We start from the raw sequence: 72,089 nt of genomic DNA on the forward strand, positions 1-72,089 counted from the left end.
GAGTTGCAGTCACAGCACCTGGCCCGTTACTCTGTGTATCTACAACCTTCCTCCTTGGTTGTGCATGAAGCGGAAGTTCATTATGATGCCAGTGCTTATCCAAGGTCCAAAGCAACCCGGCAACGATATTGATGTGTACCTGAGGCCATTAGTTGGTGAACTTTTACAGCTGTGGGCCGAACCAGGTGTACGTGTGTGGGACGAGCACAAACAAGAGGAATTTGACCTTCGAGCGTTGCTTTTCGTAAACATCAATGATTGGCCTACTCTTAGTAACATTTCAGGACAGTCAAACAAGGGATACAATGCATGCACGCACTGTTTGGATCAGACAGAAAGTATATATCTGGACAAATGTAGGAAGAATGTGTACCCGTACAATCGTCGTTTTCTTCCGCCCAAGCATCCCTTAAAGAAAAAAGGCAAGCATTTCAATGGCAAGGCAGAACCCCGGGGGAAGCCTGTCATCCGTACTGGTGCTGAGTTATTTGATATGGTCAAAGATTTAAAAGTAATCTTTGGAAAGGGTCCTGGCAGCCAACCTGTTCCTAACGGCCCTGATAAGCGCGTACCCATGTGGAAGAAGAAATCTATATTTTGGGAGCTACCCTACTGGGAAGTCCATGAGGTCCGCTCGGCAATCAACGTGATGCACCTGACGAAGAATCTTTGCATGAATATTCTAGGCTTCTTGGGCTTGTATGGGAAGTCAAAAGATACACTGGAAGCATGGGAGGACCAGGAACGTCATAAAGGAAGAGATGGCATGCATCCAGGGCAGTTTCAAGGGCGTGCCACCTACGCTCTTACCAAGGAAGAGAAGGAAATCTTCTTTGAAGTCCTTTTCAGTATCAAGGTCCCGACTGGCTTCTCGTCGAATATAAAGGGAATCGTAAATATGAAAGACCAAAAATTCCAAAACCTAAAGTCTCATGACTGCCACGTGCTTATGACGCAATTGCTTCCGGTTGCATTGAGGGGAATTCTACCGGAAAATGTTCGCCTGGCAATTGTGAAGGTATGTGCATTCCTCAATGCAATTTCTCAGAAGGTAATCGATCGAGAAAGTCTATCAGGGTTACATATTGATGTGGTCCAATGTCTGGTCAGCTTTGAGTTGTTGTTCCCGCCATCCTTCTTCAATATAATGACACACCTCCTAGTTCACCTAGTCGAACAGATTAGAATTCTCGGTCCTGTGTTTCTACACAATATGTTCCCCTTCGAGAGGTTCATGGGAGTCTTAAAGAAATATGTTCGTAACCGTGCTAGGCCAGAAGGAAGCATCTCCAAGGGCTATGGAACAGAGGAGGTCATTGAGTTTTGTGTGAACTTTCTTCCTGACCTTAAGCCGATTGGTGTTCCTGAATCTCGGTATGAGGATAGGCTGACAGGAAAAGGCACACTAGGATGGAAAGCAAAAGTATGTATGGAGAGGCATTCTTTCTCTCAAGCACACTACACAGTTCTACACAATTCCACCATGGTGGCTCCGTATATCGTGAGAGACAAGAATATTCTACGCTCCGAAAACCCGGGGAAGGCTGACTCTTGGATTAAAGGGGAACACGAGAAGACTTTCGGTAGTTGGTTGCAGACACATCTCATGAATGACGACACCGTTGGAGATCAGCTGTACTGTTTGGCCAGGCCATCATCTTCGACTATATGTAGTTTCCAAGGGTATGAGATAAATGGGAATACATTTTACACGGTTGCCCAAGATAAAAAGAGCAGCAACCAAAATAGTGGTGTCCGCTTTGACGCAACAGACGAGAATGGGCACTGTTTGGAAACATATTACGGGTACATAGAGGAGATATGGGAACTTGACTATGGACCTACTTTTAAGATCCCTTTGTTTCGGTGCAAATAGGTGAAGCTGACAGGAGGCGGAGTAGTTGTAGACCAAAAGTACGGCATGACAACAGTGGATCTCAACAATCTTGCGTACATGGACGAACCATTTGTCCTAGCCAATGATGTCGCTCAGGTTTTCTATGTGAAGGACATGTCTACAAAAATGAGAAAAAGAAATCAACAAAAGAAGATATTGTCCGATGAACCAAAATGCCACATAGTTCTTTCAGGGAAAAGAAACATCGTGGGAGTAGATGACAAGACATACATGTCAGTAGATTATAATAAGTTTCATGAAATTCCGCCCTTCAAAGTGAAAACGGATCCAAGCATCCTACTGAATGATGAACATTCTCCATGGCTACGACCCAGAAGAAAACAGAAATAATAGATAGGAATATTGGTGCAATAATGTAATAATGTATTAAACCTTTTATGTAATGCATGTATGGAATGTACTAAACCTTTTAATTTTGAATTATTTATTCAATTTCAAACACGAAGTGCATCCAGTTTTTGTCGTAGCCCTCTCAACTTTTTAACACATGCTATGTGGGTGAAATGATGATAGCATGCCAACTTTCAACATTTTCAGAGTTCATTTGTAGTGCTTTTCAATTTCAGGGTCAACTAGTTCAAAAAAATAAGTAAATACACGAAGAATACCAAATGAAGTCAGAAATTGTTGAAATTTTGTGATGTGCCTTTGAATGGTGCATTTTGAACACACAAAAAGTATGGAGTTCAAATAAGTTCACAAAAATGAAATCCCTTTGTAAGAGATGAGTTCTCGTTCGAAACCCTCATACTTCGAGAGAGATTGTCCGTTTTTACACGAAGTGCATCCAGTTTTTGTCGTAGCCCTCGAAACTTTTTAACACATGCTATGTGGGTGAAATGATGATAGCATGCCAACTTTCAACATTTTCAGAGTTCATTTGTAGTGCTTTTCAATTTCAGGGTCAACTAACTAAAAAAAAAAGTAAATGCACGAAGAATACCAAATGAAGTCAGAAATTGTTGAAATTTTGTGATGTGCCTTTGAATGGTTCATTTTGAACACACAAAAAGTATGGAGTTCAAATAAGTTCAAAAAAATGAAATCCCTTTGTAAGAGATGAGTTCTCGTTCGAAACCCTGATACTTTGAGAGAGATTGTCCGTTTTGTACACGAAGTGCATCCAGTTTTTGTTGTAGCCCTCTCAACTTTTTAACACATGCTATGTGGATGAAATGATGATAGCATGCTAACTATCAAACACTTTTCATTATCATAGTTTTGTCAAATTCTCAAATATGCAAAAAGAATATTAATAAACATAGTTTTTAATTGAAAATAACAAAATAGTTAATAGTTTGGATAGTCAAAATAATTAATTTTGAAAATATAAAATAGTTTTGAATTATTTATTCAATTTCAAACAGTTTTCATTTTCATAGTTTTGTCAAATTCTCAAATATGCAAAAAGAATTTTAATAAACATAGTTTCTAATTGAAAATAACAAAATAGTTAATAGTTTGGATAGTCAAAATAATTAATTTTGAAAATAGAAAATAGTTTTGAATTATTTATTCAATTCCAAACACTTTTCATTTTCATAGTTTTGTCAAATTCTCAAATATTCAAAAAGAATTTTTAATAAACATACTTTTTATTGAAAATAACTAAATAGTTAATAGTTTGGATAGTCAAAATAATTAATTTTTAAAATAGAAAATAGTTTTGAATTATTTATTCAATTTCAAACACTTTTCATTTTCATAGTTTTGTCAAATTCTCAAATATGCAAAAAGAATTTTTAATAAACATACTTTTTAATTGAAAAAAACTAAATAGTTAATAGTTTGGATAGTCAAAATAATTAATTTTGAAAATAGAAAAAAATTGAAACTATATGAGAATTTATAGAGAAAATTCAATCGAAATTCAAAGTGACCTCACTTTGAATTCAGGTTGAATTTTCTCCATAATTTCGAATATAGTTTCAATTTTCAAATTTAGAGTGTGTTTAGGCCCGTAAGCCTGCTTTAGAGAGGAGCTCGATGGAGATGCTGAGACGGGGCTTATAAACTAGTGTTAGTCCCCCTCGCTGGGCGAGGTGGGACTAAACTAATCGTGCAGCCAGCGGAGGGGCTTTAGTCCCGGGTGGAGCCAAGACCCGGGACTAAAGCCCCTCACCTGCCGCGTGCCGAGCACGGGCCTTTAGTCTCGGTTCGTGGCTCCACCCGGGACTAAAGGGTGTCTTTGGTCCCGGCTCGAGCCCCGACCCGGGACTCGAGTCCTCTTGTCATATTCTCAAATATGCATAAAGAATTTTAATAAACATAGTTTTTAATTGAAAATAACAAAATAGTAAATAGTTTGGATAGTCAAAATAATTAATTTTTAAAATAGAAAATAGTTTTGAATTATTTATTCAATTTCAAACACTTTTCATTATCATAGTTTTGTCAAATTCTCAAATACGCAAAAAGAATTTTAATAAACATAGTTTTTAATTGAAAATAACAAAATAGTTAATAGTTTGGATAGTCAAAATAATTAATTTTGAAAATAGAAAATACTTTTGAATTATTTATTCAATTTCAAACACTTTTCATTATTATAGTTTTGTCAAATTCTCAAATATGGAAAAAGAATTTTAATAAACATAGTTTTTAATTGAAAATAACAAAATAGTTAATTTTGAAAATAGAAAAAAATTGAAACTATATGAGAATTTATAAAGAAAATTAAACTTAAATTCAAAGTGACCTCACTTTGAATTCAGGTTTAATTTTCTCCATAATTTCAAATATAGTTTCAATTTTGAAATTTACAGTCAGTTTAGGCCCGTAAGCTTGCTTTAGAGAGGAGCTCGATGGAGATGCTGTGACGGGGCTTATAAAGTAGTGTTAGTCCACCTCGCTGGGCGAGGTGGGACTAAACTTATAGTGCAGCCAACAGAGGGGCTTTAGTCTCGGGTGGAGCCACGACCCGGGACTAAAGCCCCTCGCCTGCCGCCTGCCGAGCACGGGCCTTTAGCCCCGGGTCGTGGCTCCACCCGGGACTAAAGGGTGTCTTTAGTCCCGGCTCGAGCCCCGACCCGGGACTAAAGGCCCCTGCTTCCCGCCTTTTGGTGTGCCGAAAAGGGCCTTTAGTACCGGGTCGTGGCTCCACCCGGGACTAAAGGGTGTCTTTAGTCCCGGTTCGAGCCCCGAACCGGGACTAACGGTCCACCTATATAAGCTGGAGTTAGAAAATTTCCAACCCAAATCGCATTTCGTTCTCTCTTCTTCCTCGTTCTCCTGCCCGGCGCGGCACCGCGACGAACTCGACGACGCCGTCAGGCTGCCCGCCGTCATTCTCGCCGCCGCCTGCCGTCCTCCTCGCTGTCGCCGTCGTCCTCCTCGCCGCCGCCATCCTCCTCGTCGTCGTCGACGCCTCCGGCCGGTAAGCCCCCCGCCCCCTCCTCCCCAACACTCCGGCCGGTAGAAGAAAAGAAGAAAAAGGAGAAGAAAAGAAGAAAAAGGAGAAGAAAAGAAGAAAAAGGAGAAGAAAAGAAGAAATAGGAGAAGAAAAGAAGAAAAAGGGAAGAAAAAAAGAAAAGGGAGAAGAAAAGAAGAAAAAGGAGAAGAAAAGAAGAAAAAGGGAAGAAAAGAAGAAAAAGGAGAAGAAAAGAAGAAAAAGGAGAAGAAGAGAAGAAAAAGGGAAGAAGAGAAGAAAAAGGGAAGAAAAGAAGAAAAAGGAGAAGAAAAGAAGAAAAAGGAGAAGAAAAGATTTTTTTGTCATTTAATTCCTATTGTTATTAGGTTTGTGCTAGATTATTAGGGTTAGTAATATTTAGAATTAGGTTAGGGTTACAAGAAGAAGAAAGATGAACAAAAATAAGAAAATAAGATTAGGAAAAAGGAAAATAAGAAGAGGAGGAGAAGAAAAGAAGAAAAAGGAGAATAAGAAGAGGAGGGGAGGAGAAGAAGAGGAAAAATAGAAGAAGAGGAGAACTAGAAGAAGAGAAGTAGAAGAAGAGAAGTTGAAGAAGAAGGGGAGAAGAAAATAAGAAAGAAGAAGAAGAAGAAGAAGAAGACAATTCTACGTATATAGATGCTTAATTAGTGTTTCTTAGATTATTGCTTAATTTTGCTATTGTATATGCTTAAGTGTTAATTGGTTATTTTACTATATATACAATCAGTTTATTTTTAGCAAGAAAATTAATAGAACTAGTTTATTTTTTTAGTTCATTTTACGATGCCTATCCCACATCCTCGTCGTCGACTCGGCGGAGGACACCTGCTTGATCAGAGGGGCCATGTCCGGGACTGGGCTCCGCCCGGCTGGTATTGGGAGGTGCTACCTTCCGGGGGCGTAGGTTGGTGAGGAGCCAGCCCGTTGTTGACCCGATCCTTGTTTGGTGGCGATTGCTTGGGCCAGTGACGGTGCCGAGGCTTCCAGACACCGCGGAGGTGGTACGTCACCGTGTTAGCGAGGAGGATGAGCACGTCCGTCGCTACATGGTTGCGTTGGAGGGCAGGTTCGAGCATACCTGGCAGGTTCTTCAGGGATCTCACTGGAGCTATGATCCTGTGATGGTTCTTCTCTTTGGGTGTCCACCGCCCGCGACGATACCCGTCGGGCGCTACGCTTCTAGTTGTATCAGTGATGCTATATGTATGATAGTATTCGAGGAGTATTAGTGATAATATTCGAGGATGTACGGACAAAAGAGATGATGTAGTTTTTCTTATAATTGAATGCATGCTAATTTGAATACTACTTTATTTTACGATTTGGTTTTGCTTATTGAATGCTCAAATTGGAAAAGTACTCCTACTTTGAATACTATACAGAAATCTAGGAGTCCCGGGTGGAGCCACGACCCGGGACTAAAGTTGTTTTGGAACGGAGTTCCTCATAGAATAATTCTTTTTTGGTACAAAGTTCAACAAAGTCCTTTGACACTAGACAATGTGACATATAGAAGGGTAGATGAGATTAGGAAAAATAGGATCATTTTCTACACATCTAGAATGTCGCCATTTTGTTAAATCCTTAAAGGTTAAGAGAATCCGTTAGACATATTTTAGATTTTAGGTTCTAGCCAAGACCCGGGACTAAAGGTCCTCCTATATAAAACGACACTTCGAAGTTTTCAACCCCTCTTATATAGTTTGTTAGTTTATTAGTTAATCAAATGTCCGTTTTTTGCAGAACTATGGATCCACATATCAGGAACCTCGAAGAGGAAGAACTTCTCGAAGATATAATCAAAGACGACCCCGACGTTGAACCAGCTGAATCTCCGTCGTCATATCTAAACCCCTCCGGATATGGAATGGAGGTCGACCGACACGAAGATGAAGCCGATGGGGCAGGAGATAGGTCCAATGACGGAGAAGGTGAGGGTCTTTATTCTGTTGTGTCCATTCACTTATAAGTGTAATTGATAAGTTACTGACACACACACACACACACACACACACACACACACACACACACACATATATATATATATATATATACATGTGCAGCTTCCATTGGATTCTGTTGGACATTTAAATTGATAAGGGAAGAGTTGATGCCTTCGACCCATTATGGAGACCCTTGGAACAGTTCCAAAGCCCGCAGGACATGCTCCAAGGGTAATTTCAATCATTCTTGCGCTCTATCGGTCTCTTTCGATGATTTTCTGATATATCAATTAATGAAAAAGTTAGCAAATCATTTTCCTTGTCGGGAAGGGTTTGGAAGCGGTTCAAGTGCGTGACTCCCGGTATCGAGCCTGAGAAGCTGACCTTTAGAGCGGCTCAGGTAAGTAGTAGTATGATATACTTCTATTTTCAATACATTTATGATGCTAGATTATTATTTTGATTATATATATTCTATTCTCGTAAAGTGCGACCAGCAGCCACGGGGGACGCATCTATGCGGATACTATGTTTGCGAGACCATTCGCACGTTTACCTCTGAGCACAAGGATCACACATACGACGTAAGCAATGAACATTCACACCTCTATTTTTACCTGTCATTCTTTGTTATCATGATTGATATTCATATTCATCTCCTCTTCTTATATAGTACACGGCCATGAGGGAGAAGTCCCTACCAGAGCAACGTGCGATTGCTGTTGCAGAGGAGCTTGCGACCTTTCTGAGGACGGAAGCTATAGATGACAAAGGACGATTTAGTGTAGCTAGGGGCCATTACTGATGTTGGTCCATGTAATCAAATAGACGGGCTCTAGTCCCGATAATTCAGATCTCCATATAATTGTATATATATGCTCGCTTGTAAGATAAGTTAATCTTATATATATATATGCATAATTATTTCTATTTAGAATTATATCAAAACTAATTCCCAAACACCAAACGAGGCATCACGTTAATCTCCCGAACACCTAAACCCTAAAACCCTAAAACCCAAAAATAAACAAAATCTGAAACTCTTTAGTCCGGGTTCGTGTTAAGACCCGGGACTAAAGGGCCTGCCCCTGAGGGCACTCCGAGGCACCCACGTGGAGCACCTTTGGTCCCGGCTTGGAATAGGGCCGGGACTAAAGGTTAGGCCTTTAGTCCCGCCCCTTTAGTCCCGGTTGGTGAACCGGGACTAAAGCCCCTTACGGGCCGGGGCTATAGGCCCTGTCCTTGGGCTTTGGCCCGCGTAGCAATTTAATTTTGGACCAAAAATTCTAGGCCAGAGACGCGAGACGCTAACGCTAAGGCCCAATTTCTGCGCTAAATGAACTCTAGCGCGCTATTAGCACGCTAACCCGTCGTAGCTAAAATCAAGCTTTGTGTAGCGCAACGTGCTCCTGGATGCGTATAGCGACGCTATAGCGCTATTTAAAAGTTTGGTGGCAACACATTTTTTATGAAGCTAATCGGCAGCACCGCGACAGACCTGTTTGGGACTGCTTCAATTCACCAAAATAAGTTTCACTTCATCAAATTCATTTTGGAGCAGTTTCATACAGAAGCTATACACTATCAAGAGAATGTTTGGCTTCAATCTAGCTCCAGCTTCAAGAATAAAAAAATTGGTGAAAAAAATCTATTTGATTGGTTGAGGGGAAAGAAAATGAAGGGGTATCGACTTACTAGTGGCGGTGGTGGGTAATTTCCATCCAACTCCAGCTTCTAGAGTTTTTTGGCGTATCCTCTCAGGAGCTTCATTAAAACTTTGAAGTTGTATCCCAGATTCTAGTTTTTTTACGGAGCATCATATCGTGGAGCTATCCTGTTTGGTTTGTTTTTTCTGAAGCAGATCTGAATTTTAACGCGCAGAGTAGTCCTAAACAGGCTTAAATCAGAGGATATTTATGAAGTTGGTGGGATTGAAGGGGAGTGATGGGGTTATAGTCCTAGGGTAGGGTCATAGACCTGCCCTATAGGTCCTACCCAAGGACTACCCTTCATAAGGGATAAGGCCCTTAGTCAGTTCCGACTGAATTAAGGACTTCCCATCATCCAGTCGGCGACAATTCCTCCATCATCCAGTCGGAGATGAGCATTCGGAGCGTATCAAACTTACCGACTGGATTCCACTTTGTACATCGTAACCCCCCGTGGAGGACAACGGTCATACGTTTCCATGTACCTTTATTAGCATTTAAGACATACGTTACCTGTAACGTAGGCATTTATTCGCCACTAATCCACCCCTGTGCACCGAACCGTTGTGAAGGGCAGCGCACTCTATATAAGCCGTCCTTCCCCACTGGTGCATGGGTTAGCAATTCACTGTAATCCATATTCCACTTGACAACAAGCTCCCAAGAGCACTGAGACGTAGGGATTTTACCTCCACAGTAGAGGGGCCTGAACTCATACAACCTCGCCGTAGCTAAGGCTCTGCCCATCCTTTCGTACCCTACACATCTACTGTCAGACTTATACCCACGACAGTTGGCGCCCACCATGGGGCAGGCGTCTAAGCGACTTTCGGCGAGTTTGCGACTACATCTTTTCATCATGTCGTCCAGTGGAGATTTGTGCATGGGTCATGAGATCCTCTTCGGCGCTCTCTCCTTCATCGTCGACGATTCAGCATGGCTTCGGGATGCTCCTCTCGACGTCGAGGCGCTCCCTAGTCGCGGGGCTACGCACTTCCGTGCCGGCGCCAGCGTCATCCTTCTTGTCCGGCAGTCGGCCCCGGTGTCGACCTACGCCCCTGTCACGCGCCGCAACAAGTGATCTCGCCATACGCGACTCCAGCGTTGGGTGCAACACGCCCAGCCTCGCCAGAGCGCGTCTTCACAAGTGGCGGTCCTCGAGTCGGTTGTAGTTGCGCCGCTGTCCCAGTGCTCGGACTCAATTCCAACTGAGTTTCCTTCCGAGTACGTGGGTCGCGGGCCTGCAGCCGAAGTGCACATGGCCAACTCCCATGAAAGCCCCACCAAACCGGTCGGAACGAGCACGAGGTCGGCGAAACATCTGGCGCTCGCCGTCAGCCCCGCCGTTCTGCCAGTCGGCGCACTCATCAGAGCAACGTGGAGGTGTTCCGCACACCCATCCCCAACCTGGCTGCGGCCGCCAAGTTAGCCGATTCCCTCCAGCCGACCGATTTAGAGGCTGGCAGAGGAATCGAGCAGATCCGTGCCCTGCTGCACACGGCGCAACAGCAAAATTCGGCGGTCTCCCAGTCGCACAACAGGATCCACAATAGTTCTGTTCGCGCAAACACGCATCGTTCAGTTCACAGCCCCGGTTCTCATCAGCGACACAGGGGAGGCAGCCGTTCCATGAACCCCGAAGATCGTCGCCGCTCACGCACCCCTCCGCGGGGTGGGCCCTACGGGCCCCGACATCATGATGATCGGTGTTCAGTCGGTGACACTTATGATCCAAGGCCCGACGCGAGAGGGCATATCGCCCAGAGGAGGGTCGACAGGGGCCGAGCCCACCGCGATGGTCATGATATGGACCGTCCGAGTGGACGCAGGACCATCGTCTCTGGTCCCGAGTGTTTCAGTCGAGCCATCCGTTCGGCTGACATCCCTCCCAACTTCCGATTGGCGACGGGGATCAGCAAGTTTACAGGAGAATCCAAGCCAGAAACGTGGTTGGACGACTACCGAGTGGCAGTCCAGATCGGAGGAGGGGACGACCACGTCGCCATGAAACACCTCCCTCTGATGCTCGACGGCTTGACACGACGTGGCTGAACCAGTTGGCTCCCTCTATCATCTACAGCTGGGCAGATCTGGCCCGAGTCTTCATCAGGACCTTCGATGGGACGTGCAAACGCCCTGCTGGCCTCGTGGAGCTCCAGCACTGCGTCCATAAGCAGAATGAGCCCCTGCGTGATTTCATTCAGTGTTGGACGACCCTCTACCACACGGTGGAGAACGTCACAGAGCACCAAGCAGTCTGCGCCTTCAAGGCAGGCGTGCGGTACAGGGATCTGTACCTGAAGTTCGGTCGAACAGGTGACATCTCCATGAGTAAGATGATGGAGATAGTGGCACGCTATGCAAATGGCGAAGAAGAGGACCGCATTTGTAGTGGCAAGCACAAAGCAGTCGCCGATGGAGATGGGAACAACACTCGGAAGCAGAAGCAGAAAGCTCCGTCCACTCCACAGGCAGAGGCCGCAGCCGTTACCAATGCCAAGTTCAAGGGCAAGGGGAAGGCTCAGTTCACCCCCAATAAGAAGCAGTTCGGAAACCCCATCCTGGACCAGCCATGTCCAATTCACACGAAGATGGATCAAGAGGGCAACGCCATATATCCGAAGCATACCACTCGACAATGTCGCCTCCTGATCCAGGGGTTCGACGAAGGACAACTGAGTGAAAAGGACAATGAACAGGCTGAGGAGGACAAGAAGGATCCGTTCCCCCAAGTCCATGCAACACTAATGATTTTTGCTGACGTTGAGAGCAACAGTCGACTAAAGCTGGTGAACAGGGAGGTGAACATGGCCACGCCGACCAACCCTACGTTCCTCAAATGGTCTCAGACTGCGATCACCTTTGACCAGTCGGATCATCTGGCGCACGTACCCAGCCCAGGGAGGCAGGCTCTGGTACTCGACCCGGTGGTGGAAGGAGTCCGATTGCGCAAAGTCCTCATGGACGGCGGTAGTGGCTTGAACATCATGTACGCTGACACTCTCAAGGGGATGGGCATTCCGATGTCCAAACTTAGCGAGAGCAGCATGCAGTTCCATGGAGTCGTCCCTGGACGAAAGGCCAAGTCACTCGGCCAGATCGCATTGGATGTCGTCTTCGGCTCCGACAAGAATTTCCGCAAGGAAAAGCTGATGTTCAGGGTGGTGGACTTCTAGAGTGCGTGCCACGCAATTCTGGGCCGCCCGGCGTATGCGCCTTTCATGGCCCGTCCATGTTACGTGTACCTGAAACTGAAGATGCCAGGCCCAAAAGGTGTGATCACTATCACAGGCAATCGGTAGCGGTCCGAGGAGTGTCTGCAGCAGGGATCGAGGATCGCCGATCAACAGATGGCTGTCCTCGAGACGAGTACAAGAAGACAGTCGACCCCGCTGACTTGGTGCGTTCGAAGAAGCCAGCTTTGGAGTCCGCATTCCAGTCGGCAGGAGAGACGAAGAAGGTCAGCATCCACCCTACGGACGACACTGCTGCTCCGACAAACATCTACACCACCCTCGATCCTAAATAGGAAGTCGAGCTCATCCAATTCCTCCGTGAGAACTGGGACATCTTCGCATGGAAGCCCGCTGACATGCCAGGTGTACCCAGGGAGTTGGCTGAGCACCGACTGCATGTGGATCCCGCCGTTCGGCCTGTCCGAGAACGCCTGCGTCGGTTTGCAGCGCACAAGAGGAAGGCAATCGGAGAAGAGGTGGCTAAGCTTTTGGTAGCCAACTTCATTCGCGAGGTACACCACTCCGAGTGGCTCGCCAATGTTGTCATGGTGCCCAAGAAGGACAAGTCGCTCCGAATGTGCATCGACTTCAGGCTCTCAATAAGGTCTGCCCGAAAGACCATTTCCCGCTCCCCGCATCGATCAAATTGTCGATTCAACTGCGGGCTGCGAGCGTTTGTCATTCCTTGATGCCTACTCGGGCTATCATCAGATCCGTCTGTACGGCCCCGATGGATTAAAAACAGCCTTCATCACCCCATTCGGGTGCTTCTGCTACATCACTATGCCATTTGGTTTGAAGAATGCAGGAGCAACCTTTATGCGCATGATCCAAAAATGCCTCCTTGACCAGATCGGTAGAAATGTGGCGACGTATATGGATGATATCGTAGTCAAGTCACGGAAATGTTCCGACCTGCTGACTGACTTGGCAGAAACATTCGCCAACCTTCGTAGGTACGATATCAAGCTCAACCCAGCCAAGTGTTCATTCGGTGTTCCCAGCGGAAAGTTACTCGGTTTCTTCGTTTCCGAACGAGGGATCGACGTTACCCCCGAAAAGATCGGGACCATCGTCCGAATGGAGCGGACGGTCAGAATACACGATGTTCAAAGGCTCACAGGTTGCCTAGCGGCTTTGAGCAGGTTTATCAGTCGACTCGGCGAGAAGGCACTTCCTCTGTACCGACTCATGAAGAAATCAGATACTTTCGAGTGGATAGATGAAGCCCAAATCGCATTCGATGACCTCAAAGTCCTACTTTCCACCCAGCCGGTTCTTACTGCTCCGCTTAGTAAAGAAACCCTTCTTCTATACATCGCGGCTACAAATCAAGTCGTCAGCACTGTTCTCACAGTCGAACGAGAAGAAGAAGGCAAAGCATACAAGGTTCAGCGGCCAGTGTATTATGTCTCTGAAGTCCTGACTCCTTCCTAGCAGAGGTATCCCCACTATCAAAAACTTATCTACGGGATTTACATGACTGCAAAGAAGGTGGCTCATTATTTCCAAGACCACTCGGTGTCTGTCATTTCTGATTCTCCGTTGTCAGAAATCCTACACAATCGGGACGCATCGGGCCGAGTGGCGAAGTGGGTAATGGAGATGTTATACCGTGACATCAAGTTCGAGGCCAAGAAAGCTATAAAGTCGCAAGCTCTGGCTGACTTCATAGCAGAATGGGTAGAACAACAACAACCGACCCACATCTACTCGGCTCATTGGACAATGTTCTTCGATGGGTCCAAGATGTTGAATGGCTCCGGCGCTGGCGTTGTGATCATATCGCCAAAGGGTGACAAACTCAAGTATGTGTTGCAGATACACTTTGATTCCTCCAACAACGAGGCAGAGTATGAAGCTCTCCTTTATGGACTGCGCATGGCCATCGCACTCGGCGTCCGTCGCCTGATGGTCTATGGCGATTCAGATTTGGTGGTTAATCAAGTGATGAAGGAGTGGGACGTCAGGAACCCCACCATTACCACATATTGCAATGCAGTGAGGAAGCTCGAGAAAAAGTTTGAAGGTGTGGAGCTCCACCATGTTCCACGACTGAAAAACCAAGCAGCTGATGAGTTGGCAAAACTCGGATCCACTCGGAGACCAGTCCCGAGTGACGTCTGCCTCGAGCACCTCCACCTTCCCTCAGTTAAAGAAGATCCTTTCATAGAGGAACCAGTACAACCAAAGAGCTCGACAGATCCGACTGAAGTCGAAGTCCCTGCTGTGGTTGATTTGATCATGGAGATTCTTGCTATCATCCCCGATTGGACTGTGTCGTTTATTGCATACATCCTGAGGCAAGAATTACCAGAAGACGAAGTCCAAGCGAGACAGATCGTCCACAGGTCAAAGTCGTTCACTCTCATTGATGGCCAGTTGTACAAAGAAAGCGTTCTAGGCGTCCTTCAACGATGCATCTCCCCTGAGGAGGGACAGTTAATCCTGGAAGTAATTCACTCGGGACCCTCCGGTCATCACGCCTCCTCAAGGGCAATCGTCGCCAAAGCATTCAGAGCTGGATTCTTCTGGCTGCAGGCGAATGAAATGGCGAAGGATATGGTCGACCGATGCGAAGGCTGTCAGTTCTACTCTAACAAGTCCCACAAGCCAACATCTGCGTTGAAGACAATCCCTCTTGTTTGGCCGTTTGCAGTATGGGGATTAGATACAGTCGGTCCATTTAGTACAGGCCAAGGGGGATTCACACATCTGTTGGTGGCAGTCGACAAGTTCACAAAGTGGATTGAAGCCAAGCCCATCAAGAAGCTCGACGCCCTCACGGCCATCAAGTTTGTTAGATACATCATCACCAGATTCGGGGTACCTCACAGCATAATCACTGACAATGGAACAAACTTTGACTCGGACAGATTCAAAAGTTTCTGTACAGGCCAAGGTATCCGAGTGGATTTTGCTTCTGTGGCGCATCCCCAAACAAACGGGCAAGCAGAGCGGGCGAATGGACTTATTCAGCAAGGTTTGAAGCCTCGACTCCTGCGAGAAGTGGTACATGCCGCTGGCGCATGGGTCACTGAGATGCCTTCGGTGCTTTGGGGTCTCCGCACAACCCCAAATAGATCTACAGGGCGATCCCCGTTCTATTTCGTCTATGGAGCAGAGGCAGTCCTTCCGAGTGACTTGCTTCACAACGCTCCACGAGTTGAACTCTTCTCCGAAGCTAAAGCGGAGCAAGCAAGGCAAGACGGAGTGGATCTTCTAGAGGAGGAGCGCGAGATGGCACTGACTCGCTCAACCATTTATCAACAAGACCTGCGGCGCTTTCACGCGCAACACGTCAGGAGTCGTACATTCCAAGAAGGCGACCTGGTGCTCCGAGTGGATCAGCAGAGACCTCACAAGTTGGCTCCCGCCTCGGAAGGACCCTTCATCATCTCCAAGGTGCTGAACAACGGAGCATATCGACTCTACAACCTCGACAGGGAAACGGACGAGCCGCGAGCATGGAACGGAGATCTCCTGAAGTGCTTCTACACGTGACCGTCGACTGAAGCAATGTAAAGAACAAGTATCGTTGAAGTAATACAAAGCGGATTGAGTTTTTGCAGATTGAAAATTCTTTCGCGTTCGCAGACTCCGGTCTTAAAAAAATACTTAGCTGCGAACCAGAATCGCCTAAGTACAAACTTTCTCCGAGTGTGCACTAAACGTCGCACTCGGGGACTTAGCTGCGATCCAGAATCGCCTAAGTACAAACTTTCTCCGAGTGTGCACTAAACGTCGCACTCGGGGACTTAGCTGCGATCCAGAATCGCCTAAGTAATAACTTTCTCCGAGTGTGCACTAAACGCCGCACTCGGGGACTTAGCTGCGATCCAAAATCGCCTAAGTAATAACTTTCTCCGAGTGTGCACTAAACGTCGCACTCGGGGACTTAGCTACGATCCAGAATCACCTAAGTAATAACTTTCTCCGAGTGTGCACTAAACGTCGCACTCGGGGACTTAGCTGCGACCCAGAATCGCCTAAGTAATAACTTTCTCCGAGTGTGCACTAAACGTCGCACTCGGGGACTTAGCTGCGATCCAGAATCGCCTAAGTAATAAGTTTCTCCGAGTGAGCACTAAACGTCGCACTCGGGGACTTAGCTGCGATCCAGAATCGCCTAAGTAATAACTTTCTCCGAGTGTGCACTAAACGTCGCACTCGGGGACTTAGCTGCGATCCACAACCGCCTAAGTAATAACTTTCACCGAGTGTGCACTAAACGTCGCACTCAGAGACTTAGCTGCGATCAAGAATCGCCTAAGTACAAACTTTCTCCGAGTGTGCGCTAAACGTCGCACTCCGGGACTTAGCTGCGATCAAGAATCGCCTAAGTACAAAATTTCTCCGAGTGTGCACTAAACGTCGCACTCGGGGACTTAGCTGCGATCAAGAATCGCCTAAGTACAAACTTTCTCCGAGTTTGCACTAAACATTGCACTCGGGGACTTAGACGCGATCCAGAATCGCCTAAGTACTAACTTTCTCCGAATATGCACTAAACGTCGCACTCGGGGACTTGTCTGTGATCAAGAATCGCCTAAATAGAAAGCTTCCTTCGAGTGTATCTTACAGATCCACTCGGAGGCTTAGCAGACCCTCATGGAGGCTCTTGTAGATGTCAAGACAACTGACAATTACATGAGTAGCAGAACCTCATTGAGGCTCATGTAGATGTCAAGACAACTGACAATCACATGAGTAACAACTCGCTCCGAGTACGACCTTACAGTCGCACTCGAAGACTTAGCCGCGATCACGAATCGCCTAAGTACACAATTGCCTTCGAGTGTATCCTACAGATCCACTCGGAGACTCAGCAGACCCTTAGTGAGGCTCATGCAGATGTCAAGATAACTGACAGTTACATGAGTAACAACTCGCTCCGAGTACGACCTTACAGTCGCACTCGAAGACTTAGCCGCGATCACGAATCGCCTAAGTACACAATTGCCCTCGAGTGTATCCTACATATCCACTCGGAGACTCAGCAGACCCTCAGTGAGGCTCATGCAGATGTCAAGACAACTAACAATTACATGCTCCACATGTTTGCCATTGGCTTCACCAAGAAACGCCAAACAAAAACCACGAGCCAAAATCGTGTCAACAACTCTTTGGCAAAGGAAGAGCAAAAGATTCGATTCAAATTCAAAGTTCGTCTAAAGATAGTTGGTTCGGTGTAGATCAAGCTTATCCACACCGAACCACGAATGTGACGGCCAACATCAGTGGCCAAAGTTTCATACAACCAACAGTCGGCATACCGAGGTAAAAGTTTTCTCAAGCGTCGTCAGGACTGGCACTGGGACTGGCAGGCTCCACGAAAGTGTCGAGGTCGATCCCGTCTGCGATGCGAGTGGCGCTCTCAAGGAAGGTCTCCATGAAATCTTCGAATCGAAGCTTCTTGGTGTTCGCGACCCGCAGCGCCTTCAGCTTCTCTTCGCGAGCCTCCTTGCAGTGCACTCGGACCAGCGACAGCGCCACGTCCGCACCACAGCGAGCAGCAGACTTCTTCCACGCCTGCACTCGGTTCGGGACGTCCTCCAGCCGAGTCATCAACACTTCCATCTCTTGCCGGGACTCGTCTTCGGGCCACAGCTCCTTGTCGATTCGGCCGACGACCTCTCTCAGTTGACCGATGAAAGGTCCCACTTTACCCAGGCGAATGTGCGCTCGGAGCATGTCTCGATTGGCATCGTCGCCGAGTGGAACGTTCGGAATAACCGACCGCTCAACGTCAGCTGCTTCAGCCTCAGCGTCCATACAAAAATCTGCAAAGACAAGATGAGCAGCAAGTAAGCACAGAATGAATTACATAGTCAACAAGCACTCGGAAAAACAGAACTTACCACTGAGAAGCGCAATCATCTGCCTTGCCCAGTCGCTGAAGTACTTCTCCTATGATATGCACCGCCTGTTCATCACCTTCATCTGCCCCATCAGCTCGGTTCTTTGTTTCCCCATTTTCTCCACTTCGGCCACCAATGCCTTGTTTGCCTCACGGGACTCCTCCAAGGACTTCTCTCGTTTATCCAGAACACCCTTCATACCAGCCAAGGCAAGCATTGCTGCATCCAGTTCCGCAGCAAACTGAACCTTTTCAGCCTTTAGAGTGTCGTACGCTGACCCCATCTCGCAAGTCTTCTGCAAGTCAGCGCAAAGAGACGATCAGACAAATTCAACAAGGACAACAATAAAAACTCGAAGTTCTTCAGACCCCTGCCGACGCAAGCAGTCGACAGCGGTCTCGGGGACTACACACAGTGGGTTCACTAAGAGTGACCCCACTGGCATGAAGCTCAAACAGGTCCGCCCTATTGAGATACATAACAAAACAAGCCTATGAGGCTACTACTACCCGACCTGAGTAAAATTACTCTCGGGGACTAATCCAGTAGGCGTACTCGGAGTGCCCCCACCGGTAACATTCGAACAGATTAGTTTTGATCTGATCAAGTTAAAGAAAATTTATATAAAGACAACTGCCGGTGCAAGCACTCGACAGAAGTCTCGGGGACTACACCCACTGGGTTCACTAAGAGTGAACCCACTGCAAACTAATCATTCTGTATCCGAGTATCTTGCTTAAACACCCAATGGGTTACAAGGGGAAAGCAAATACTTACTAGCCCACTTACTCGAATATCGTCCCGGAGTTCCAAGCTTCGCTTGTACACAGACGCGATGGAGTCGTACGCTCTCTTGGCATCACCCGCCATCAACTCCGCCTGCACCATGGCCCCCTTGGAAGCTCCCACCTGATCTTCCGGGAGGCGCTGGGCGTCATACTGGACAGTCGACGGACCTGGCACCACAAGAGACTCCTTGGACATCCCAAGTCCTGCTCCAGTCGGTTCAGCAACGATAAGCGCCGTTTCAGTCGACGGCATCGTCTCGGTTGGCGGCGCGTCCATGGCGGGGGTAGTAACAGACGGAACAGCCTCAAGGACAGGCGCCGCAGCTTGCTCGGACCTCTTCTGGTCATTATCCTCCACATGAATCACCTCTGAAAGAATCCCGACCGAACGACGTGAGACCACAGAAAAAAGGGCAAGTCCAAAGACAGAATTCGTGAAACAATAATGTAAGCTCTCGGAGTCGCCACGACGTACCTTGCTGGGACGTGGCAACGTTGTCCGTATCCATGGGATCGTCTTCCTGGCGTGGCACAGAAGTGGCGGAGGTGGCAACTCTGTCGAGTAAAATTCACTCGACCAATAAGCATGAGTTCAATCAAATACTGGAAGAAGATAGAAGAAAAATACACTTATGCTGAGGCGACGGGAACGGCGATCCTCATCCGCGACAAAGCCTTCCGAGGCTTGGATCCACTCGGTTTGGCCACCTTCGAGGGCTGGCCTGCAGGCTCAGCAGCAGAGTCCCTGGTCCTCTTTGCGCTCCGAGCACTCGGAAACACAGGAGAAGCTGGCAAGGCACTCGGAACCACAGGAGGAGCTGGCGGGGCACTCGAGGCCGCTGGAGGAGCCGACGGAGCCACGGGTTCGTGGCGGCGTTTAGTTCGAGGCTCTGGCGGTGGGGGTGGCGAGTTCTGTTCCTCATCTTCCCCCTCTTCCTCTTCAGACTCTTCCTCCGTCTCCCCACTGTCGGAGACGTACTCGACGCTCTCCACGCTACCCCCTGGCTGCCTTCCTCTTCCTCAGCCGGATTCCCGTTCGAGACGGGAGAAAACCAGTTGGTCCACGCCTGCACGAGATACAGTCGACAACATCAGACGTCAGACAGTGATACAAGAAAAAGTGATAAATCTAAGACAATTGTGTGCACTAGACAAGTTATACTCACCTCATTCGGAGGAGGGTTGTCCGCGCGGAAGGGCTTCACTCGTCGTGCTCCTCTCGGGTTATCGCAGGCGCCTGTGATGTTGAGGACCCACGACGTCACCAACTCCCTGGTCACGCACTCGGGGTTAGTCCGAGTGGAGTCCTCAGGCCCCGTGTAGTGCCACATGGCGTGGTGTCGAGCTTGCAAAGGCTGGATACGCCGACCTAGAAAAATCTCCAACAAATCTATGCCAGTGACTCCCTTTCGGACGACCTCTACAAGCGCATCGACCAGAGGCTGGATCTGGATCTTCTCCATCTTCGTGAGTGTAAGCTGCCTAGGCGGAGCCGGTCGGTCTAGGCTAAAAGGTGGTAGTCCAGTGGCGGCATCCGGGCAAGCAACGTCCTGGCAGTAGAACCAAGTCGACTGCCAGTTCCTAACGGATTCAGACAACTGAAGAGCCGGATAGCTACTTTTACTTTTCTTTTGGAAGCCTAAGCCTCCGCAGAGCTGGAGGAGGTGAGTTTTGTCATCCCACTGGCTAAGCCTTTTGGTGGTTTGAGATCTAGCAGAGAATATGTGCTTAAAGAGCCCCCAATGGGGAGGACAGCCGATAAAACACTCGCACAACACGACGAAGGCAGAGAGATGAGCTATTGCGTTGGGAGGAAAATGGTGGAGCTGCGCTCCGAAGTGGTTCATTATAAATCTGAAGAAGGGATGAGGAGGCAGAGAGAAGCCTCGGTGCACGCGACCGAGCAGCAAGACGCGCTCCCCCTCCTGGGGCGCCGGCTCCGTCTCGCCCTCCGTCGGCAACCTCCACGTCTTGTGCTCGATCATGCCATGCTCCACCAGCTCCATCATGTCCTCCTCCGTCACCGTGGAGGGGACGAAATCCCCCTGGATCCAACCCGCCGGCAGTGCTCGCTGCCGCTGCTGAGCAGGACCGCCGCCTTCTTCTTCTTCTTCTGCGCCTCGAGCTTGCTCGTCTGCCCCTTCGTCATGGCGGAGGCTGCAGATCCGCGGAGGAGGAAGGGAAGGAAGGAGCTCGGGATGTGCAGGAGGTCACGAGAGAAGCGGGGCAAGTGCGAGATGTCAGGCGAGTGCAACGAAAAACCCTCGCTATAGATATTTAAATAAAGTTCCGACTCGGTCACTAGCAGGTGGCCCCGAAATCTTATCCCCCGACCGGTCGCTGCGATATTAGTGGAGAAGATGAAGGCGCAGAAATCGAGGCGGCAGATACTACTCGATTACGATGTCGTCATCCCCGCCGAGCGCGCGACAACCGAAATTTAAGGATCCCAGAAAATCCGCCGCTGTCAGTTGACTGGTCACGTCAAAAGATTCCACGGAAGCACTCGGTACCTAACGGTTCGTTTCACAGATACATCCACTCGGATCACTGGTCAAGAGGATAAAATGGATCGAGGCAAACAACGCCAAAGTCATACCCATACCAGTCGGATCCGTACTCCAAGCATCGCTTTGTCGTTCCAACCCCAATCCATTCGGGGACTAATGATGGGGCTATAGTCCTAGGGTAGGGTCATAGACCTGCCCTATAGGTCCTACCCAAGGACTACCCTTCATAAGGGATAAGGCCCTTAGTCAGTTCCGACTGAATTAAGGACTTCCCATCATCCAGTCGGCGACAATTCCTCCATCATCTAGTCGGAGATGAGCATTCGGAGCGTATCAAACTTACCGACTGGATTCCACTCTGTACATCGTAACCCCCCCTGGAGGGAAACGGTCATACGTTTCCATGTACCTTTATTAGCATTTAAGACATACATTACCTGTAACGTAGGCATTTATTCGCCACTAATCCACCCCTGTGCACCGAATCGTTGTGAAGGGCAGCGCACTCTATATAAGCCGTCCTTCCCCACTGGTGCAGGGGTTAGCAATTCACTGTAATCCATATTCCACTCGACAACAAGCTCCCAAGAGCACTGAGACGTACGGCTTTTACCTCCACCGTAGAGGGACCTGAACTCATACAACCTCGCCGTAGCTAAGGCTCTGCCCATCCTTTCGTACCCTACACATCTATTGTTAGACTTATACCCACGACAGGGAGCAATTGAGCTCTGTGAGAACACACGCCCATATGTCGCTCTGAACTGGGTACGAGAATTGTCGTGGGTATAAGTCTGACAGTAGATGTATAGGGTACGAAAGGATGGGCAGAGCCTTAGCTACGGCGAGGTTGTATGAGTTCAGGCCCCTCTGCGGTGGAGGTAAAAGCCCTACGTCTCAGTGCTCTTGGGAGCTTAGTGTCGAGTGGAATATAGGATTACAGTAAAAGCCAACCTCATATAGGGTGCGCTACCCTTCACAACGGTCCGGTGGACAGGGGTGGAGTAGTGGCGAATAAATGCCTACCTTACAGGTAACGTATGTCTTAAATGCTAATAATGGTGTATGAAAATGTATGACCGTTGCCCTCCTGGGAAGTTACGATGTACAGAGTGGAATTCAGTCGGTACGATAAATACGCTCCGAATGCTCGTCACCGACTGGATGATGGGGGGTCCTTAGTTCAGTCAGAACTGTCTAAGGGCCTTGCCCTCTGTGAAGGGTAGTCCTTGGGTAGGACTTATAGGGTAGGCCTATGACCCTACCCTGGGACTATAACCCCATCATTAGTCCCCGAATGGATCGAGGTTGGAACGACGAAGTGGTACCTGGAGTACGGATCCGACTGGTATGGATGTGACTTTGGCGTTGTTAGCCCCGGTCCATTTTATCCTTTCGACCAGTGATCCGAGTGAATATACCAGTGAAACAAACCGTCAGGGACCGAGTGCTTCCGTGGAATCTTTCGATGTGACCGGTCAAACTGACAGCGTCGGATTTTCTGGGATCTTCAAATTTCGGTTTCCGCGCGCTCAGCGGGCATGTCGACATCGTCATCGAGTAGTTTCTGCCGCCTCGATTACCACGCCTTTATCTTCTCCACTAATATCGCAGCAGCCGGTCGGGGGATAAGATTTCGGGGCCACCTGTTAGTGACCCAGTCGGAACCTTATTTAAGCCTCACCGGCGGAGGTTTCTTGTTGCGCTGCCCTTGTTGCTCGCACTCGCCCCGCTTCTCCCGTAGCTCACTACGCGTTCCAAGCCTCCTCCTTCCTCTCCTCCTCTGTGGATCTGCTGCCTCCACCATGACGAAGGGGTAGACGAGCAAGCTCGAGTCGCAGAAGAAGAAGAAGAAGGCGGCGGCTCCTGTTCAGCGGCGACAGCGAGCACTACCAGCGGGTTGGATCCACGGGGATTTCCTCCCCTCCTCGGTGACGACGAACGACCTGCTGGAGCTGGTGGAACAAGGCATGATTGCCAACAAGTCGTGGAGGTTGCCGGCCGAGGGCGAGACGGAGCCGGCGCCGCAGGAGGGAGAGCGTGTCTTGCTGCTCAGCCACGTGTACAGGGGCTTCTCCTTGCCTCCCCACCCCTTCTTTAGAGGTATTATGAATCACTTCGGGGTGCAGCTCCATCATTTTCCTCCCAACGCGATAGCTCATCTCGCCGCATTCGTCACTCTGTGCGAGTGCGTTATTGGATGTCCCCCCATTGGGGGCTCTTTAAGTATATCTTCTCCGCTAGGTCTCAGACTGTCAAAAATCTTAGCCAGTCGGACGACAAAACCCATCTCCTCCAGCTCTGCGGGGCCTTAGGCTTCCAAGAGAAAACGAAGAGTAGCTACCCCCCTCTCCAGTTGTCCGAGTCAGTTAGGAACTGGCAGTCGACCTGGTTCTACTGCCAGGACATAGCATGTCCGAATGCTGCGACTGGGTTGCCGCCCTTTAGCCTAGACCGTCCGACTCCTCCCAGGCAACTTGCGCTCTCCAAGATGGAAAAGATTCAGATCCAGCCTCTGGTCGACGTGCTGATAACCGTCGTCCGCAAGGGAGTCACCGGCACGGATTTGCTGGAGACCTTTCTCGGTCGGGGCATCCAGCCACTGCAAGCCCGACACCACGCCATGTGGCACTATGTGGGGCCTGAGGATTCCACTCGGACTCACCCAGAGTGCGTGACCGGGGAGACGGTGACAGCGTGGGTCCGCGGCATCACAGGCGCATGCGACAACCCCCAAGGATCCCGGCGAGTGAGGCCCTTCCACACCGACAACCCTCCTCCGAACAAGGTGAGCGCATCTTGTTGAGTTCTTTCAATCTTCTTAGATTTATCGCTTTTCTTGTGTCGCCGCTTGGTGTCTGACTTTGTCGACTGTATTTTGTGCAGGAGTGGACCAACTGGTATTCTCACGTCTCGAACGGGAATCCCGCTGAGGAAGAGGACGGCAGCCAGGAGGGCAGAATGGATAGCGCCGAGTACGTCTCCGACAGTGGGGAGACGGAGGAAGAGTCTGAAGAGGAGGAGGGGGAGGCTGGGGAGCAGAGCTCGCCACCTCCACCATCAGAACCTCGAACTAAGCGCCGTAGCGAACACGTGGCTCCGCCGGCTCCTCGAGCAGCTCCAAGTGCTCCGCCTGCTTATCCCGTGGCTCCGAGTGCTCCGCCAACTCCCCCCGTGGCTCCGAGTGCTCGGAGCGTGAAGAGGACCAGGGACGCTGCTGCCGAGCCTACGGACCAACCGTCCAAGGTGGCCAAACCGAGTGGGCCCAAGCCTCGAAAAGCTTTGCCTCGGATGAGGATCGCTGTTCCAGTTGCCTCAACGTAAGTGTCTTGTTCTCCCATCTTCTTTCGATATTTGACTGAACTCATGCTTATCGGACGAGTGGATTTTACTCGATAGAGCTGCCACCTCTGCCACCTCTCTGCCGCGCCAGGACGATGATCCCATGGATGCGGATAACGTTGCCACATCTCAGCAAGGTACGTTGTGACGACTCCGAGAGTTTGCATTTTTGTTTCGCGAGTGCTGTCTTTAATCTTGCCCTTTTTTCTGCAACCTCATGTTGTTCAGTCGGGCTTCCTTCGGAGGTGATTCATCTGGAGGAGGATGACCAAAGGGGATCAGGGCCAACTTTGGAGCCTGTCCTTGAGGTTGTTCCATCTGGTGCTGCTCCCACCGTGGATGCGCCGCCGACCGAGCCGATGTCGTCGACTGAGGCGGTGTCCCTCGCGGCGGAACCGACTGGAGCGGAACTTGGGATGCCCAAGGAGTCTTCTGTCGTGCCAGGTCCATCGACCATCCAGTACGATGCCCGACACCTCCCGAAAGACCAAGTGGGAGCCGCCAAGGAGGCCATGGTGCAGGTGGAGCTGATGGTGGGTGATGCCAAGGGAGCGTACGGCTCCATCGCGTCTTTGTACAAGAGAAGCTTGGAGCTCCGAGACGATATCCGAGTAAGTGCGCTAGTAAGTGTTTACTTCCCTCTTGTAACCAACTGGGGTCCAAGTGATATACTCGGATACAGTAGGATTATTTTGTAGTGGGTTCACTCAGAGTGAACCCAGTGGGTGTAGTCCCCGAGACTTCTGTCGAGTGCTTGCAGACCCGAGCTGGTCTGCCCGAATGTTACTAGTGGGGGCACTCGGAGTGCATCCACTGGATGTAGTCCCCGAGAGTAGTGTTACTCAGGTCGGGTAATAGCATTCACATAGATTTGTCTGTTTGTCATGTAGCTCAATAGGGCCGGCCTATTCGAGCTTCATGCTAGTGGGGTCACTCTTAGTGAACCCACTGGGTGTAGTCCCCAAGACCAATGTCGAGTGCTTGCATCGGAGGGGTCTGAAGAACTTTGAGCTTTGTTTGTTTTCCTTGTTGAATGTGTGTGAGCTTCCCTTTGCGCTGATTTGGCAGAAGACTTGCGAAATGGGATCCGCGTACAATACTCTGAAGGCTGAAAAGGTTCAGCTTGCTGAGGAATTGGAGGCGGCTGTGAATGACTTGGATGGTGTGTAGGGGGCTCTTGCCGACCGAGAGAAGTCTTTGGAGGAGTCCCGGGAGACCAACAAGGCATTGGTGGCCAAAATTGAGAAAATGGGCAAGCAAAGAAGTGAACTGATGGGTCAAATGCAGGTGATGAACCGTCGATGCATTTCGCAGGAGAAGTATGTGAACGACTGGGCAAGGAAGATGATTGCACTGCTCGGTGGTAAGCTTCTTGCTGAGTGCTTCTTGACTTTGTAATTCATCCTGCGCTTACTTTCTGCTCTTCTTTTCTTTGCAAATTTTTGTCTGGACGCTGAGGCTGAAGCGGCCGACGTTGAACGGTCGGTCGTTCCGAATGTTCCACTCGGCGACGAAGCCAATCGGGACATGCTCCAAGCACATATTCGCCTTGGCAGAGTGGGACCTTTCATCGGTCGTCTGAGAGAAGTCATCGGCCGGATCGACAAGGAGCTGTGGCCCGAAGACGATTCCCGACAGGAAATAGAAGGGTTGATGACTCGGCTGGAGGACGTCCCGAACAGAGTGCAGGCATGGAAGAAGTCTGACGCTCTTTGTGGTGCGGACGTGGCGCTGTCGCTGGTCCGAGTGCACTGCAAGGAAGCTCGCGAAGAAAAGCTGAAGGCGTTGCAGGTCGCCAACACCAAGAAGCTTCGATTCGAAGATTTCATGGAGACCTTCCTCAAGACAGCCACTCGTATCGCGGACGGGATCGATCTTGAGACCTTTGTGGAGCCTGCCAGTCCCGGTGCCAGTCCTGATGACGCTTGAAATACTTTACCTCGGTATGCCGAGTCGTATGTGTATGAAACTTGGGCCACTGCTGTTGGCCATCACATTCGTGGTTCGGTGTGGGTAAGCTTGATCCACACCGAGCCGACTATCGTAGATCCAACTTTGAATTCGAATCGAATATTTTGCTGTTCTTTCGCCAAGTTTATTTTCTGACACAATTTTGGCTCGTGGTTTTTGTATGGCGTTTCTTGGTGAAGCCAATGGCAAACATGCGGAGCATGTAATTGTCAGTTGTCTTCACATCCACAAGAGACTCAATCAGGGTCTGCTAAGCCTCCGAGTGGATCTCGAGGATACACTCGAAGGAAGCTTTTTACTTAGGCGATTCTGGATCGCAGCTAAGTCCCCGAGTGCGGCATCTCGTGCGCACTCGGAGCGAGTTGATACTCATGTAGTTGTTAGTTGTCTTGACATCCACATGAGCCTCAATGAGGGTCTGCTAAGCCTCCGAGTGGATCTCGAGGATACACTCGAAGGAAGGTTTTTTACTTAGGCGATTCTGGATCGCAGCTAAGTCCCCAAGTGCGGCATCTCGTGTGCACTCGGAGAGAGTTGATACTCACGTAGTTGTCAGTTGTCTTGACATCCACATGAACCTCAATGAGGGTCTGCTAAGCCTCCGAGTGGATCTCGAGGATACACTCGAAGGAAGCTTTTTACTTAGGCGATTCTGGATCACAGCTAAGTCCCCGAGTGCGGCATCTCGTGTGCACTCGGAGAGAGTTTTTTACTTAGGCGATTCTAGATCGCTGCTAAGTCCCCGAGTGCGGCTGTTAGCGCACACTCAGAGAGAATTTTTTACTTAGGCAATTCTGGATCGCAGCTAAGTCCCCGAGTGCGGCTGTTAGCGCACAATCGGAGAGAATTTTTTAGTTAGGCGATTCTGGATCGCAGCTAAGTCCCCGAGTGCGGCTGTTAACACACACTCGGAGAGAATTTTTTACTTAGGCGATTCTAGATCGCAGCTAAGTCCCCGAGTGCGGCTGTTAGCGCACACTCGGAGAGAATTTTTACTTAGGCGATTCTGGATCGCAGCTAAGTCCCCAAGTGCGGCTTTTAGCGAAGACTCGGAGAGAATTTTTACTTATGCGATTCTGGATCGCAGCTAAGTCCCCGAGTGCGGCTGTTAGCGCACACTCGGAGAAATTTTTTCGACTTAGGCGATTCTGGATCGCAGCTAAGTCCCCGAGTGCGGCTGTTAGCTCACACTCAGAGAGAATTTTTTACTTAGGCGATTCTGGATCACAGCTAAGTCCCCGAGTGCGGCTGTTAGCGCACACTTGGAGAGAATTTTTACTTAGGCGATTCTGGATCGCAGCTAAGTCCCCGAGTGCGGCTGTTAGCGAACACTCGGAGAGAATTTTTACTTAGGCGATTATGGATCGCAGCTAAGTCCCCGAGTGCGGCTGTTAGCGCACACTCGGAGAGAATTTTTACTTAGGCGATTCTGGATCGCAGCTAAGTCTCCGAGTGCGGTTGTTAGCGCACACTCGAAGAGAATTTTTACTTTGGCGATTCTGGATCGCAGCTAAGTCCCCGAGTGCGGCTGTTAGCGCACACTCAGAGAGAATTTTTACTTAGGTGATTCTGGATCGCAGCTAAGTCCCCGAGTGCGGCTGTTAGCGAACACTCGGAGAGAATTTTTACTTAGGCGATTCTGGATCGCAGCTAAGTCCCCGAGTGCGGTTGTTAGCGCACACTCGGAGAGAATTTTTACTTAGGCGATTCTGGATCGCAGCTAAGTCTCCGAGTGCGGCTGTTAGCGCACACTCGGAGAGAATTTTTACTTAGGCGATTCTGGATCGCAGCTAAGTCCCCGAGTGCGGCTGTTAGCGCACACTCGGAGAGAAAAAAATTTAGGCGATTCTGGATCGCAGCTAAGTCCCCGAGTGCGGCTGTTAGCGCACAGTCGGAGAGAATTTTTACTTAGTCGATTCTGGATCACAGCTAAGTCCCCGAGTGCGGTTGTTAGCGCACACTCGGAGAGAATTTTTTGACTTAGGCGATTCTAGATCGCAGCTAAGTCCCCGAGAGCGGCTGTTAGCGCACACTCAGAGAGAATTTTTTACTTTGGCGATTCTGGATCGCAGCTAAGTCCCCGAGTGCGGCTGTTAGTGCACACTCGGAGAGAATTTTTACTTAGGCGATTCTGGATCGCAGCTAAGTCACCGAGTGCGGCTGTTAGCGCACACTCGGAGAGAATTTTTACTTAGACGATTCTAGATCGCAGCTAAGTCCCCGAGTGCGGCTGTTAGCGCACACTCGGAGAGAATTTTGACTTAGGCGATTCTGGATCGCAGCTAAGTCCCCGAGTGCGGCTGTTAGCCAACACTCGGAGATAATTTTTACTTAGGCGATTCTGGATCGCAGCTAAGTCCCCGAGTGCGGATATTAGCGCACACTCGGAGATAATTTTTACTTAGGCGATTTTGGATCGCAGCTAAGTCTCCGAGTGCGGCTGTTAGCGCACACTCGGAGAGAATTTTTACTTAGGCGATTCTGGATCGCAACTAAGTCCCCGAGTGCGGCTGTTAGCGCACACTCGGAGAGAAAAAAATTTAGGCGATTCTGGATCGCAGCTAAGTCCCCGAGTGCGGCTGTTAGCGCACACTCGGAGAGAATTTTTACTTAGTCGATTCTGGATCACAGCTAAGTCCCCGAGTGCGGTTGTTAGCGCACACTCGGAGAGAATTTTTTGACTTAGGCGATTCTAGATAGCAGCTAAGTCCCCGAGTGCGGCTGTTAGCCAACACTCGGAGATAATTTTTACTTAGGCGATTCTGGATCGCAGCTAAGTCCCCGAGTGCGGCTATTAGCGCACACTCGGAGATAATTTTTACTTAGACGATTCTAGATCGCAGCTAAGTCCCCGAGTGCGGCTGTTAGCGCACACTCGGAGAGAATTTTGACTTAGGCGATTCTGGATCGCAGCTAAGTCCCCGAGTGCGGCTGTTAGCCAACACTCGGAGATAATTTTTACTTAGGCGATTCTGGATCGCAGCTAAGTCCCCGAGTGCGGCTATTAGCGCACACTCGGAGATAATTTTTACTTAGGCGATTTTGGATCGCAGCTAAGTCTCCGAGTGCGGCTGTTAGCGCACACTCGGAGAGAATTTTTACTTAGGCGATTCTGGATCGCAACTAAGTCCCCGAGTGCGGCTGTTAGCGCACACTCGGAGAGAAAAAAATTTAGGCGATTCTGGATCGCAGCTAAGTCCCCGAGTGCGGCTGTTAGCGCACACTCGGAGAGAATTTTTACTTAGTCGATTCTGGATCACAGCTAAGTCCCCGAGTGCGGTTGTTAGCGCACACTCGGAGAGAATTTTTTGACTTAGGCGATTCTAGATCGCAGCTAAGTCCCCGAGTGCGGCTGTTAGCGCACACTCACAGAGAATTTTTTACTTTGGCGATTCTGGATCGCAGCTAAGTCCCCGAGTGCGGCTGTTAGCGCACACTCGGAGAGAATTTTTACTTAGGCGATTCTGGATCGCAGCTAAGTCACCGAGTGCGGCTGTTAGCGCACACTCGGAGATAATTTTTACTTAGACGATTCTAGATCGCAGCTAAGTCCCCGAGTGCGGCTGTTAGCGCACACTCGGAGAGAATTGTGACTTAGGAGATTCTGGATCGCAGCTAAGTCCCCGAGTGCGGCTGTTAGCCAACACTCGGAGATAATTTTTACTTAGGCGATTCTGGATCGCAGCTAAGTCCCCGAGTGCGGCTATTAGCGCACACTCGGAGATAATTTTTACTTAAGCGATTTTGGATCGCAGCTAAGTCTCCGAGTGCGGCTGTTAGCGCACACTCGGAGAGAATTTTTACTTAGGCGATTCTGGATCGCAGCTAAGTCCCCGAGTGCGGCTCTTAGTGCACACTCGGAGAGAAAAATCTTTAGGCGATTCTGGATCGCAGCTAAGTCCCCGAGTGCGGCTCTTAGCGCACACTGGGAGAGAATATTTACTTAGGCGATTCTGGATCCCAGCTAAGTCCCCGAGTGCGGCTGTTAGCGCACACTGGAGAGAATTTTTTGACTTAGGCGATTCTGGATCGTAGCTAAGTCCCCGAGTGCGGCTGTTAGCGCACACTTGGAGAGAATTTTTACTTAGGCGATTCTGGATCGCAGCTAAGTCCCCGAGTGCGGCTGTTAGCGAACACTCGGAGAGAATTTTTACTTAGGCGATTATGGATCGCAGCTAAGTCCCCGAGTGCGGCTGTTAGCGCACACTCGGAGAGAATTTTTACTTAGGCGATTCTGGATCGCAGCTAAGTCTCCGAGTGCGTTTGTTAGCGCACACTCGAAGAGAATTTTTACTTTGGCGATTCTGGATCGCAGCTAAGTCCCCGAGTGCGGCTGTTAGCGCACACTCAGAGAGAATTTTTACTTAGGTGATTCTGGATCGCAGCTAAGTCCCCGAGTGCGGCTGTTAGCGAACACTCGGAGAGAATTTTTACTTAGGCGATTCTGGATCGCAGCTAAGTCCCCGAGTGCGGTTGTTAGCAGACACTCGGAGAGAATTTTTACTTAGGCGATTCTGGATCGCAGCTAAGTCTCCGAGTGCGGCTGTTAGCGCACACTCCGAGAGAATTTTTACTTAGCCGATTCTGGATCGCAGCTAAGTCCCCGAGTGCGGCTGTTAGCGCACACTCGGAGAGAAAACAATTTAGGCGATTCTGGATCGCAGCTAAGTCCCCGAGTGCGGCTGTTAGCGCATAGTCGGAGAGAATTTTTACTTAGGCGATTCTGGATCACAGCTAAGTCCCCGAGTGCGGTTGTTAGCGCACACTCGGAGAGAATTTTTTGACTTAGGCAATTCTAGATCGCAGCTAAGTCCCCGAGTGCGGCTGTTAGCGCACACTCAGAGAGAAGTTTTTACTTTGGCGATTCTGGATCGCAGCTAAGTCCCCGAATGCGGCTGTTAGCGCACACTCGGAGAGAATTTTTACTTAGGCGATTCTGGATCGCAGCTAAGTCACCGAGTGCGGCTGTTAGCGCACACTCGGATAGAATTTTTACTTAGACGATTCTAGATCGCAGCTAAGTCCCCGAGTGCGGCTGTTAGCGCACACTCGGAGAGAATTTTGACTTAGGCGATTCTGGATCGCAGCTAAGTCCCCGAGTGCGGCTGTTAGCCAACACTCGGAGATAATTTTTACTTAGGCGATTCTGGATCGCAGCTAAGTCCCCGAGTGCGGCTATTAGCGCACACTCGGAGATAATTTTTACTTAGGCGATTTTGGATCGCAGCTAAGTCTCCGAGTGCGGCTGTTAGCGCACACTCGGAGAGAATTTTTACTTAGGCGATTCTGGATCGCAGCTAAGTCCCCGAGTGCGGCTGTTAGCGCACACTCGGAGAGAAAAAAATTTAGGCGATTCTGGATCGCAGCTAAGTCCCCGAGTGCGGCTGTTAGCGCACAGTCGGAGAGAATTTTTACTTAGTCGATTCTGGATCACAGCTAAGTCCCCGAGTGCGGTTGTTAGCGCACACTCGGAGAGAATTTTTTGACTTAGGCGATTGTAGATCGCAGCTAAGTCCCCGAGTGCGGCTGTTAGCGCACACTCAGAGAGAATTTTTTACTTTGGCGATTCTGGATCGCAGCTAAGTCCCCGAGTGCGGCTGTTAGCGCACACTCGGAGAGAATTTTTACTTAGGCGATTCTGGATCGCAGCTAAGTCACCGAGTGCGGCTGTTAGCGCACACTCGGAGATAATTTTTACTTAGACGATTCTAGATCGCAGCAAAGTCCCCGAGTGCGGCTGTTAGCGCACACTCGGAGAGAATTTTGACTTAGGCGATTCTGGATCGCAGCTAAGTCCCCGAGTGCGGCTGTTAGCCAACACTCGGAGATAATTTTTACTTAGGCGATTCTGGATCGCAGCTAAGTCCCCGAGTGCGGCTGTTAGCGCACACTCGGAGAGAATTTTTACTTAGACGATTCTAGATCGCAGCTAAGTCCCCGAGTGCGGCTGTTAGCGCACACTCGGAGAGAATTTTGACTTAGGCGATTCTGGATCGCAGCTAAGTCCCCGAGTGCGGCTGTTAGCCAACACTCGGAGATAATTTTTACTTAGGCGATTCTGGATCGCAGCTAAGTCCCCGAGTGCGGCTATTAGCGCACACTCGGAGATAATTTTTACTTAGGCGATTTTGGATCGCAGCTAAGTCTCCGAGTGCGGCTGTTAGCGCACAGTCGGAGAGAATTTTTACTTAGGCGATTCTGGATCGCAGCTAAGTCCCCGAGTGCGGCTGTTAGCGCACACTCGGAGAGAAAAAAAATTAGGCGATTCTGGATCGCAGCTAAGTCCCCGAGTGCGGCTGTTAGCGCACAGTCGGAGAGAATTTTTACTTAGTCGATTCTGGATCACAGCTAAGTCCCCGAGTGCGGTTGTTAGCGCACACTCGGAGAGAATTTTTTGACTTAGGCGATTCTAGATCGCAGCTAAGTCCCCGAGTGCGGCTGTTAGCGCACACTCAGAGAGAATTTTTTACTTTGGCGATTCTGGATCGCAGCTAAGTCCCCGAGTGCGGCTGTTAGCGCACACTCGGAGAGAATTTTGACTTAGGCGATTCTGGATCGCAGCTAAGTCACCGAGTGCGGCTGTAGCGCACACTCGGAGATAATTTTTACTTAGACGATTCTAGATCGCGGCTAAGTCCCCGAGTGCGGCTGTTAGCGCACACTCGGAGAGAATTTTGACTTAGGCGATTCTGGATCGCAGCTAAGTCCCCGAGTGCGGCTGTTAGCCAACACTCGGAGATAATTTTTACTTAGGCGATTCTGGATCGCAGCTAAGTCCCCGAGTGCGGCTATTAGCGCACACTCGGAGATAATTTTTACTTAGGCGATTTTGGATCGCAGCTAAGTCTCCGAGTGCGGCTGTTAGCGCACACTCGGAGAGAATTTTTACTTAGGCGATTCTGGATCGCAGCTAAGTCCCCGAGTGCGGCTCTTAGTGCACACTCGGAGAGAAAAATCTTTAGGCGATTCTGGATCGCAGCTAAGTCCCCGAGTGCGGCTGTTAGCGCACACTGGGAGAGAATATTTACTTAGGCGATTCTGGATCCCAGCTAAGTCCCCGAGTGCGGCTGTTAGCGCACACTGGAGAGAATTTTTTGACTTAGGCGATTCTGGATCGTAGCTAAGTCCCCGAGTGCGGCTGTTAGCGCACACTCAGAGAGAATTTTTTACTTAGGCGATTCTGGATCGCAGCTAAGTCCCTGAGTGCGGCTGTTAGCGCACACTCGGAGAGAATTTTTTGACTTATTCGATTCTGGATCGCAGCTAAGTCCCCGAGTGCGGCTGTTAGCGCACACTCAGAGAGAATTTTTTACTTAGGCGATTCTGGATCGCAGCTAAGTCCCCGAGTGCGGCTGTTAGCGTACACTCGGAGAGAATTTTTACTTAGGCAATTCTGAATCACAACTAAGTCCCCGAGTGCGGCTGTTAGCGCACACTCGGAGAGAATTTTTACTTAGGCGATTCTGGATCGCAGCTAAGTCCCCGAGTGCGGCTGCTAGCGCACACTCGGAGAGAATTTTTACTTAGGTGATTCTGGATCGCAGCTAAGTCCCCGAGTGCGGCTGTTAGCGCACACTCGGAGAGAATTTTTACTTAGGCGATTCTGGATCGCAGCTAAGTCCCCGAGTGCGGCTGTTAGCGCACACTCGGAGAGAAAAAAATTTTAGACCGGAGTCTGCAAACACGGAGGAATTTTGGACCTGCAAAAAATCAGTCTGCTTTGTATTACTTCAATGATACTTGTTCTTTACATTGCTTCCGTCGACGGTCACGTGTAGAAGCGCTTCAGAAGATCTCCGTTCCATGCTCGCGGCTCATCCGTTTCTCTGTCGAGGTTGTAGAGTCGATATTCTCCGTTGTTTAGCACCTTCGAGATGATAAAGGGTCCTTCCCAGGCGGGAGCCAACTTGTGAGGCCTCTGCTGGTCCACTCGGAGCACCAAGTCACCTGCTTGGAATGTGCGACTCCTGATATGTCGCGCGTGAAAGCGCAGCAGATCTTGTTGAGAAATTGTTGAGCGAGTCAGTGCCATCTCGCGCTCATCTTCTAGTAGATCCACTCCGTCTTGCCTGGCCTGCTCCGCTTGGGCTTCAGAGAAGAGTTCGACTCGTGGAGAGTTGTGAAGCAAGTCACTCGAAAGGACTGCCTCTGCTCCATAAACGAGGAAGAACGGGGATCGCCCTGTAGATCTATTCGGACTTGTGCGGAGGCCCCACAACACCGAAGGAACTCGGTGACCCATGCGCCGGCGGCATGTCCAACTTCTCGCAGCAGTCGAGGCTTCAACCCTTGAAGAATAAGTCCGTTCGCCCGCTCTGCTTGGCCGTTGGTTTGAGGGTGCGCCACAGACGCAAAATCGACTCGGATACCTTGGCATGTGCAAAAACCTTTGAATCTATCCGAGTCAAAGTTAGTGCCATTGTCAGTGATTATGCTGTGCGGGACTCCGAATCTGGAGATGATGTCTCTGACAAATTTGATGGCCGTAAGGGCGTCGAGCTTTTTTGATGGGCTTGGCTTCAATCCACTTGGTGAACTTGTCGACTGCCACCAACAGATGAGTGAATCCCCCTTGGCCAGTTCTGAATGGACCGATTGTATCTAATCCACACACTCCGAACGGCCAAACAAGAGGGATTGTCTTCAGCGCAGACGTTGGCTTGTGAGACTTGTTCGAATAGAACTGACAGCCTTCGCATCGGTCGACCATATCCTTTGCCATTTCATTCGCGTGCAACCAGAAGAAGCCAGCTCTGAATGCTTCGGCGACGGTTTCTCTTGAGGAGGCATGATGGCCGCACGTTCCCGAGTGAATCTCTTCCAGGATTAACTGTCCCTCCTCAGGGGAGATGCATCGCTGTAGGACTCCTGAAACACTTTCCTTGTACAACTGGACATCAATGACGGTGAAGGACTTCGACCTGCGGACGATCTGCCTCGCTTGGACTTCGTCCTCTGGTAATTCTTTCCTCAGGATGTATGCAATGAACGGCACAGTCCAGTCGGGGATGATAGCAAGAATCTCCATGATCAAATCAACCACAGCGGGGACCTCGACTTCAGTCGGGTCTTTTGAACTTTTCGGTTGTACCGGTTCCTTTGTAAAAGGATCTTCTTTCACCGAAGGGAGATATAGGTGCTCAAGGCAGACATCACTCGGGACTGGTCTCCAAGTGGATCCGAGCTTTGCCAACTCATCAGCTGCTTGGTTCTTCAGTCGTGGAACATGGTGAAGTTCCAGACCTTCAAACTTCTTCTCGAGCTTCCTTACTGCGTTGTAGTATGCAGTCATGGTGGGGTTCCTCACATCCCACTCCTTCATCACTTGGTTAACCACCAAATCTGAATCGCCATAGACCATCAGGCGATGGACGCCGAGTGTGATGGCCATGCGCAATCCGTAAAGGAGAGCTTCATAGTCTGCCTCATTGTTGGAAGAATCGAAATGTATCTTCAACACGTACTTAAGCTTATCACCTTTCGGTGATATGATCACTACGCCAGCGCCGGAGCCATTCAGCAGCTTGGACCCATCAAAGAACATAGTCCAATGAGCCGAGTAGATGTGAGTCGGTTGCTGTTGTTCTACCCATTCTGCTATGAAGTCAGCCAGAGCTTGAGACATTATAGCCTTCTTGGCTTTAAACTTGATGTCGCAGTATAACATCTCCATAGCCCACTTCGCCACTCGGCGTGATGCGTCTCGATTGTGGAGGATTTCCGACAACGGAGCATCAGAAACGACAGACACCGAGTGATCTTGGAAATAATGAGCCACCTTCTTTGCAGTCATGTAGATCCCATAAATAAGCTTTTGATAATGGGGATACCTCTGCTTGGAAGGAGTCAGGACTTCGGAGACATAATATACTGGCCGCTGAACCTTGTACGCTTTGCCTTCTTCTTGACGTTCGACTGTGAGAACAGTGCTGACGACTTGATTTGTAGCCGCGATGTACAGAAGAAGGGGTTCTTTACTGAGCGGGGCAGTAAGAACCGGCTGGGTGGAAAGCAAGGCTTTGAGGTCGTCGAATGCAATCTGGGCTTCATATGTCCACTCGAAAGTATCTGATTTCTTCATGAGTCGGTACAGAGGTAACGCCTTCTCGCCGAGTCGAGCGATAAACCTGCTCAAAGCCGCTAGGCAACCTGTGAGCCTTTGAACATCATGTATTCTGACCGGCCGCTCCATTCGGACGATGGTCCCGATCTTTTCGGGGTTAACATCGATTCCTCATTCGGACACGAAGAAACCGAGTAACTTTCCGCTGGGAACACCGAATGAACACTTGGCAGGGTTGAGCTTGATATCGTACCTACGAACGTTGGAGAATGTTTCTGCCAAGTCAGTTAGCAGGTCGGAACCTTTGCGTGACTTGACTACGATATCGTCCATATAGGCCTCCACATTTCGGCCGATCTGGTCAAGGAGGCATTTCTGGATCATGCGCATAAAAGTTGCTCCTGCATTCTTCAAACCAAATGGCATACTGATGTAGTAGAAACACCCGAATGGGGTGATGAAGGCTGTTTTTTATTTCATCGGGACCATACAGACGGATCTGATGATAGCCCGAATAGGCATCAAGGAATGATAAACGCTCGCAACCCGCAGTCGAATCGACAATTTGATCAATGCGGGGGAGCGGGAAATGATCTTTCAGGCAGACCTTATTGAGATGCTTGAAGTCGATGCACATACGGAGGGACTTGTCCTTCTTGGGCACCATGACAACATTGGCGAGCCACTCGGAGTGGTGTACCTCGCGAATGAAGTTGGCTGCCAAAAGTTTAGCCACCTCCTCTCCGATTGCCTTCCTTTTGTGCGCGGCGGACCGATGCAGGCATTCTCGGACGGGCCGAGCGGTAGGATCCACATGTAGTCGGTGCTCAGCCAACTCCCTGGGTACACCTGGCATGTCAGCGGGCTTCCATGCGAAAATGTCCCAGTTCTCATGAAGGAATTGGATGAGCTCGGCTTCATATTTTGGATCAAGGGTGGTGGAGATGTTCGTCGGGGCGGTGGTGTCGTCCGTCGGGTGGATGCTGACTTTCTTCGTGTCGCTCGCCGACTGGAATGCGGACTCCGAAGCTGGCTTCTTCGAACGCATCAAATCAGCAGGGTCGGCCGTCTTCTTGTACTCGTCCAGCTCGAGGATAGCCATCTGCTGATCGGCAATCCGCGACCCTTGCTGCAGACACTCTTCGGCCCGCTGCCGATTGCCTGTGATGGTGATCACACCTTTGGGACCTGACATCTTCAGCTTCAAGTACACGTAACATGCGCGGGCCATGAAACGTACATATGCCGAACGGCCCAGAATTGCATGGTATGCACTCTGGAAGTCCACCACCTCGAATGTTAGCTTTTCCTTGCGGAAGTTCTTGTCGCAGCCGAAAACGACGTCCAACGCGATCTGACCGAGTGACTTGGCCTTTCGTCCTGGGACGACTCCGTGGAACTGCATGCTTCTCTCGCTAAGTTTGGACATCGGAATGCCCATTCCCTTGAGAGTGTCAGTGTACATGATGTTCAAGCCGCTGCCGCCATCCATGAGGACTTTGCGCAGTCGGACTCCTTCCACCACCGGGTCGACTACAAAAGCATGCCTCCCCGGGGTGGGTACGTGTGCTGGATGATCCGACTGATCAAATGTGATCACAGTCTGAGACCATTTGAGGAACGTGGGGTAGGTCGGGGTGGCCATGTTCACCTCCCTGCTCACCAGCTTCAGTCGACTCTTGCTTTCCACGTCAGCAAAAATCATTAATGTTGCGTGGACTTGGGGGAACGGATCCTCCTTGTCCTCACCATCCCGCTCGTTGTCCTTTTCACTCGGCTGCCCTTCGCCGAACCCTTGGATCAGGAGGCGACATTGCCGAGTGGTGTGCTTCGGGAATATCACGTTGCCTTCTTCATCCATCTTCGTGTGGATCGGACATGGTTGATCCAGGATGGATTTCCCGAACTGCTTCTTCTTGGGGGTATAGTGAGCTTTCCCCTTGCCCTTGAACTTGGCATTTGTAACGACAGCTGCCTCTGCCTGCGGAGTGGACGGAGCTTTCTGCTTTTGCTTCCGATTGTTGTTCCGATCTCCGTTGGCGACTGCCTTGTGCTTGCCGCTATGTATGCAGTCTTCTTCTTCGCCATTTGCATAGCGTGTGGCTATCTCCATCATCTTGCTCATGGAGATGTCGCCTGTCCGACCGAACTTCAGGTACAGATCTCTGTACCACACGCCTGCCTTGAATGCGCAGACTGCTTGATGCTCAGTGACGTCCTCCACCGTGTGGTAGAGGGTTGTCCAGCGCTGGATGAAATCGCGCAGGGGCTCATTCTGCTTCTGGACGCAGTGTTGGAGCTCCACGAGACTAGCAGGGCGTTTGCACGTGCCCTCGAAGGTCCTGATGAATACACGGGAAAGATCTGCCCAACTATAGATGCTTGATGGAGCCAACTGATTCAGCCACGCTCGTGCCGAGCCGTCGAGTATCAGGGGGAGATGTTTCATGGCGACCTGGTCATCTCTGCCACCGATCTGGACCGCCACTCGGTAGTCGTCCAGCCACGTTTCTGGCTTGGATTCTCCTGTGAACTTGTTGATCCCCGTCGCCAATCGGAAGTTGGGAGGGATGTCAGCTGAACGGATGGCCCGACTGAAGCACTCGGGGCCAGAGACGATGGTCCTCCTTCCACTCGGACGATCTCTATCGTGACCATCACGGTGGGCTCGACTCCTGTCGACCTTCCTCTGGGCGATGTGCCCTCTTGCGTTGGCCTTGGATCATACGTGTCACCGAGTGAACGCCGATCATCATGATGTCGGGGCCCGTAAGGTCCACCCCGTGGAGGGGTGCGTGAACGGCGACGATCTTCGGGATTCGTGGAAAGGCAGCCCCCTCCGCGTCGCTGATGAGAGTGGGGGCTGTAAACCGACCGATGCGTGTTCGCGTGAACATAACTGTTGTGGATCCTATTGTCCGACTGGGAGACCGCAAAATTCTGCTGCTGCGCCGTGTGCAACAGGGCACGGATCTGCTCGATTCCTCTACCAGCCTCCGAATCAGTCGGTTGGAGGGAATCGGCTATCTTGGCTGCGGCAGCCAGGTTCAGGACGGGTGTACGGAACACCTCGACGTTGCTCTGACGAGTGCGTCGACTGGCAGAACGGTGGTGTTGACGGCGAGCGCCGGACGATTCACCGACCTCGTGCTCGTTCCGGCCAGTCCGGTGGGGACTTTCATGGGAATTTGCCATGAGAACTTCGGCTGCAGGCCTGCGACCCAAGTACTCAGAAGGTAACTCAGTCGGAACTGAGTCCAAGCACTGGGACGGCGGCGCGACCACAACCGACTCGAGGACCGCCACTTGAGAGGACACGTTCTGGCGCGCCTCGGCGTGTCGCACCCAACGCTGGAGCTGCAGACGGCGGGACCGCTTGTTGCGGCACGTGACGGGGGCGAAGGTCGACACCGGGGCCCACTGCTGGAGAAGAAGGACGCCGCGGGAACCGGCACGGAAGTGCGTAGCCCCGCGACTGGGGAGCGCCTTGACGTCGAGAGACGCATCCCGAAGCCATGCCGAATCGTCGACGATGAAGGAGAGTGCGCCGAAGAGGATCTCCCGACCCATGCATAAATCTCCGGCGGACGACATGATGAAAATATGAAGCTGCAAACTCGTCGGAAGTCGCTTAGACGCCTGCCCCACGGTGGGCGCCAACTGTCGTGGGTATAAGTCTGACAGTAGATGTATTGGGTACGAAAGGATGGGCAGAGCCTTAGCTACGGCGAGGTTGTATGAGTTCAGGCCCCTCTGCGGTGGAGGTAAAAGCCCTACGTCTCAGTGCTCTTGGGAGCTTAGTGTCGAGTGGAATATAGGATTACAGTAAAATCCAACCCCTGCACCAGTGGGGAAGGGCGGCTTATATAGAGTGCGCTGCCCTTCACAACGGTCTGGTGGACAGGGGTGGAGTAGTGGCGAATAAATGCCTACGTTACAGGTAACGTATGTCTTAAATGCTAATAATGGTGTATGAAAACGTATGACCGTTGCCCTCCTGGGAGGTTACGATGTACAGAGTGGAATTCAGTCGGTACGATAAATACGCTCTGAATGCTCGTCACCGACTGGATGATGGGGGGTCCTTAGTTCAGTCGGAACTGTCTAAGGGCCTTGCCCTCTGTGAAGTGTAGTCCTTGGGTAGGACTTATAGGGCAGGCCTATGACCCTACCCTGGGACTATAACCCCATCAAGAATTTCCCCTCTTCCACTAACCATTTGTATACCAAAGCCGGTTGTAGCCGCGGTGAGGGTATCCGAGCTTGCTCCTTCTGCAAATATGCCAACTCGAAATCGATGCGGCGTTGACAGATCTGCACATCTCGAAGCATCTCCTTCTGCAAATATGTTTGGACCTTCTCCTTTCATAAGTTCCTTGCTAGCCCTCCCTGCCGCTTCCGCACCGCGTGTCGCCCCTAGGACGGTCGGCCTCCATGACCGTCGTCGGGGGCCGCGTCGTCCGTATATTGGGTTCGGTCGTCGGTTTTGTTGACCGGCTATCTTAGAGAGTCTTATTTCCGATCTCTTATCCGGGTTTCTCTTTTTTGCCGGTCTATTGATCGGCGTTCTTTCTTTTTTGCTTTTTTGATCTAAGATCGATTTGCGTCATCCACCACCATCGTCGACCATCACACCTCTACTCCTACATCGGCGCGATCTGGCCTCTAGACCGACCCGGCGGCGTCGCGCGATGCGGCCGCCCCTCACGGTCGTCGCCTGCGCGTCTGCTCGCCTCTCGCCCTGCACCGGCTGTCGCTGCCCTTCTACGACTGGGACTGCTTCATCATCACCCGCCTCCACGGTCGCCTCATTCGGTCGCGCAACGGGTGCCTCTGGCCGGCTGCGTCGGGCCGGCTCCCGGCTCCGGCCCCGTCGGCCTTGCCGCCTTCCTCGGGAAGGATGCATCGGGCCGGCTCCCGGCTCCGTCCGGCGTCGGCTACCTTGGGCGGGCTGCCGGTTTCCACCGTGTTGGCCTCACTTCCTGCCTTAGGCCAGCTCCCGGATCCGTCCGGTGTCGGCTGCCTCGGGCCGGCTGCCGGTTTCAGCAGCGTCGGCCTCACCGCGTGCCTCGGGCCGGCTTCTGGTTGGCTGCCGTGTCGGCCTCGTCGGCTTCCTCATGCCGGCTGCACCTTCGACCTCCTGAGGCCGGCTGCCCGCTCCGATTGTGACCATCTTCGGCCGCATCGGGTCGGTTGCGTCGTGCCGGCCTCCACCCGACATCGCCCGTGATCTGATTGATCACCCGCCCGCGTGTGATCCGCCTCGTCTATGCATTGCGACCGATCTAGCCCGTCGGTTGCGTGTGCCTTTGCGAGTCCTGCGAAGACTATCCCGAGTAAAGCGTGCCTCTCCATCGATCGAGCACCGGGCTGCCGCTGCGTCGCCTCGTTGGGCTGTAGCGCTGCCGCCCCATGGTTCTCCTCGCGGATGCACCGACCGCAACCCGACGCTACTCCGCCCCTTCGTGCTGTAGCGCGGCGGCACGCGGTTCCCATCACTGCCCGAGGCCATCTTCGTGGCTGCATCGAGGTCTTGCCCGTCGACCCGACCAATGCGTTGCCGCTTCGTCACCCCTTCGGGCCGTAGCACCGTGGCGCGCGGTCCACTTCGCCGTCCCTGCGTGTTGACTTCCTGTGGTATGCGCCGCGCCGTCTCATTCGGCGCGGGAACGCCCTCTCATCGGCACGGGAACGTCGTCGTCTGCGCCAGTCTTCGTCATGCTGTCGAGTGATAACCCATAAGTATAGGGGATCAATTGTAGACTTTGTAGATAAGCAAGAGTGTCGAACCCAACAAGGAGCTAAAGGTAGAACAAATATTCCCTCAAGTTCTATCGACCACAGATACAACTCTACGCACGCTTAACGTTCGCTTTACCAAGAACAAGTATGAAACTATAAGTACATTATAGGTGTGATAGGATAGGTTTGTAAGATAATAAAGAACACGTAAATAAAAACTAGGGGCTGCTTAGATAAATAAACAACTAAGTTAGTCTTAGTAGAGATCTTTCTGTCACAAGAACGTTATTTGTCCCTAGGCAATCGATAACTAGACCGGTAATCATTATTGCAATTTTTTATGAGGCAGATGCATAAGCTAACATACTTTCTCTACTTGGATCATATGCACTTATGATTGGAACTCTAACAAGCATCTACAACTACTAAAAATCATTAAGGTAAAACCCAACCATAGCATTATAAGGTATCAAGTCCTCTTTATTCCCATATGCAAACAACCTACTTACTCGGGTCTGTGGTTTTGTCACTCACACCATCCACCATAAGCGAATCATAAACATATTGAAAACCCTACAGGGGGATCACTCAAGCTTGCGCGACACGAAGAGCCCCATAGGGCATCACCAATAATAAAACATGCAACTAAAACCAATCATGATCATTAATCAACCCACAGGACAAAACGGATCTACTCAAACATCATTGGGAAATAATATATATTGTTGAGCACCATGTTTAAGTAGAGATTACAACAAGGATAAGGGGTGGTACACCGCTTAATAGAGGGGGAGAGAGTTGGTGAGGACGGCGGCGAAATTGTTGGTGTAGATCGTCGTCACGATGATGGCCTCGGTGGCGTTCCGGTGCCACTGGAGAGAGGGGGAGAGAGCCCTGATTACCCACAAGTATAGGGGATCAATCGTAGTTCTTTCGATAAGTAAGAGTGTCAAACCCAACGAGGAGCAGAAGGCTCCGATAAACGGTTTTCAGCAAGGTAATAACTGCAAGCACTGAAAGTAGCGGTAACAAGTGATGGTGTGGTGAGGTGAAACGTAGCAGGTGAAAAGTAACAAGTAACAAGTAGTAGCAACGGTGCAACAAAGTGTCCCAATCCCTTTTGTAGCAAGGGACAAGCTTGAACAAAGTCTTATAAGAGGAAAAACGCTCCCGAGGTCACACGGGAATTTCTGTCATGCTAGTTTCATCATGTTCATATGATTCGCGTTTGTTATTTTGATAGTTTGATATGTGGGTGGACCAGCGCTTGGGTCCTGCCCTTACTTGGACAAGCATCCCACTTATGATTGACCCCTCTCACGAGCATCCGCAACTACGAAAGAAGAATTAAGACAACGTCTAACCATAGCATTAAACTAGTGGATCCAAATCAGCCCCTTACGAAGCAACGCATAGACTGGGTTTTACGCTTCTGTCACTCTAGCAACCCATCATCTACTTACTACTCCCTAATGCCTTCCTCTAGGCCCAAATATGGTGAAGTGTTATGTAGTCGACATTCACATAACACCACTAGAGGAAAAGACAACATACAACATACAACATATCAAAATACCGAACGAATACCAAATTCACATGACTACTATTAGCATGACTTATCCCATGTCCTCAGGACCAAAAGTAACTACTCACAAAGCATAATCATAATCATGATCAGAGGTGTAATGAGTAGCATCAAGGATCTGAACATAAATTCTTCCACCAAGTAATCCAACTAGCATCAACTACAAAGAGTAATCAACACTACTAGCAACCTTACAAGTACCAATCGGAGTCGCGAGACGGAGATTGGTTACAAGAGATGAACTAGGGTTTGGAGAGGAGATGGTGCTGATGAAGATGTTGATGGAGATGACTCCCCTCCGACGAGAGGAGTGTTGGTGATGATGATGGCGACGATTTCCCCCTCCGGGAGGGAAGTTTCCCCGGCAGGATCGTCCTGCCGGAGCTCTATATTGGTTCTGCTCAAGTTCCGCCTCGTGGCGGCGGAGAATCCACGAAAAAGCTCCACCCTGATTTTTTTCCGAACAAAACCCTTCATATAGCAGAAGAGGGGGGCCAGTGGGCCACCAGGGTGCCCACAAGCCCTGTTGTCGCGGCCAGGGGGGCAGGTCGTGGCCACCAGGCTTGTGGGCCCCTGGCAGCTCCCCTCTGATACTTCTTTCGCCCAGTATTTTTTACATATTCCCAAAAAATTCCACGTTGATTTTCAGGGCATTTGGAGTTGCGCAGAATAGAGGACTCAGACTTGCTCCTTTTCCAGTCCAGAATCCCAACTGCCGGTAACTCCCTCTTCAAATAAACCTTGCAAAATAAGAGAGAAAAGGCATAAGTATGGTACCACAAAGTATAATAACAATCCATGAAGCGATAAATATCAACATGAAAGCATGATGCAAAATGGACGTATCAACTCCCCCAAGCTTAGACCTCGCTTGTCCTCAAGCGAAAACCAAGACCCATAACATGTCCACATGTTTAGGGATGAAAGTGTCGATAAAACATAATATGGACATGAGGGCATCATGATCACACATAGAACAACAATACATCATAAAGATTCTTATCGGAAAGTAACAATTCCTTCACAAAGCAAAGTATGAAACAAAAACCTTACCGAGAAGTAGCCGACAACAGTCCATAGTCATTGAAGAAATTGCAATTTATCATAACATCAGAAAGAGTCAAATAAGAGCTTGTAAAGCAAATCCACATACTCAATCATCTCTTTTGTTTTCCACAATTGCTACAACTCACGTGGTACTCATGGCATCAAAGTTTCAGTTGGACACAGAGAAAGATAGGGGCTTATAATTTTGCCTCCCAACCATTTACCTCAAGGGTGAAGTCAACAATAATAAAGCATAAGTACTCATCTCCAAGTTGATATATGAATCACTAGTAGAAAACAGGGCATTGAGCCAACCACATTGGACCCGGATTGGATATAAACCGGTTCTAAAGGGTCTGTCCGCTGGGCCCCATCCCTGCAGCAAATGGCCGCAAGGCCTTTAGGACCGGTTTGTAACACAAACTGGTCCTAAAGGGTTTTGGACCGTTTGCTGAAGGGAGGGGGCCCCAGTGGACAGACCCTTTAGAACCCGTTTGTATCACAAACCGGTGCTAAAGTTTTTCTCATTTTTGCAGCAACTGCGGGGCCCCGCTGTGAGACCCTTTAGCACCGGTTTTTAACACAAACCGGTCCTAAAGCCCTCCCCTATATTCCACTCCGAGCTCAGCTCCATTATTTCCAGCTCGAGCTCAACTCCATTTTTGCTCTCTCCTTCCTCTTGGGAGCTCTAATCCATCCCCATTTTTCTCCACCATTTGTCAAGATTGTTGGCACCCATGGCTCCTACGGTTAGCATCAACATTCCCTCTTCCGGCATTGCAAGTTTTGCTCGTTTTCTTGCTGATTTCATTTTTGTTGTGCTAGCTAGGTGTTTGATGAAATGCCTAAGCTAGAGAGAGTTCATCATTTGTTATGTATACATATGCAATTTGAGTACAAATTTAATTATGATTTGTGGTTTTTTTAGTGTCACGCGCCTTGTCCCCTTCCTCACCGCCGTCGATCGCCCCGTCACCGACACAACCTTGGTGAGCCTATTGTTTTTATTTACCAAAACAAATTTTGATTTTTATGATTTACATATTTACTTGTATATAATTTTCTTATTGTGTAAGATTTTTTTTATATGTATAGCGCCATGGTTTTGATATCCGTCCCCGTTGGCCCTCGTCCAGTCTATGATTCGGATGTGGTATATTATCTTTTATAACTACATATTTTCATTTCCTGATTATATGACAATTAATTACGCCGACCAACTTGACATAGATATTTTTATCTAGGAGGTAGTGGAACCGGAAATGCCAATCGACCCTATTGTTGAGAAGTTACACTTAGTTGAACAAGAAAATGTTGGCCTGAAAGAAAGATTGAAAAAAACTGAAGAAAGGTTGGAAAAAACTGAAAGAGAGAAGATGACCTTGGAAAAGGTTCTTGCCGGTGTCGTCGATGGTCACAAGAGCGTGATGGACGCAATGCGCCTGAAGATTAGAAAGATTAGAAAATATGCAATTAGTAAAGAGGCTTGGTATCATTATGCAGTCGGGTCAATTGTTACCTTTGTTGCGATTTTGATCGCATTTGTTGTTGTTTTTAAATGCATTAATTAGAGAGAGTTTTTATGGTTGGTTTCAGTGTGTATTTTTATGAGAACTATGTATGTATGGTCACTACGCTACTTTGGTTTTAACGTGTGATGAACTTTTTGTATTAATTAATTAATTTAGTCATGATGATTTAGCATAATGGTTTTTGATAAATTTATATAATGCAGATGAACCGGCAATGGATGTACAGTGATCGACGTCGTCCCGAATTCCTTAATGGCATGCATAGTTTTCTCAATGTGGCTGAGAAAAACAGGCAGAATGGATTTATTTTTTGTCCATGTAAAAAATGCCAGAATAAGAGGAATTTCCCTAACTCAAGAACCATACACACCCACCTATTGCAAGAAGGCTTCATGCCCAGTTATTTTTGTTGGACCAAGCACGGAGAAAGAGGGGTTGTAATGGAAGACAATGAAGAAGAAGAGGATAATGATAACTATCCTATGTTCGGTGAACACGGTGATACTGAAATGGGGGAAGACGAGCTTGAACTTGAGGACATTGTTGATGAGTCTGATGATGATCTTCGTCAGGTCATTCGTGAAGAACAGATAAACTGCGGAAGTGAAAACGAGAGGTTGAAGTTGGAGCGCATGTTAGAAGATCACAAAAAATTGTTGTACCCAAATTGCGAAGATGGCCAGAAAAAGCTGGGCACCACCCTGGAATTGCTGCAATGGAAGGCAGAGAATGGAATATCTGACAAGGGATTTGAAAAGCTGCTGAAAATAATGAAGAAGATGCTTCCAAGAGATAACGTGCTGCCCTGCAGTACGTACGAAGCAAAGAAGGTTGTCTGCCCTCTAGGATTGGAAGTGCATAAGATACATGCATGCATCAATGACTGCATCCTCTACCGCGGTCAGCACGAGAATTTAAATGCCTGCCCGGTATGCGGTGCATTTCGGTATAAGATCAGGCGAGATGACCCTGGTGATGTTGAGGGCGACGATCGCCCCAGGAAGAGGGTTCCTGCCAAGGTGATGTGGCATGCTCCTATAATACCATGGTTGAAACGTTTGTTCCGAAACAAAGAGCATGCCAAGTTGCTGCGATGGCACAAAGAAGACCTTAAGGAAGACGATATGCTGAGACAACCCGCTGATGGGTCGCAGTGGAGAAACATCGACGATAAGTACGAGGACTTTGCACGTGACCCAAGAAACTTAAGGTTTGGTCTAAGTACAGATGGCCTGAATCCGTTTGGGGAGCAGAGTAGCAGTCATAGCACCTGGCCCGTGACTCTATGTATCTATAACCTTCCTCCTTGGTTATGCATGAAGCGTAAGTTCATTATGATGCCAGTGCTTATCCCAGGCCCGTCGCAACCCGGCAACAACATTGATGTGTACCTGAGGCCACTGGTTGATGAACTTTTAGAGTTGTGGGCTGACGAAGGTGTACGTGTGTGGGACGAGTACAAACAGGAGGAATTTGACCTACGAGGGTTGTTGTTTGTAACCATCAATGATTGGCCCGCTCTTAGTAACATCTCAGGACAGTCAAACAAGGGATACAGCGCATGCACACACTGTTTAGGCGAGACTGAAAGTATACATATAGGCAAGAATGTGTACCCGGGGCATCGTCGATTTCTTCCAGACAGGCATCCCGGAAGAAAGAAAGGAAAGCATTTCAAAGGCGAGGCAGATACACGGAGGAAGCCAACCCTCCCTAAAGGTACTGATATATATGACATGGTCAAAGATATAAAAGTAATCTTTGGTAAGGGTCCTGGCGCACAATCTGTTCCGAATGACGCCGACAACCACGTAGCCATGTGGAAGAAGAAATCTATATTCTGGGAACTACCCTATTGGAAATTCCTAGAGGTTCGCTCTGCGATCGACGTGATGCACGTGACGAAAAATATTTGCGTGAACCTGCTAAACTTATTGGGCGTGCATGGGAAGAAGTCGAGAGATACACCAAAAGCCCGGCTGCACCACCAACGTATGCATGAACGAGACGACCTGATGAATCCAGAGAATTTCAAAGGTCCTGCCAGCTACGCTCTTACCAAGGAAGAGAAGGAGATCTTTTTCCAAGTCCTGAGCAGTATCAAGGTCCCGTCTGGCTACTCGTCGAACATAAAAGGAATACTAAACCTGGAAGAGAAAAAGTTCCAAAACCTAAAGTCTCATGACTGTCACGTGATCATGACCCAGTTACTTCCGATTGCATTGAGGGAGCTTCTGCCAGAAAACGTGCGAGTATCCATTGTGATGCTATGTGCATTCCTCAACGCAATTTCTCAGAAGGCAATCGATCCAGCAACTCTACCAAGTTTACAGAAGGACGTGGTCCAATGTCTTGTCAGCTTCGAGTTGGTGTTCCCACCAACCTTCTTCAATATTATGACGCACCTCATAGTTCACCTAGTCCAAGAGATTTCCGTTCTCGGTCCTGTATTCTTACACAATATGTTCCCTTTTGAGAGGTTCACGGGAGTCTTGAAGAATTATGTTAAAAACCGTGCTAGGCCAGAAGGAAGCATGGTCAAGGGCTATGGAACAGAGGAGGTCATTGAGTTTTGTGTTGACTTTATTCCTGACCTGAACCCGATCGGTGTTCCTCAGTCGCGCCATGAGGGGAGACTGCATGGAAAAGGCACGCTAGGAAAGAAATCAACAACATGTATGGACGAGCAATCTTTCACTCAAGCACACTACACAGTTCTAGTTAATTCCAGCTTGGCGGCTCCATATATCCAGGAACACAAGGATATTTTACGTTCGGAATACCCGGAGCAACTTGAAGATTTCATTGCTAAAGAACACGCGAAGACTTTCGGCGGTTGGTTGCAAAGACGTCTCATTAATGACAACATTGTTAAAGATGAGCTATACTTGTTGGCCAAGCAACCATCTTCGACTGTATTGACCTTTAAAGGGTACGAGATAAATGGTAACACATTTTACACGGCAGACCAAGATAAAAAGAGCACCAACCAAAACAGTGGCGTCCGGTTTGATGCAAAAGACGACAACGGGCAAAGGGTCACATACTATGGTTACATAGAGCAGATATGGGAACTTGACTACGGACCTTCCTTTAAGGTCCCTTTGTTCTCGTGCAAATGGTTCAACCTGTCAGGCGTGAAGGTAGACCCGAAGTACGGAATGACAACAGTGGATCAGAAGAATCTTGGGTACGGAAATGATCAATTCGTCCTAGCCAATGATGTGGCTCAGGTTTTATATGTGAAGGACATGTCTAGCAGACCGAGAAAAAGAAAAGATAAGGAAGCGAATACATCAGACGATGAGCCAAGGCGCCACATAGTTCTTTCAGGGAAAAGAAACATCGTGGAAGTCGAGGACAAGACAGACATGTCAGAAGATTACAATAAATTTGATGAAATTCCTCCCTTCAAAGTCAAAGATGATCCAAGCATCCCGTTAAATGATGAAGATACTCCATGGTTACGGCGCAATCAGAAGAAAGGCAAGAAGAAAAATAGATAGGGGGTGTTGTTGGTGATGTGTAATAATGTATTAAACCTTTTATGTAATTGTGTTGCCCATTTTGATAAATATCAAAAATTTGACCAGTTTCCACTAAATTTGACCATTTTGATAAATATCATTTTTATTTTTTAACTGTTAAAATGACATTTAGACAATTTGTAAATAAATGTAAAAGAAAACAGAAAAGGGAAACAAAAAAGAAAAATAAAAGAAGAAACAGGAAAAAGAAAAAGGAAACAAAAAAATATATTTATATTTTCAAATTAGTTTGATAAATATCTTTTTATTTTATTTTTATTGTTTTAAATGACATTTAGACAATTTTTACACAAAATATCAGAAAATATAAATATGTTTTTATAAATATTTGATTTTACAAAAGCTTTTTGAGTCTACTTTGATTTTATAAATAAATGTAAAAGAAAACAGAAAAGGGAAAAAAAAAGAAAAATAAAAGAAGAAACAGGAAAAAGAAAAAGGAAACAAAAAAATATCTTTATATTTTCAAATTAGTTTGATAAATATCTTATTTTTTATTTTTTTATTGTATTAAATGACATTTAGACAATTTTTACACAAAATATCAGAAAATATAAATATGTTTTTATAAATATTTGATTTTACAAAAGCTTTTTGAGTCTACTTTGATTTTATAAATAAATGTAAAAGAAAACAGAAAAGGGAAAAAAAAGAAAAATAAAAGAAGAAACAGGAACAAGAAAAAGGAAACAAAAAGAAAAAGAAAACAGGAAATAGAAAAAAGGAAAAAAGAAAAAGGAAAAAAACCTTTAGGACCGGTTTTTAACAACAACCGGTCCTAAAGGTGGGTTCGCTCGCACGCCCAATTTTTAGACCTTTAGTACCGGTTTGTGTTAACAACCGGTGCTAAAGGGTCTTTAGGACCGGTTGTCAACACCAACCGGTGCTAAAGGCTTGTACAGCCTAGACCTCTCCGGTGCCGCCATCTCCTCGCCTTCCCGCACGTCTTCTCTCCTCGCCGCCTCTCTCCTCGCCTTCTCTCCTCGCCGACTCGACCTCCTCGCCGCCTCCTCGCCGCCCCACGCCGTCGCCTCCTCGCCGCCTCCTCGCCGCCTCCTCGCCGCCCCACGCCGTCGCCTCCTCGCCGCCCCACGCCGTCGACTCCGGCACCGGCAGCAGCGACTTCATCTTCTTCTCCCACGGGAACGTCTCGTACGCCGACGCGATCTTGGTATTTGGTATGCGATCTTGGTATTTGGTTTGAGTTTAGAGATCTTACAATTTGTCTTATGTGATTGCATGTATCTTCACTCACATCATTGTAAATTCTAGAGCTTTAAACTCTTGTGATTTTTTTTAAAGTCACGGTATATCCATATTGTTGTAGTTCCTATTTTCGTCTTCTTGCGTTTTAGAATCCAATGTTTCCAAAACTATTTCTTAAAGATGAATCAACTGCCGAAACATGGTGGTATGGTCATATGCAAACCACATACTATTACTAGTATTAATAGGCCCGAAATTTTTGTTTCGCCCCGGACCCTCAAAATATCAGGACCGGCCCTGCCGATTCTAAGCGGACCCTTAGACTTTATTCTTACCGTTTTATCGATGGAGATCGTAAAGTCCTATGATTGTATAAATGAGGTGACGTTTCTAGAAAAAACACCCGAGCATTTGTGCCAGAACTGCGGTGAAGAAATCTGTGTCACACAATATAACTGTGTTGGCCAAGGGACCCTTTCGTCATGTCCCCCCGACCTCTCACTAGTTTTGCTGGGGAAAGTTTCCGACGATTCCGACGATTCTGTAAAACTTTCCGACGATTCCGTAAAACTTTCCGACGATTACGACTCCGACGATTCCGTAAAACTTTTCCGTAAACTTTCCGGTTCCGTAAAACTTTTCCGTAAATAATTTTGCTAAGGTAAATTCTTTTTACTAGCAGGTGTTGAGCTATGGATCCCCAAGAACCACATGATCAGCACGCCGATCAGCTCGCGGGAATGGGTGAGGCGGAGAAGGAAAGATACATGTGCCAGATGATTTTTGAAGATGCAACGGCCATATATCATGATGACGACGGTGGACATGCGTTTAGCAATCAATTTTTGAACGACTCCGGTGACGGAGCTGAGAATATAGAAGATGTAGTAGATGCAGAAGTGCCCTCCGGAACAAACTCTGCCAATGTATATCTCAAGTCACTGTTGACGCAACAATTAATTTGTATTGCACTTACTAACGAATCATTATTTTCCCGTTTAGGCGCCCTCCGGAACAGCTAGCGCAAGTACTGAGACAAAGTCGAAACGAGGCCCGGCCGCAAGGTTGAAAGATACTGCAAGGTACTCGATCGATAAAGTTGCTGCTGATGGCAAACCACTGGAACCCCCAGAAACTTATCGCAAATTTGTAAATCAGTGCGGAGTTGTTGTAAGAGACCTGGTCCCGATCAACTTAATAGAATGGAATAAGCCGAAGACCGGCGCCAACGTTGGAGCTACTTATGTCGATGACAGATTGAAAAGAGTGCTTTGCGACACGGTCTGGCTAAATTTCAGCGTACCGGAAGATAAGAAGAAGAAAGTCGAGGAGTGGGCTTTGAAGAAGATGGCCACACAATTCCAGAGGTGGAAGAAAGACTTGTGGAAGAAATATAAGGACCAAGATCCAGTTTTCACTGGGCACCTAGTGAAGATAAGAGACGCTTGGCCTGATTTTAAAGCGTACAAGAAATCGGGTGTCTTTACATCCCGATCAGCCACAAATACGGAGAATGCGAAGAAGAAGAAATATCACCATATTTTGGGGTCAGGTGGCTACATGACTGCCCTGCCTAGGTGGCGACGCTATGAAGATGCGCTTCTGAAAAGAAATATCATTCCACAGACACATGACTGGCCCGATAGGTCCAAGTTCTGGTTGTTCGCGCATGGGGCAACGTTGGACGCTGAGACTGGGATGATTGTTGCGGAGGGACCATGGTCAGAAAAAATAACACAAGTCGTATCAGATCTAGAGAAGGCAATAGAAGCTGTTCGAAAAGGAACTTTTGTTCCCGATAGAGAGAATGACGAGTTGACGAAGGCACTCGGGAACCCCGAAAAGTGGGGACGAACACGAGGCTTTGGAGCCACTACCCCGTGGAACCAAGGGTTTCCGGCGGACCTTGGCACTTACAGAAGCCGTGGTAGAAGCAAGAGGAAGGCGCTGGAGCGGATATCGACATTAGAAGAAAAGGTGGCGTTTCTCTTGAAGAAAGGGGGACACCCTGTACCTGACACTGAAGAGGAGGAAGAAGATCCTGCACCTGACGCTGATCAGCAGCAATTAGAAGACGATCCTGTAGCAGATGTCGTCCCATCTCAGCATAGAAGCAGCGTGGGTTCCACGCAGCTGCATCTAGAAGACGGTCCTGCAGTCGAACCGTCGGCGCCTCACTACCCCGTGGATGATGTCACGGAGAAGACAAACTGTGAGATACATATGCCAATGGGGAACATATCCTTCATGGTGGCGTCAGGCTATGCTTTACCGAATCAACCTGGAGCAACCTACCATGGTGGTCAGATTCCAGCATCCCATGCTCGTGTCGGGTTGTCAACAATTACGCCGGGATGCCAGTCAATTGAGCTTGATATTCCTGGAGGTGAAGGCGAGAACACACTGGGAGAAATGGAGCTTGGTATCATCTTGTGGAAGAAGAAACACATCGTGTTTCCTAATGCGGCGCCAAGGCCACCGACTCCTCCAGGTACAAATGCACCACCTCCAACAATTACTGAATGTTGCACCACATGTAAGCCTATTTTTCATAGTTTTTTCACTTTCGTACAGAGAATGCACGACCTCCAAGTCCACCCCCCAACTCACCTCCAAGTCCACCCCACAACGAAGATTGGGAGCCCGAGGCCGAGAGTCCATCGCCCGTGCACTCCAGTGAGCCGACGGATGCGCCCACTACGGGTACGGCAAAGCGGAAGCTGCAGTTCAGAAGAAACGGGACTCCTCCCAAGAAGAGAGAAAGGAAACCCAATAAAGTCAAGACTCCCCCGAAGTTACCAGGCCTGATGACTCCGGAGGAACTAGACGAGGCCATGAAAGCCAAAAACAAAGCATGGTTCGCACGGTTTCCCCTGAAGCCCCCTCCAGACATCTGGAAGGAAACTCTGAAGAACGTACCAAAGTGGAAAATTGAGCGCACCATCGACAACTTATATTATCCTGAACCGCCGCCACCGCCGCCCCTTTCAGACTATGAACGGTACATTGAAAAGATGCACACCACACAGATGAAGCAGGCAGAGCAGATGAAGCAGGCGGAGCAGACGAAATGCGGGAAACAAGTTCCCCAGCTCGGACAACAAGAAGCACAGTCAATTGCCCCGCTCAAGGTGTTATCTGACGAGGCTTCAGTGTCCGGTCCACGCATGGGCGACGTAGGTTACGCTATTGCTGATGTGGTATATAAATATAAGCCCGAGCACCCTCTGGTCGAAAATCCTAGTGCTCTAACAACCCAACTATGGAATTTACATGTTTGGTACTTGGAGGCCGCAAGGCAAAAGAGAGACTGTATCATGGCGGCAGTTCAGGATCAACACTACTTCAGAGAGTACGGTGTGGAGGTTGGGTTTGATGATTTTTTCCAGATGTACAATCAACGTGCCCTCGACAAAGCTATCATCGGCTGCTACTGTTTGTAAGTGATTTATTTGTGTAATTTAATTATTTAGTTAAGCTCGCGTTCATTGCCCGTATAATTATCACTCACGAGACATTCTTTTTGTACGCTACTATGCAGAATGAAGATTCGTGAATGCAGGCTGGCAGGAATCTGGGACTTTGGGTTCATTGACCCGTATTCGTCTCATCAAGAGACAATAGAAAAGTTCAACAAGGATACACCGCATGATTTTCTAAGGTTTTTGAAGCGACAAAGTACCAAAAAAGAAATACTTTGGCCCTACGGATTCAAGTGAGTGTTACTGTCTTGTACACATTCCATTTTGCTTACCTGATGTTAAGTGTAATTGATGAGTATGCATGACTGCGTGTGTACACGTGCGCAGGTCCCACTTCATATTGTTCATCATTAGAATCGATCAAGGACAAGTTGAAGTCTGGGACCCGTTAACCTGGGACGCTGACACATGGAAGAGCGCGCGTCAGATGCTTCAAAGGTATATATATATCGGCCTCTTTCGTTCATCGGCCTCTTTTTCGTTCATTTCCTGATATCAAGTAAGTAATAATTAACTCTTGTATTTATTTTTCTTTGTCGGCCAGGGTTTGGCAAATGTTCATCAAGGAAGAACCCGGTACATGGGCAGACAAGATCCACTTTCAGATTAACAAAGTAAGTAGTACTACGTACCCTGGTTTCAATACCATTACCATTCTCTTGATTATTATTAATTTGACTGAATTATGTTCTCGTATATAGGACGTCCCGCAACAACCACAGGGCACTGATTATTGTGGATACTACGTTTGCGAGTACATTCACAGGATTATCAATGAGAAATCCCGTACTTCTAGAAATCTAGAGGTACGTAACCGGATCTTCACAACTTTATTTATGTTGCCATCAATTATGTTTAGTTTTGTTCATAACTTAATTGTTTTCATCTACTTCTTTTATAGCTGCAACGAAAGCGGGCGATGCTCAGACCAATCCAACGTTGCAAGGCAGTTGCAGAGGAATTGGCAGGATTTCTCCTCACGCAAGTCATAGATGAAGGCGGAGAATTTTTCCATCCTATGAACCAATAGCCAGCTCCCTTCTCTATGCAAGTATACAACTATAGGAAACGAACTTCAAATTATGTAATGATAATCGGTCCAGTACTTCATGTTACATGTATATATGTACTTTTATTTGGTACATCAACATTAAACCGCAAACACGGAATCGGAAACACTTAACCGCAAACACGGAATCGGTGTTTCCGGATACGTGTTTCCGATTACGTGTTTCCGATTCCGTGTTCGTAAAAAACGGAACACGGACACACGGAATCGGAAACACGGAATCGGAAAGACATAAACGGAAATACGGAACCGGAAACACATAAATGAAAACCCTGAAAATACGGAACACGGAAACACCGAAATACGGAATCGGAAACCCTGAAAAGAAAAGGAAAAAAAAAAGAAAAAAAAGCATTAGGACCGGTTGGTGTTACCAACCGGTTCTAAAGGTCCTCCGCCTGCGCGCACTCTTCGGCGCCCACGTGGAGGCCTTTAGCACCGGTTTGTAAGAGACCGGTGCTAAAGGGGGGGGGGCTTAAGTCCCGGATACGTAGCACCGGATGTGTATCCGGGTCCAAAGGCCCTTACCAACCGGTTCTAATACCCCTTTCTCCACTAGTGAATATAGATCTTTCCCAAGTATATGACGTTCACCAAGATGAGGACGGAATAGGGAATTGGTGTTGATCACCAAGAATTTCACCAGGACAAAAGTAAAGGTACAAGATAGGCCCTTCGCAGAGGGAAGCAGAGGTTCTCATGCGCTTTTGAGGTTTGGATGCGTGTCCTCTTAGTGCGGAGGAACGTCACTTTATATTGCCTCCTGTAATAAAGAACTTTATTATGGAGTCTGTCGCTTTTATGTCTTCCTCATCACAGGTTTGTATAAAGCTTATTTTCCACACACTAATAGATCATACATATTAGAGAGCAATTTTTATTGCTTGCACCGATGACAACTTACTTGAGGGATCTTATTCAATCCATAGGTAGGTATGGTGGACACTCATGGCAAAACTGGGTTGAAGGTTTATGGATGCACAAGTAGTATCTCTACTTGGTGCGGGAGTATTGGCTAATATGAGGTGGAAGCAATCGTCACATGCTAAGGGATCTCTATTCATATAGCATTGTTTGGAATCAAGCAAACATAATTCATTATGTTGTCTTCCTTGTCCAACATCTACTTCTAAGCATGTAATAGTTTGGGGAGTGCTCACAATTGTAAAAAGTGTCTAAGATGGTATATTTATATGTGAACCTCTCTTTCCTTATTACTTCTTATTAATTGAAACAATGACTGGGGTCTATGTTGGTCTATTCTCAACAAGTTTCAATCATCATACTTGTTATATGTGAAGCTATCACTTTCCATAAGATCATCTCATGATCTTTCATGCTATTGTTCTTTTCATACTTTTGATCACGGCACAAAACAAAGCCCTTGACTAAGATACTCTTTATTATATAGCTCGCAAGATCGAATACATCGGGGGAGACACAAGGCAAAAGACTCAAACTAAACACTAAAGACTTATTCCACTAAGAGAAGAAAGTAAAGACTGAAAAAGAAAGAACTAAAAAAAAGGTAAAAGCAAAAGATATAAAGGTGATAAGATACCAGGACAACTCCCCCATGCTTGGCATAAGCCAAGGGAGTTGCCCATACCAATGCTTAGTTGTCTTCCTTTGGTGGTGATGGCGGTGGAGTTGTTGAAGCAGTCTTGAGCTTGTCTAATTTCCACTTTAGCATAAAGTTCTGCTCCCTCAGATCGTCATTTTCCTCCTCAAGCTTCAACACTCTATGGCAAAGTTCCTGCGTACTCTCCTGCAAGAAACGAGAAGGGATAAACAAGGTCTTAGGCTTCGTCCTTTGGTCAGCGAGGCTTGAGTTCTTGAACTCCACATGAGTGCGTCCAAGTTGAGGTAGAGGAGCCTCCTCTTCATCGGAACTCCTTTGTTCCTTCCCCTTGGGATCATAGTCCTCTTCCTCGTCAGTGGTCCAGCCATATGGTTCCAAGTCCCCATAGACCTTGGGGTTAGCAAGGTAATCAGCCACATAGCTCTCCCCCTCTGAATCCTGAGAAGACATCTTGACCTAGATCTGCGACAGAAAACTGGCTCGAAACGAAAACAAAGGAAAACTGCGCGATACGGAGATCAAAACCCTCGGGCGTATATATAATGATTTTTTTCTGGACCAGAAGGAGTGCTCCGCAAGAAAACGGAGTCCGGGAGGCACACGAGGTGCCCACAAGCCCTGTTGCCGCGGCCAGGGGGGAGGCCGCGGCGACCAAGCTTGTGGCCGCCTCGTGCGCTCTCTGGACTGCTTTTTATATTCCTATTTTCCATAAATTCCAAAACCTAGAAAATTTTCTACTGGAAAAGTTTCGGAGTCCAATTACTTACCGAAACACATACCTCTTCATTTTCAGGGTCTGAAACAGGCTGATAAACATCCCTTATGTACTCCTCTGGAGTTATGATATTGATGATATTGGTCTCAACATTTATGGGAGTACCAGAGATATAATTCTTAATTCTTTGCCCATTTACCACTCTAGGAAAATTACCTTCCGTGTTATTGATTTTGACGGAACAGGAACGATATACTTCCTCGACAACATAGGGACCTTCCCATTTAGAGAGAAGCTTTCCTGCGAAGAATCTTAAGCGAGAATTGTATAGCAGGACATAATCACCTACATTGAACTCTCGTTTTTGTATTATTTTATCGTGCCATCTCTTAACATTTTCCTTGATCAACTTGGCATTCTCATATGCCTGGGCCCTCCATTCATCTAATGAGCTGATATCAAACAACCACTTCTCACCGGCAAGTTTGAAATCGAAGTTGAGCTCTTTGATTACCCAATAAGCTTTGTGTTCCAGCTCAAGAGGTAAATGCCAGGCCTTACCGTAAACCATTTTATACGGCGACATGTCCATGGGATTCTTATAAGCAGTCCTATAAGCCCATAGTGCATCGTCAAGTTTGCTAGACCAATTCTTTCGAGATCTATTGACAGTCTTTTGTAAGATCAATTTGATCTCCCTATTAATCAACTCCACTTGACCACTAGACTGAGGATGATAAGCAGATGCAACTCTATGGTTGACATCATACTTAGCGAGCATCTTGCGGAAAACACCATGAATGAAGTGTGAACCGCCATCAGTCATCAGATATCTAGGGACTCCAAATCTTGGGAAAATGACTTCTTTAAGCATCTGAATAGAGGTGTGGTGATCCGCATTTCTAGTGGGGATAGCTTCTACCCACTTAGTGACGTAATCCACAACAACTAAGATGTGAGTATACCCATTGGAACTCGGGAAAGGTCCCATATAATCAACGCCCCAGACATCAAATGGTTCAATGACAAGTGAATAGTTCATAGGCATTTCCTGACGCTTACTGATGTTCCCTATTCTTTGGCATTCGTCACAAGACAAGACAAACTTACGGGCATCCTTGAAGAGAGTGGGCCAATAGAAACCTGATTGTAATACCTTATGAGCAGTTCTGTCTCCAGCATGGTGTCCTCCGTAGGCCTCGGAATGACACTTCTGCAGGATATGTCCCTGTTCATGTTCAGGCACGCAACGTCTAATAACGCCATCTACTCCTTCCTTATAAAGGTGAGGATCATCCCAAAAGTAGTGTCTCAAATCAAAGAAGAATTTCTTCTTTTGCTGGTAGGTGAAACTGGGTGGTATGTATTTCGCTACGATATAGTTTGCGTAATCAGCATACCAAGGTGCAGTATGTGAAGTACGGATGACATTCAGTTGCTCATCTGGAAAGTTGTCATCAATAGGTCGTGGGTCATCAAGGACATTCTCTAGCCTAGACAAGTTATCTGCTACAGGGTTATCAGCACCCTTTCGGTCAACAACGTGCAAATCAAATTCCTGTAGTAGGAGAACCCATCTAATTAGCCTAGGTTTAGTGTCCTTCTTCTCCATAAGGTACTTAATAGCAGCGTGATCAGAGTGAACAATGACTTTGGAGTCAACTATATAAGATCTGAACTTTTCACATGCAAGCACGACTGCTAAAAATTCCTTCTCCATACTGGCATAGTTTCTTTGGGCACCGTCTAGAGTTTTACTAGTGTAGTGAATGACATTCAACTTCTTGTCAACTCTTTGTCCTCGAACCACACCAACAGCATAATCACTAGCATCACACATGATTTCAAAGGGCAAGTTCCAATCAGGTGGTTGAACAATAGGTGCGGTTATCAAGGCCTTCTTAAGTATTTCGAAAGCTTCCTCACAATCCTCATCAAAAACAAAAGGAACATCCTTCTGCACGAGGTTGGTAAGAGGCCTAGAAATCTTAGAGAAGTCTTTAATGAACTTCTATAGAAACCACCATGACCTAGGAAACTTCGTATACCTCTGATATCTGTGGGGCAAGGCATTTTCTCAATTGCATCACCTTAGCCTTATCAACTTCAATGCCTTTATCAGAGATTTTGTGTCGTAAGACGATGCCTTCATTAACCATGAAGTGACACTTCTCCCAGTTCAAGACGAGGTTGGTATCTTTGCATCTTTGTAAGACTCGATCAAGGTTGTTGAGGCAATCGTCAAAGGAAGAACCATAAACGGAGAAATCATCCATGAAAACCTCAACAATCATTTCACAAAACTCAGAGAATATTGCAATCATACATCTTTGAAAGGTGACAGGTCCATTGCATAAGCCAAAAGGCATACGTCTATAAGCAAAGGTTCCGAAGGGGCGGGTGAAAGTGGTTTTCTCCTGATCAGATTGTGCAATAGGTATTTGCGAGAAACCTGAATAACCGTCTAGAAAGCAGAAGTGTCACTACACCACGACACTGCATTCCCTACGGCTAGGTGTTGGGAAAAGTCGGTATCGCCGACAGACTATTTGTCGAGAAAACTTATGACAAACAGTCGGTCGGGAAATCTCACTAACAATAACAAACAGTCGGTCGGGAATATGAGAAACTTTCCTGTCAAGCGGTCGGCCGGGAAAGGTGTTGTGCCCATCGGATCGTCGATCGGCAAATAATCCCGACCAACAGTCGGACACTAAATGGGCCTAACGCCCGAATCACCAAATTTTAGCGCCAATTCAGCCCAACTCACGGTCTTTTTCCCCTATTTTTTCCCCTGCCTTATCTTCTCCAACACAAAAAACTCCCGTGCATGCCTCACCAGCCCGGCCGCCCGCGCCATCCCCCACCGCCCCGCGCCGCCCAGCTCCTCCCCGCGCCGCCCAGCTCCGCCCTGCGCCGCGTCCTGCAGCTGCTACGCCCCGCGCCGCTTCCTGCAGCTGCTACGTCCCGTGCCGCCCAGCTCCGCCCCACGCCGCCCAGCTCCGCCCCGTGCCGCGCCGTCCTGAAGCTGCCACACCCCGCGCCGTCCTACAGCTATTATGCCGCCCAGCGCCGCCCCCCACACCGGCCTATGTCGTCCCCCGCCACCCCCACTGCCCTGGGTCGCCCCGGTCTCCCCCACTGCCCTGTGCCTCCCCTGTCGCCCCACTGCCCTGCGTTACCTGCACGGTTTGGGTTGCCAGGTTAGGTATAGATTAGTTTGTTTATTAGGATTAGTTGTGGACATACTATTGTAAATCTAGGGAACCTATTTATGATAAGGACTGTATACTATCATACACTTTGTGGTTCTTTTTAGCACAAATTTTTAGGAGTTCGTGGGATGGGTTCTATTATTTGCCTTGCAGCTCTCAAGTTTAGTTGTTGTAAGTTCTAATCCTGTACCTGTTTGTGCTATCTTAATGAAGCCTCTCTTTAGCTATAACACAATCTTAGTAACTTATATGAGGAGCCTGAAAAACTTGATGAGGTGAGGGGCAAGTTAGAATCAGTAAATTGCAATTCAATAAAATTAAGGGGGTGATAGCTATGAAGTACTTAATCAGTGTGATTTTTACTAGATGCACATTTTTCAAACTTTCTCACATTTAGTTGAGGTACAGCTCCTCTGTGTGACCTTACTTAAACTATCTTGTTTTCTTGCAGGTAGCACACAGAACCACTACTCGTACTACTGAGCGAAGGAAGAAGATCTAGTAGCAGAATATTTGGTACTTAGCAATCAGCTTGTGGTATTTGATTTTACCTAGCAGAATATTTGCTAGTGAAAAATTGATGAGTTTAATAACAAATGTCGACTCCAAGATTTACTGAAGTTGTTATCTAAGTGTATTCCTAGCATAACCCAATGGATGTTGCCCATGAACATAACTTGAAGGTTTTGCTTAGGCTTCGGTTCTTATGCAATTTTTTCTTCAGGAGGCTGCACCGTGGGAGCTCATCTTGAAGTGATCATCCACTGACATGCTTACTGCATTCACTCAAGTGAGTTCCTCTGCCCCACTCAAGTCCAGATGCCGTCCATATGTGTGGATGCCATGAATATGTAGAGATGCCTCCTTATGTTTGACACTAATTTTTGTAGTGTGTAACTAGGTTGGTTATTAGGATTCTTGTTACCAAGTGTGAAGCTAGCTACCATGGATAGAAGTTGGATGGATGCACATAGGTATAATGCCACATATATATTTTAAATTTCTTATAGGCCGAAACTTTATATAACACACTGCACATGTACACTTGCATGTAGGCATACAGAGAAGTACTTACATGGGCTCGCCAAATTCCTAGGCTACGCATTTACTAAATCATCAGTCGAGAATAAAATCTTATGTCCTTGCAAGAACTGTGTGAACTCGTACTGGAGAGAAGAATCTGAAGTCCGTGAGCACCTGGTTGACGAGGAATTTGAAGATGGCTACAAGAAGTGGATATTTCATGGTGAACGCGTCTCTTCTTTTGCCATTCCTCCAAATCTAGATGAGGGCGGCGATAGGGATGAGGACCAGGATATATCTGATTTGCTAAGAGACCCTGCTACTGGTTTAGATAAAGAGGGAGATCTTGAAGATGGCTATGGTTTAGATCAGGATGATTCTTTTCGAGAATCTCTTCACAAACTTGAAGCTGATTCTAAACACGACCTATATCCAGGCTGTAAGAATTTCTCAAAGCTCTGTTTCCTGGTGAGACTTCTTTACACCAAGCTGCTTGGAGGATGGTCCGATAAAAGTTTTGATCTGTTGTTAGGTCTACCAAAAGATGCTTACCCTGAGTCCGCGATACCCAAAAACTCAAATGAAGCCAAAAAACTTGTCAAGTGCTTAGGACTTGGGTATGTTAATATCCATGCATGTGAAAATGACTGCATTCGATTTTGGAAGAACAATGCCAATGCTAATTCATGCCCAGAATGTAAGGCTTCACGATGGAAATCTGAAAGGAAGAGTGCAGATGGGAAATGTGTCCACAAGGTTCCTAAGAAGGTTCTTCATTACTTCCCAATAAAGAAGAGGCTTCAAAGGTTGTTTGTGTGTTCCAGAACTGCGGCTCTCACAAGATGGCATGCAGAAGAGCGCACACAAGATGGCTCGATTAGGCATCTTGCAGATTCTTTCCTATGGAAAGACTTTGATGAAAAGAATAAAGATTTTGCAGAAGACAGCAGAAATCTTAAGCTTGTAGTATGTGCAGATGGTTTTAATTCATTTAGATCCATGAATCTTAGCTATAGCATTTGGCCAGTACTATTGGTTCCTTATAACTTTCCACCCTGGATTATTATGAAGCAATCAAATTTCATTCTATCATTGTTGATTCCTGGCCGAAATGCTCCTGGTAGTGACATGGATTTCTATCTTGAGCCACTAGTTGATGATATGGTAGATATGTTTGTTGATGGTGTTAGGACCTATGATGCTTCAACCGGAGAATAGTTTCAGTTGCGTGCTGCCATAATATGTACAATTACAGATAAACCGGGTCTTGGGTCTTTGGTTGGCTGTGCTACCTGTGGAGAAGGAGCTGGCCCTGAATGCCACTCCCATGTATGTTCTCTTAGGCTGAAAAATGGTAGCAAGACTTGCTACATGGGCCATCGTAGGTTCTTACATGCAGATCACCCCTTGAGGTATGATACATGCACATTCGGTGACATAGAACTTGGGACAGCACCCGTTCCACTTACCGGTAGGAAAATCTTAGAGCTGATAGAAAATATTCAAACCATGTTTGGGAAGGACCCTAAAACAAAGAAGCCTAGAACTAAGAAACGCAAGAAAGGGGATCCGCTGATCATTTGGAAAAGAAAGTCTATTTGGTTTAAACTGCCTTACTGGAAGGATTTGAAGATGCATCATGATGGGGTCATAGTCCTAGGGTAGGGTCATAGGCCTGCCTTGTAGGTCCAACCCAAGGACTACCCCTCATAACCGATAAGACCCTTAGTCAGTTCCAACTGAACTAAGGAGTTCCCTCCATCCAGTCGGTAACAGATCCTCGACCGTCCAGTCGGAGATTAGCATTCGGAGTTTATCAAACTAACCGACTGGATTCCACTCTGTGCATCATAACCCCCCGGAGGGAAACGGTCATACATTTCCATGTGCCTTTATTAGCATTTAAGACGTACGTTACCTGTAACGTAGGCATTTATTCACCACTACTCCACCCCTGTGCACCGAACCGTTGTGGAGGGCAGCGCACTCTATATAAGCCACCCTCCCCCACTGGTGCAGGGGTTAGCAATTCACTGTATTCGATATTCCACTCGACAACAAGCTCCCTGAGCACTGAGACGTAGGGCTATTACCTCCACCGCAGAGGGGCCTGAACTCATACACCTCGCCGTAGCTAAGGCTCTGCCCATCCCTTTCGTACCCTACACATCTACTGTCAGGCTTATACCCACGACAGTTGGCGCCCACCGTGGGGCAGGCGTCTAAGCGACTTCCGGCGAGTTTGCGACTACATCACTTTGTCGTGTCGTCCGGTGGAGATTCGAGCATGGGTCACGAGAACATCTTCGGCGCTCGCTCCTTCATCGTCGATGATTCGGCATGGCTTCGGGACGCCCCTCTCGATGTCGAGGCGCTTCCCCGCCGCGGGGCTACGCACTTCCGTGCCGGCGCCCGCGGCATTCTTCTTCTCCAGCAGTCGGCTCCTGTGTCGACCTACACCACCGTCACGCGCCGCAACAAGCGGTCCCACCGTCCGCAGCTCCAGCGTTGGGTGCAACACGCCCAGGCGCGCCAGAACGCGCCTTCACAAGTGGCGGTTCTAGAGTCAGTTGTGGTTGCCCCACCGTCCCAGCGCTCGGGCTCGGTTCCGACTGAGTTTCCTTCCGAGTACGCGGGTCGCGGGCCTGCAGCAGAAGTACACATGGCCAATTCCCATGAAGATCCCCGTCAAGCTGGCCGGAACGAGCACGAGATCCGCGAAACGTCCCGCGCGCATTGTCCGCCTCGCCGTTCTGCCAGTCGGCATACTCGGCGTAGCAACGTGGAGCTGTTCCGCACACCCCTCCTCAACTTGGTCGCGGCTGCCAAGATAGCCGATTCCCTTCAGCCGACTGAGTCAGAGGCTGGCAGGGGGATCGAGCAAATCCGCGCCCAGTTGCACACGGCGCAGTAGCAAAATTCGGCGGTCTCCCAGTCGCACAACAGGATCTACAATAGTTCTGTTCATGCGAATATGCATCGGTCAGTTCATAGCCCTGGTTCTCATCAGCGACACAGAGGAGGCAGTCGTTCCATAAATACCGAAGATCGTCGTCGTTCACGCACCCCTCCACGGGGTGGGCCCTATGGGCCCTGACATCATGATGATCGGCGTTCAGTCGGCGGCACTTACGACCCAAGGCCCGACGCGAGAGGGCATATCGCCCAGTGGAGGGTCGACAGGGGCCGAGCCCACCGCGATGGTTATGATATTGACCGTCCGAGTGGAAGCAGGACCATCGTTTCTGGTCCCGAGTGTTTCAGTCAAGCCATCCGTTCGGCTGACATCCCTCCCAACTTCCGATTGGCGACGGGAATTAGCAAGTTTACAGGAGAGTCCAAGCCAGAAACGTGGCTGGATGATTACCGAGTAGCAGTCCAGATCGGAGGAGGAGACGACCATGTCGCCATGAAGCACCTCCCTCTGATGCTCGACGGCTCGGCGCGAGCGTGGCTGAACCAGTTGGACCCCTCAAGCATCTACAGCTGGGCGGATTTGGCCCGAGTGTTCATCAAGACCTTTGAAGGGACGTGCAAGCGCCCTGCTGGCCTCGTGGAACTCCAGCACTGCGTCCAGAAGCAGAATGAGCCCCTGCGTGATTTCATTCAGCGTTGGACAACTCTCTAACACACGGTGGAGAACGTCACAGAGCATCAAGCAGCCTGCGCCTTCAAGGCAGGCGTGCGGTACAGAGATCTGTACCTGAAGTTCGGTCGAACAGGCGACATCTCCATGAGCAAGATGATGGAGATAGCAACACGCGATGCAAATGGCGAAGAAGAGGACCGCATCCGAAGCGGCAAACACAAAACAGTCACCGATGGAGATGGGAATAACACTCGGAAGCAGAAGCAGAAAGCTCCGTTCACTCCGCAGGCAGAAGCTGCAGCCGTAACCAATGCCAAGTTCAAGGGCAAAGGGAAGGCTCAGTTCACCCCCAAGAAGAAGCAGTTCAATAATCCCATCCTGGACCAGCCATGTCCGGTTCATACGAAGATGGATGAAGAGGGCAACCCCATATATGCGAAGCATACCACTCGACAGTGTCGCCTCCTGATCCAGGGGTTCAGTGAAGGGCAACCGAGTGAGAAGGACAATGAACAGGATGAGGAGGATAAGGAGGATCCGTTCCCCCAAGTCCATGCAACACTGATGATTTTCGCTGACGTTGAGAGCAAGAGTCAACTGAAGCTGGTGAATAGGGAGGTGAACATGGCCACCCCTACCAATCCCAAGTTCCTCAAATGGTCCCAGACTACGATCACCTTTGACCAGTCGGACCATCCGGCACACGTACCCACCCCAGGAAGACCGGCTCTGGTCGTCGACCCGGTGGTGGAGGGAGTCCGACTGCGCAAAGTCCTCATGGACGGCGACAGTGGCTTGAACATCATGTACGCCGACACTCTCAAGGGGATGGGCATTCCGATGTCCAAACTTAGCAAGAGCAGCATGCAGTTCCATGGAGTCGTCTCTGGACGAAAGGCCAAGTCACTCGGCCAGATCGCGTTGGACGTCGTTTTCGGCTCCGACAAGAACTTCCGCAAGGAAAAGCTGACGTTCGAAGTGGTGGACTTCCAGAGCGCTTACCACGCAATTCTGGGCCCCCCAGCATATGCGCGTTTCATGGCCCGTCCATGTTATGTATACCTGAAGCTGAAGATGCCAGGCCCGAAAGGTGTGATCACCATCACGGGCAATCGACAGCGGGCCGAAGAGTGTCTGCAGTAGGGATCAAGAATCGCCGACCAGCAGATGACCGTCCTCGAGCTTGACGAGTACAAGAAAACAGTCGACCCCGCTGACTTGATGCGTTCGAAGAAGCCAGCTTCGGAGTCTGCATTCCAGTCGGCGGGAGAGACGAAGAAGGTCAGCATCCACCCGACGGACGCCACTGCTGCCCCGACGAACATCTCCACCACCCTCGATCCTAAATAGGAAGCCGAGCTCACCCAATTCCTCCGTGAGAACTGGGACATCTTCGTATGGAAACCCTCTGACATGCCAGGTGTACCCAGGGAGTTGGCTGAGCATCGACTGCATGTGGATCCCACCGCTCGGCCTGTCCGAGAACGCATGCATCGGTCCGCCGCGCATAAGAGGAAGGCAATCGGAGAAGAGGTAGCCAAGCTTTTGGCAGCCAACTTCATTCGCGAGGTTCACCACTCCGAGTGGCTCGCCAATGTTGTCATGGTTCCCAAGAAGGACAAGTCGCTCCGAATGTGCATCGACTTCAAACACCTCAATAAGGTCTGCCCGAAAGACCATTTTCCGCTCCCCCGCATCGATCAAATTGTCGATTCGACTGCGGGTTGCGAGCGTCTGTCATTTCTTGATGCCTACTCGGGCTAACATCAGATCCGTCTGTATGGCCCCGATGAATTAAAAACAGCCTTCATCACCGCATTCGGGTGCTTCTGCTACATCATCATGCCATTCGGTTTGAAGAATGCAGGAGCTACCTTCATGCGCATGATCCAAAAATGCCTCCTCGATCAGATCGGTCGGGATGTGGAGGCGTATATGGATGATATCGTAGTCAAGTCACGCAAGGCGCTACACCATGCACCAGAATTCCTACCGGCTGCTGTTGGGAAAAAGTCATTTTTGTCGACCCACAGTTGGCCAAAAAAAATTCTAACTAACTGTCGGTCGGAAAAACTACGTACACCGACCCACTGTCGGTCGGAAAAACTAGGTACACCGACCCACTATCGGTCGGGAATACTACAACATGTACCATCCAACAGTCGGTCGGGGATTCTAGTATGGCCCATAGATCAACGGTCGGTAAATAACCCCGACCAACTGTTGGATGGGAAATGAACCTCGCACACGAATAGCCAATGTTTTAGCGCGAAAGCAGCCCAACGCGCCAAACTTTTCGCTGAAAATGACAAGGACTTTTCCCCACGCGCGAAATCCCTAGCTGCAGAACACCACCGAGCTTCCACGCCCACGCTCACCACCGAGCAGAGCCTCACCGCGCCGCCCGTCGGCACCGACCCCTCGCCGCCCGTTGGCCCCGCCCCGGCGCCGCCCGTCCGCCCCCGCGCCGCCCGTCCGCCCCGGCGCCGCCCGTCGACCCCACGCCGCCCGTCGGCCCCGCCCAGCGCCGCCCATCCGGCCCGGCGCCGCCCGTCCGCCCCGGCACCGCCCGTCCGGCCCGGTGCCGCCCGGCCGCCCCGCGCAGCCCCGGCTCAGCTCGCCCCTCTCCCCTCACAATCCCCCCTCCCTCTCCTCCCCTGCGCAGTGCGTGTTCATCTAGGTTACTAAGGAAGAGGTTGGAATTTTTTTCTGAATAATTTAGGTTGCTTACCACATATGTCATGGGGTAAAACAGATTGGGAGTTGGGGTTCATTTGCAGTGCAGAAATGTTGTCATCGTTATAACTAAGCATGAATTAACCTAGATAAAGTTCAATAATTTGGGAGAAGATGACTAGTTCGCTAATTTATAGACTTTATACTGACATTCTCGTTCAGATTTTGCTTACGGTTCATGCCACTGAATGGAACTGTATCAAATGTTCTTCAAAATATACTCCCCCCTCCACTTGTTATTATAAGTCCTTTTTAGAGATTTCAATATAAACTACATACGAATGTATATAGATATATTGTAGAGTATGGATTCATCTATTTTATTCCGTATGTAGTCCATATTAGAATCTCTAAAATGTTTATATTTAGTAACGGAGGGAGTATCATGCATCATGCATGCATGTCCTGTGTCTTCTGTGTGTAAAGTATTCGTGTGTGATCCTCCTCAAAATGAAGAAATTGTCCTAATGCCAGCATATGGTACTGGAGGGACAATTACTGGAGGGACAGGTGGATGGATGTTCATGTTATGCTGCTGCTGCTAATCTATTTCTCGTAGCTCCGAGGTCGGTTACGCTTACGCCGTTAGATTGCTCATCTCGGTTGGTACACTAACCCGACCTCCCATGTACGGTACGTTTGAGGGGATACATTGCGAGGATGTGCAAGCTGCTCCTAGTCTAGTTCGAGGAAGGAACGAAATGGTTGGTTGGCTGCTTCCACCTTCTGTGCTGGTACATGATGGTGAGGTGGATAAGTAGTTCTCTTGGGACAAATCTTAGCGCTCGATGTAATTTTTATATATGTCCATGAATACTTGGCAGAATATTTGGTAGTTAGCAGAATATTTGGTACTACTAGTGGCAGAATATTTGGTACTAGTAGCAGAATATTTGATTTTACCTAGCAGAATATTTGCTAGTGAAAAATTGATGAGTTTAATAACAAATGTCGGTTCCAAGATTTACTGAAGTTGTTATCTTAGTGTATTCCTAGCATAACCCAATGGATGTTGCCCATGAACATAAATTGAAGGTTTTGCTTAGGCTTCAGTTCTTATGCAATTTTTTCTTCAGGAGGCTGCACCGTGGGAGCTCATCTTGAAGAGATCATCCGCTGACGTGCTTACTGCATCCACTCAAGTGAGTTCCTTTGCCCCACTCAAGTCCAGATGTCGTCCATATGTGTGGATGCCATAAATATGTAGAGATGCCTCCTTATGTTTGACACTAATTTTTATAGTGTGTAACTAGGTTAGTTATTAGGATTCTTGTTACCAAGTGTGAAGCTAGCTACCATGGATAGAAGTTGGATGGATGCACATAGGTATAGCACCACATATAAATTTTAAATTTCTTAGATGCCGAAACTTTATATAACACACTGCACATGTACACTTGCATGTAGGCATACAGAGAAGTACTTACAAGGGCTCGCCAAATTCTTAGGCTATGCATTTACTAAATCATCAGTCAAGAATAAAATATTATGTCCTTGCAAAAAGTGTGTAAACTCGTACTGGAGAGAAGAAGTTGAAGTCCGTGAGCACCTGGTATGCGAGGGATTTGTAGATGGCTACAAACAATGGTTGTTTCATGGAGAACGTGTCTCTTCTCCCATTTCTCCAAATCTGGATGAGGGTGACCAAAGGGATGAGGACGATGATATATCTGATTTGCTAAGAGACCTTGCTGCTGGTTTGGATAAAGATGGAGATCTTGTAGATGATTGTGGTTTAAATCAGAATGATTCTTTTATAGAATCTCTCCACAAACTTGAAGCTGATTCTCGACAAGAGTTATATCCAGGCTGTAAGAATTTCTCAAAGCTTCGTTTCCTAGTGAGACTTCTTCACACCAAACTGCTTGGAGGGTGGTCTGATAGAAGTTTTGATCTGTTGTTAGATCTACTCAAAGATGCTTACCCTCAGTCCGCAATACCCAAAAACTCCAATGAAGCCAAAAAACTAGTCAAATGCCTAGGACTTGGGTATGTTAATATCCATGCATGTGAGAATGATTGCATTCTATTTTGGAAGAACAATGCCAATGCCAATTCATGCCCAGAATGTAAGGCTTCACGATGGAAATCAGAAAGGAAGAGTGCAGATGGGAAATGTGTCCACAAGGTTCCTAAGAAGGTTCTTCGTTACTTCCCAATAAAGAATAGGCTTCAAAGGTTGTTTGTGTGCTCCAGAACTGCGGCTCTCACGAGATGGCATGCAGAAGAGCCCACGGAAGATGGCTTGATTAGGCATCCTAAAGATTCTTTCCTTTGGAAAGATTTTGATGAAAAAAATAAAGAGTTTGCAAAAGACAGCAGAAATCTTAAGCTTGTTGTATGTGCTGATGGTTCTAATCCGTTTAGATCCATGAATGTCAACTATAGCATTTGGCCAGTATTATTGATTCCTTATAACTTTTCACCCTGGATGATTATGAAGCAATCAAATTTCATCCTATCATTGTTGATTCCTGGCCGAAATTCCCCTGGTAGTGATATTGATGTCTATCTTGAGCCACTAGTTGATGATATGGTAGATATGTTTCTCAATGGTGTTAGGACCTATGATGCTTCAACCGGAGAATATTTTCAGTTGCATGCTGCCATAATATGCACAATTACGGATAAACCGGGTCTTGGGTCTTTGGTTGCGTGTGCTTCCTCTGGAGAGGGAGCTTGCCCTGAATGCCACTTCGATCTATGTTCTCTGATGCTGTCACAAGGTCCATTCCATGGCCATCTAGCAAGGTGAAACCTTACAAACCAGCGACATCTTCCTCGTCTCGCCGCTAAGGTATTTTGTTTGTTTGTTATGCTTACATCCTATAAAATCCTAACAAAAGGAAGATTTCAGCAAAGCAGAGTACACACAGCTTCTGTCCCCTTCACTATATTGCAAACTGCTCTTAAACCACTGAAACAAACAGCACCAAATTTGGTAGACAAGTAGACACACGAGTTCCTCAGATCCCCTCAAAATTGCAGCTCAATTGGACACCGTCTGCCTACCCTGCCTGTTCGTTTTGTCAGCTCTGACTGCTGCAGTTTCAGAACAGTGTAGTTTTGGGAGATGACCAGATTGGGTAGGCAAATGGTGTCCGATTGAGCTGAATTTTTGAGGGGATCTAAGGAACTCGTGTGTCTACTTGTCTACCAAATTTGGTGCTGTTTGGTTCAGTGGTTTAATAGCAGTTTGCAATATAGTGAAGGGAACAGAAGCTGGCACAGAAGCTGCGTGGCAGCTTCTGTTCCCTTCCCTATATTGCAAACTGCTCTTAAACCA

The sequence above is a fragment of the Hordeum vulgare genome, chromosome 2H (genome assembly GCF_904849725.1).
Source record: "Hordeum vulgare subsp. vulgare chromosome 2H, MorexV3_pseudomolecules_assembly, whole genome shotgun sequence".
Lineage (NCBI taxonomy): Eukaryota > Viridiplantae > Streptophyta > Magnoliopsida > Poales > Poaceae > Hordeum > Hordeum vulgare.